The sequence below is a fragment of the Hoplias malabaricus genome, chromosome 8 (genome assembly GCF_029633855.1).
Source record: "Hoplias malabaricus isolate fHopMal1 chromosome 8, fHopMal1.hap1, whole genome shotgun sequence".
Classification (NCBI taxonomy): domain Eukaryota; kingdom Metazoa; phylum Chordata; class Actinopteri; order Characiformes; family Erythrinidae; genus Hoplias; species Hoplias malabaricus.
The window spans coordinates 5,003,197-5,075,285 of record NC_089807.1 but is presented as its reverse complement, the minus strand read 5'-3'; the positions used below and the strand labels follow the sequence as shown (position 1 = coordinate 5,075,285).

The 72,089-nt window shown below is 43.4% G+C and overlaps 4 protein-coding genes across 4 annotated transcripts in view; 2 read left to right on the top strand and 2 right to left on the bottom strand.

Annotated features, from left to right (window-relative positions):
* Positions 1-319, top strand: part of lbh (LBH regulator of WNT signaling pathway) — an 18,069-nt gene extending 17,750 nt beyond the window's left edge. Inside the window, exon 3 of the mRNA XM_066678214.1 lies at positions 1-319. This exon is cut by the window's left edge and continues 1,936 nt beyond it. The gene's annotated coding sequence lies outside the window, so the exon portion shown is untranslated.
* Positions 320-16,646: 16,327 nt separating this feature from the next.
* On the top strand, positions 16,647-42,920 carry lclat1 (lysocardiolipin acyltransferase 1). The gene is made up of 6 exons (XM_066679304.1): positions 16,647-16,947; positions 26,855-27,027; positions 29,230-29,428; positions 30,150-30,296; positions 32,996-33,112; positions 40,287-42,920. Exons 2-6 carry the CDS (start codon positions 26,863-26,865, stop codon positions 40,814-40,816), a joined length of 1,158 nt encoding a protein of 385 aa, XP_066535401.1. The 5' UTR covers positions 16,647-16,947; positions 26,855-26,862; the 3' UTR covers positions 40,817-42,920.
* Positions 42,921-51,565: 8,645 nt separating this feature from the next.
* On the bottom strand, positions 51,566-57,621 carry LOC136705426 (calcium/manganese antiporter SLC30A10-like). Its single transcript, XM_066678989.1, has 4 exons — positions 57,144-57,621; positions 55,509-55,583; positions 53,617-53,856; positions 51,566-53,529 (listed from the first exon to the last, which is right to left on the bottom strand). The coding sequence occupies exons 1-4, from the start codon at positions 57,619-57,621 to the stop codon at positions 53,096-53,098; spliced, it is 1,227 nt and encodes a 408-aa protein (XP_066535086.1). The 3' UTR covers positions 51,566-53,095.
* An 11,261-nt stretch (positions 57,622-68,882) lies between these two features.
* The window catches only part of LOC136705427 (protein yippee-like 5), a 3,416-nt gene continuing 209 nt past the window's right edge, over positions 68,883-72,089 (bottom strand). Inside the window, exons 2-3 of the mRNA XM_066678990.1 lie at positions 70,885-71,034; positions 68,883-70,348 (exon numbers count right to left, since the gene is read on the bottom strand). Of these exons, the coding sequence (XP_066535087.1) occupies positions 70,124-70,348; positions 70,885-71,025 (366 nt within the window). The 5' untranslated portion in view covers positions 71,026-71,034 and the 3' untranslated portion in view covers positions 68,883-70,123. The remainder of the gene's footprint in view (positions 70,349-70,884; positions 71,035-72,089) is intronic.

Sequence of the window (72,089 nt, the reverse complement as noted above, 5' to 3'; positions counted from 1 at the left end):
CTTGTACGTTGACATTATTAAAACAGGACGTCTAGCCTTTACTTGCAGTTATATTTTTTATTTCTGTATTTCCCTATGTCCTGACTGTACAGAAGCTTTTGTGTGTGTTTGTGAGGGTGTATGTGTTTATGTTTAAAGGCGGAGGGTTGTCTCTCCTCCCCGTGACCCACCTGTAGATTTGTTCTCTGTATTTGTGTACAGCTCAGGGAGAATAGATGCCATTGTTTTTGGTTTGATTTTCTTTATTTTATTTTATTTTTGTCTTTTCTCTTGTTACCACTTTTCTCTGTAATGGACAGAGGTTGTAAATAAACATTTTGAGCATAACTGGCAAATGTGTGTGTGATATTTACAGTAGCAGACTCATGGGAAGAGTCCACCACCCTGGATTCACACAATGGGGCAAATCGGTCTCTCACAATGAACGCCACAAGGTCACAATTACATACAGCATGATTTTAGCTAATATATTTTGATATGTCAAATTTTGTTTTGGGGCGACACTGGTGCAACAGGTAGTGCTCCATGTGACTGGAGTTTGGTATGTTCTCCACGTGTCCGTGTGGGTTTCCTCCAGACGGTAGGTGAATTAGCTACTCAGAAGTGTGTGTGTCGCCCTGCAAAGGACTGGCGCCCCCTCCAGTGTGTTCCTGCCTTACGCCCAGTGATTTCAACTAGGCTCTGGACCCACAGTGATAAAGGGTTACAGACAACGAATAAATGAATGCTCAATGCTAATTGTGAGCTAGAGGTTTATAAACTCCACAATATCAGGCGTGGCACAGAGAAACTGCATTCTCTGCAATGATGGAACTCCACTGAATCCCTTTAGTTTGAGTTGGGGGTCATGTTTTTGTTACAGACCACATCTCACTAAAGCTGTTGTGGCAGAACTCCATTATATCATCACAGTTATGTTTCAAAAGCTAGTGTACAGCCTTCTCAAGAGGAAAAGGTTGTACCTGTGAAAAACGGGAACATTCTCCTGATTAGCACCCTTCATTTTTGAAGAAATGCTGAATGCTACATGAATGTGCATAGAATTTGGGGCATGAAGTGTATGTCTCTCTCTCTCTCTAATACACACACAAACACACCCTCCTTCCATCTCTTCATTTGTTGATTTACATCCACTCCTGTAACACATTCCAAGTAAGTTATGAGAGTAAAGCATGTACCACTTTGTGATTATTTCTCACAACACTTCCAGAATGTTTTGGCACTAAGGATACCGAGTGCCGAAGTGTTTCAGATGTTATTTTGTTCCATTTCCGTCACTCTTTTCATTGCTGCCATCACAGGAGTGTAAAAAGCTCTGTATCATGACAGACCCATGCTTTTAGACTTGCTGTTGATAACAGTCCGGACAGTTCTTTACATCATTGATCCAGTATTCATTTCTTACAAAAAAGATCTGAAATACTGATTCTTCTGAACACAATACCCATTTCCACTGTGTGAGGCTGCATCCAGGAGGCCTCAGAGCCCAGAGAAGTTGACACCATTTCTGGACGTGGGTAATATAAGGCTGTAACATTAAGTGGCATCTGTAAATGTAACTCCTTATTTTATTGCTCGACAATATTTTGTCAAATAAATTGTGTAATGTGGTTCGATTCCCGCTCTGGGTGACTGTCTGTGAGGAGTGTGGTGTGTTCTCCCTGTGTCCGTGTGGGTTCCCTCCGGGTGACTGTCTGTGAGGAGTGTGGTGTGTTCTCCCTGTGTCCGCGTGGGTTTCCTCCGGGTGACTGTCTGTGAGGAGTGTGGTGTGTTCTCCCTGTGTCCGTGTGGGTTTCCTCCGGGTGACTGTCTGTGAGGAGTGTGGTGTGTTCTCCCTGTGTCCGCGTGGGTTTCCTCCGGGTGACTGTCTGTGAGGAGTGTGGTGTGTTCTCCCTGTGTCCGCGTGGGTTCCCTCCGGGTGACTGTCTGTGAGGAGTGTGGTGTGTTCTCCCTGTGTCTGCGTGGGTTTCCTCCGGGTGACTGTCTGTGAGGAGTGTGGTGTGTTCTCCCTGTGTCCGCGTGGGTTCCCTCCGGGTGACTGTCTGTGAGGAGTGTGGTGTGTTCTCCCTGTGTCCGCATGGGTTCCCTCCGGGTGACTGTCTGTGAGGAGTGTGGTGTGTTCTCTCTGTGTCTGCGTAGGTTTCCTCCCGGGTGACTGTCTGTGAGGAGTGTGGTGTGTTCTCCCTGTGTCCGCGTGGGTTTCCTCCGGGTGACTGTCTATGAGGAGTGTGGTGTGTTCTCCCTTTGTCTGCATGGGTTTCCTCCGGGTGACTGTCTGTGAGGAGTGTGGTGTGTTCTCCCTGTGTCTGCGTGGGTTTCCTCTGGGTGACTGTCTGTGAGGTGTGTGGTGTGTTCTCTCTGTGTCTGCGTAGGTTTCCTCCGGGTGACTGTCTGTGAGGAGTGTGGTGTGTTCTCCCTGTGTCTGCGTGGGTTTCCTCCGGGTGTGTTCTCCCTGTGTCGGCGTGGGTTTCCTCCGGGTGACTGTCTGTGAGGAGTGTGGTGTGTTCTCCCTGTGTCTGCGTGGGTTTCCTCCGGGTGACTGTCTGTGAGGAGTGTGGTGTGTTCTCCCTGTGTCTGCGTGGGTTTCCTCTGGGTGACTGTCTGTGAGGAGTGTGGTGTGTTCTCTCTGTGTCTGCGTAGGTTTCCTCCGGGTGACTGTCTGTGAGGAGTGTGGTGTGTTCTCCCTGTGTCTGCGTGGGTTTCCTCCGGGTGACTGTCTGTGAGGAATGTGGTGTGTTCTCCCTGTGTCTGCGTGGGTTTCCTCCGGGTGTGTTCTCCCTGTGTCGGCGTGGGTTTCCTCCGGGTGACTGTCTGTGAGGAGTGTGGTGTGTTCTCCCTGTGTCTGCGTGGGTTTCCTCCGGGTGCTCCGGTTTCCTCCCACAATCCAAAAACACACGTTGGTAGGTGGATTGGCGACTCAAAAGTGTCCATAGGTGTGAGTGTGTGTGTGTTGCCCTGTGAAGGACTGGCGCCCCCTCCAGTGTGTATTCCTGCCTTGCACCCAATGATTCCAGGTAGGCTCTGGACCCACCGCGACCCTGAACTGGATAAGGGTTACAGATAATGAATGAAAATGTGTAATGTGGTTATATCAGTGACTGATGAATGACAGTTCCTAATGCAATGCTGTCTGAGGGCTTGAAGATCACAGGTGTTCAGTTTAGCACTTTGGGGATACTGCTTTTAAACCAAATCATGATTACATTCTCCAGTTAATGCCACCTGTGTAGGGTCACATTATTATTTAGTTTTTTACCTCATTTCTAGCCCCATTTATTTATTTATTTATTGGACTGGACTTAGGGTCTGGATGTATATTAACAAATGCAATGTTGATCCGACAAAAAATGAAATATCATGGGTCTGCCATGAAATAAATGTCAAAGTAAATGTAAGAAACACTGCATTTGTAGTTTATTTGCCATTTACAGTTACTATCTTAATCCCTTTCTGATTTGGGTTTGTTTCTTTTCCTTCATCTGAGCGGTCTAACTCCTTGGTTCTCTTCTTCACTACAAAATCTGCTTGTGGTATAGCAGTTAGTAAAATATCTGGGAGATTGATGTGGAAAACACTTAGTAATCACATACAAACTCTGAACTGTCTCTGGTTAAAGACAGCAGTGGGTTATCTTTTCTCTTTAAGCAAGTGTTGCTTAGTAAGTGCACAAAGGCCTATCTTTAAAACCCCTTTCAGTTTCACTTCCCTTCAGCAGCCCCTCTCACACTTGATGCGGAGGTTTTAAAGTAGTGTGGTGCAATTTCCTGCAAAACACTCTGCACACATTTGACTGTGCACTGTATTTAGCTGCAGCAACCACAGCTCGCTTTCCTGTCTTCCTAAATTCACCTCGAGCGGGTAAACTTCCTCTCCACGAGCTTCATGCTAACATCTCTGTTTCTCATAAAACATTTCACAGTAGCACTGGTGTGGTCACTGCTGTGGAAGGTTCAAACCACTGCTTTGACCATTTTCTATAGCTCAGTCTAGAAGCTATGGCCGTAGTGTACTGGGAAATTACATATTGTGGTGTGTGCATCAAAGACACAGTTAGAAACAGTGTGAATGGGTACTGATGCTCTTTACTGAACTGGAAGTGCTGTAAACTGTGTTTGTTGGGGGCGGGGTCTGCGGGTGCGTTTCTATTATTGGAAGAAAGTGCAAGGACAATGTATTACCAAAACAGACCCAAAAGCAACACAGTCTCATTCACAGCAGCAACTATAACAAATAAACTACTCCTAGACTACAACAAATACCAACCATAACCAACAAAAAAAGACCCACTTGCGAGGAGGTATGAGGCATGATAGGAACTACTTTGCATTTCAGAGCCCCTCTCCACAATGAGATTGACTTCATCTGCCTCTGCAGTAAATTAAAGGAGGAATATTTTAGAAATATTGTATGTCTATGGGTTGCAGGTGACATATTTGTGTACAGTATTGGGTATATACTCATTACTCATACACAACTCATTGAAAAAACATTCATTCATTATCTGTAACCCTTATCCCTACATAGTGCACATCACAGATAATACAGACTCTGTGCCCTACAGACATGACACAATTACTGACGCTTGTATATGATCTGTGTATAAATAACTCGGACACAAAAGCAGAGAAATGCATTGGAATCTAACCTGCTCACAGTTTTCAGGTAATTCCAATCACAAAAATGCTAATGTGGCTAACAGAGGATAACTGCCTTTTTCTACTTTTTATGCAAGACAGTGAGATTCTTTAACCCCTGATGCAAAGAGGCTGTGGGCGTCTGTGCGTGTGAGTGTTGTAAGGCTCTCTCTACTGCAGGGAGAGATGTTGTGTATGAGATAAATTTAGGATTTTTCCCATGTTTGCTCTGAAACCAGGCAATCTTTCTCTAATACTGCACCCATGCCAAAAGAATCATGTGTTTACAAACCGTGTAAAGATTAACAAAATGAAGACACTTCAGTAATCCCACACACACACACACACACACACACGTAAAGGGGTGGGCAGCCACTTCAGCCACAGTGAGAGAAGGGCAGGTCTTGTTCAAGGGCACGTCCACCATGAATGCTGATGGAGGAGAAAGTGCTCTTCCTTCACCCCCACCCCCACCCTCAATTTCCCTGCCGGTGGAGGGGATCAAACCAATGACATTTTGAACCCAAGTCTGTTTCTCTAACCTTGAGGCCACAGCTACCCCCCGGGAGAAAACATTCCAGAAAGGTCCATCAATTTCACAAAAGTATGGTTTGAGTTTGCTGGGTGTTTTTTTTATCGGGGTGGGGGTAGGGGCAGTGGTGAGGGGTTTGCATTGGGTGAACACGTTCTGCAGGCTGTAGACGCTTCTAGAATATGACCTGGTAAACCCAATGAACCAATGTGAGTGGAGAGAACTTTGAAGGGCATAAATAGGGGCGAACATTCTTGAATGGTGGAGAACTTTTTATAAATGCTTAGGACTGACACAGGGTTTGTTGGGTTTTTAAGGAGGAGTTTTGGGTCAGTGAGTTCTGTATGTTTTCCACTTCAGAATATTAACTGGCAAACTTAAATGAAGCAGTTTGAAGGGGGAGAACATTGTTGACCAATGCAAATGTCAAGGATATGATCCTTGAAGTAGAGTGGGAAGAACATTTTAGAAAAGCACGAGCCTAACACCCAGCCAAGGTTTGGGTTTAATAGCTTTGTAAGTGAATATTGGATCAGTGTATTCTGCAGGCTTCATATGTGTCCAAAATATGCATCCCGAACTCATTCATTCATTCATTATCTGTAACCCTTATCCAGTTCAGGGTTACGGTGGGTCCAGAGCCTACCTGGAATCACTGGGCGCAAGGCGGGAATACACCCTGGAGGGGGCGCCAGTCCTTCACAGGGCAACACACACACACACACACTCACACCTACGGACACTTTTTTGAGTCACCAATCCACCTACCAAGGTGTGTTATTGGACTGTAGGAGGAAACCGGAGCACCTGTAGGAAACCCACACAGACACAGGGAGAACACACCACACTCCTCACAGACAGTCACCCGGAGGAGACCCACGCAGACACAGGGAGAACACACCAACTCCTCACAGACAGTCACCCGGAGGACACCCACGCAGACACAGGGAGAACACACCAACTCCTCACAGACAGTCACCCGGAGGAAACCCACGCAGACACAGGAAGAACACACCACACTCCTCACAGACAGTCACCCGGAGGAAACCCACGCGGACACAGGAAGAACACACCACACTCCTCACAGACAGTCACCCGGAGGAAACCCACGCGGACACAGGGAGAACACACCTCACTCCTCACAGACAGTCACCCGGAGGAAACCGACGCGGACACAGGGAGAACACACCACACTCCTCACAGACAGTCACCCGGAGGAAACCCACGCGGACACAGGGAGAACACACCTCACTCCTCACAGACAGTCACCCGGAGGAAACCGAGGCGGACACAGGGAGAACACACCACACTCCTCACAGACAGTCACCCGGAGGAAACCCACGCGGACACAGGGAGAGCACACCACACTCCTCACAGACAGTCACCCGGAGGAAACCCACGCGGACACAGGGAGAACACACCACACTCCTCACAGACAGTCACCCGGAGGAAACCCACGCGGACACAGGGAGAACACACCACACTCCTCACAGACAGTCACCCGGAGGAAACCCACGCAGACACAGGGAGAACACCACACTCCTCATTGTACAACAAAATGTGTCTTCTGCATTCAGAGTGGCAGGTAGCCATCCCCACACTGAAGGCATGGTTCCCTGCCAAGGTCTTCAGGTTACTTCTTGAAAAAAGTGAACTGACGAATCACGCTGATAGAGGCTCTTGTTAGACACTTCCTGGAATATTGCCACTCGCTGCAGTTATTTATACAGTGGACAGTGTTACAGTTCACCCCGGCAACCTGTGTAGTCATCGACAAGTGGACAGGTGCGGTCAAATCAGGTGATCACCTCATCACAATGCGAGTCTCCATATTTGCCTAAGCCCGGCAACAATGTAGTGATCTGGGAATGCTGTGGTACTGATGCTAAATGATGGCTATTCTTGATCACAAACATCATTCCAACTCTTTCCAGATGTACTGGATAGTACTCGGTCACACCAGAGAACAGAGTTCCACAGCTCCACATCGCTTTGCTAAGTTTACATCCCTCGGTTATATATTGTTTCAAGAGAACTTCACTGCCAAAAAAATAAATAGCAATGGAATATGAACCCGTGAAACTGTGTTTTCTGAAGTGACTGAGCTCCATCCAGTATTTCTGGGATGAATTGGACTGGTGTTTGTGATCCAGAACTTATAATCAATAGCTGACTTCATGAGCGGTTTTGTGGCCGAACGCCATCAAATTCTCACTGCCGTATTCCAAGCATCTAGCTTAAAGTCATCATAAATTAGTAAAAGCTATTAGCATCATCATTTTAGAAGACATCTTAGATGACCAAGTGTCCAAAAACTTTTGGCCATAATTTGTAAATCAAAGGAAGTTGGAAACTGTGTGTGTGTGTGTGTGTTTCTGTGTGTTTTAAATTATTGTCAGGGTCATAGTGCTCAGTCACTGATAGCTCTTCTCTCTCATTCCTAGAATTCTTTCCACTGGAAACAATTTGCCACTGATCCTTGTCTGTCAGCACACACACACACACACTCCCTTGCTCACACTTTCAGGCCTGTCACTTGAGTTCACACACTCACACCCTCTTATAACCTCACACACACTACATCACCCTCTCTCTAGAAATAATGTCATTACCTATAAGTGTCACACAGACACACACACACACATATATACACACACACACACACAATTTAAACAACACTGCACTTTGTGTCTGAAGGAATGTGGTCCCATTTTTGCTAAATGGATATAGACACAAAAGAAGAAATATGCAAATCAAACAAAGAAGCTGCTTGTGTTTCCCTAACAAACAATAGCCTAGCCATGCCATTGCTCAGAAGTCAACATCACTGATTGTGTTTAAAATGCAAGAAAATGCAGCCAGCTACTTCGACTGAACCTTGGAGGTCTGGAACAGTGTCCCTGCAAACTGAGGCTCTGTAAGGAATTATTAGGGAAAAAATGGAAGCTGGATATAAAGGGATCATCTAAGATTGTGGGCAATCGCAGTGCCCTCTGGTTGTTTACATTCCGAGGCTAAGCGTCTTTTAAGGTGGAACGGCCTGTTTGAGGAAATAACAGACTGTTGTTTGTACGTAGCTGAAGTTTAACTTGTCTGTAAGTCTTTATTCACTGTTTGAATTACCACAGAAGTGAACTTGTAACTCGAGTTGTTTTAGGTTTGTAGCACTGTCGCTAACGCAGTTAGCCGTCTCCTGACTTTGGAGACATTTCCATTTTAAGTGATCTGAAACAGCAAAAGTCAATATTACCCACCTATGGAGCAGTCATGAGGAATATCCTCATTTGATTCATGCTTTTTCAATGTTTGGAATTCTCATCTTTGTCTAAAAAGACTCTGCCATGAGCAGAGATAGAGAGAGATATAAAGGCTAGCATACCTCCTGATAGCAAGAAGATGGCGGACCACTGTTGACACACTGAGGGCAAAGTTGGAGGTCCACTAGTGTTTTACACAGCGTTTTCTGGTCGGACCGCTGCTGATTAAACAGAATTTTAGACAAAATGCTACATTTTAGCACTTTTCCATTCACAGTCCAATTTACATTTTTTTCCTTCTTTAGGTTCTTTTTGTTCTCTTTTATAAATAAGATTAGTAAATAATTTTAATCAGCACAGTGTCGACATTGTTATCATTTAATCATTTTATATCAGGCTTATACTCATTATTATATCTCTCAGAGTTGTTGGTAATATTTGTATTAGTGTATTTTTCAGAATAAAAGTCTCTGTGAATGTAAAATCTGTTTGAGGAGATTATAAATGAGTTATATCTGGTACAGGACAGTAATCTGAGGGGTCCGATGGTGGACCAGCAGTGGTCTACAGTCAGTGGTGTGCCAGCCTTTTTATGACAGTGGACCGATATATGCTCACTGTCTGGGCCAGACTGAGCCAGTTTGTCTTTTAACACATTTACAGACACTGGGGCTGCATATACACATCAGACTGGTTTCCAGTACACATACAGACTCAAGAGCAGGCAAATGGTGAGGAGAGAGAGAGAGAGAGAGAGAGAGAGAGAGAGAGAGAGAGAGTTGTTTGTGTTACAAAGACTGTAGTGTTCTCTTCTGCATAAGGAAAAGGTACTTTTCCCAGGATTGTGCAAGTGTGAGAAGGAAAGAGATCTCTGTGGGTACTAAGGAAAATAGCTGCTTATTTAGGCTCTGTCTGGAAAACTGGGCACTGCTTAGGGAGAGAGTGAGGGTGAAAGAGAGAGGTGGATAGATAAATTGAGAGAGAGAGAGAGAGAGAGAGATGCTATGAAACACTGATTTTGTCCTGTTTTATAGTCCATTTTCCGTAAACTACGTTGTTTAGTAGCTTGTCCTGCTTCTAAATCTGAGCTATTAACTATTAGCTGTTGTTAAAAAGCTGACAGCTCTCTGGTTTAACCTTTGATTGAATAAGATTGGGCAAGTGTCCTTATATAAATATCCTTATTTATTCAGATTTGGACTCAAAACATAATGACTTTGATTGAGTGAGGCCTGATTTAGAACATGAACGCTGGGCTCTACCATGGGCGGTTCGTTCATTAGGGCGATGGGTGCAACACACCGCCAAAAGGGAAAGGAAGGAATTTTTTTTCTCTTTCAGTCTACTACAGTAAAAACACATGGCTCTGCATTAACCAAGCTCTGCCAGACAATTTGTTCCACCTCTAAATATCACAGTCCAAGGTTAAGTTACGTACAGTCCCGCTTCTTTTTTGGACAATTTCAAGATGGTGGAAAATTGTCCCCAACTCCTCTCATAAATTCTCATTTTAAGGCTTTTTTTTTTTTCGAGCTGCAGAGCCTTCAGTACATTCTCAGTGGATTCTGAGAGAGCTCGCCGCAACAAACCTTCATCATATACGAGGTTAGGTGTGTTCCAAATGGCCCCCTACTCTGATCCCTACATTGCTCACTATGTAGTGAAGTATATAGTAAACAGGGCACTGTTTAATTTTGGGCACAAACCTGTACAAATACCGAGAGCAGCCAGAGCCGGGTAGAGAGAGCATCTAGCGATCTGGTCAGTACGACTTCTGTAAACTTACACTACTCTTTATTCTGCTACTCCTGGTGGTATTTCCACATGAGGTGACCGCATAAATAAAACTCTTTAATGTTAGATGACACTGTCATGTTAGATGCTATGAATCTAGTGGTTACTGGTGGTATTTCTACATGAGGTGGTATTTCTACATGAGGTGACCGCAGAAATAAAACTCTTTAATGTTAGATGACACCGTCATGTTAGATGCTATGAATCTAGTGGTTACTGGTGGTATTTCTACATGAGGTGACCGCAGAAATAAAACTCTTTAATGTTAGATGACACCGTCATGTTAGATGCTATGAATCTAGTGGTTACTGGTGGTATTTCTACATGAGGTGGTATTTCTACATGAGGTGACCGCAGAAATAAAACTCTTTAATGTTAGATGACACCGTCATGTTAGATGCTATGAATCTAGTGGTTACTGGTTTGTATTTCTACATGAGGTGGTATTTCTACATGAGGTGACCGCAGAAATAAAACTCTTTAATGTTAGATGACAACGTCATGTTAGATGCTATGAATCTAGTGGTTACTGGTGGTATTTCTACATGAGGTGGTATTTCTACATGAGGTGACCGCAGAAATAAAACTCTTTAATGTTAGATGACAACGTCATGTTAGATGCTATGAATCTAGTGGTTACTGGTGGTATTTCTACATGAGGTGGTATTTCCACATGAGGTGACCGCAGAAATAAAACTCTTTAATGTTAGATGACACTGTCATGTTAGATTCCTGATTAATTTGTACAGTGCAATGTGCCCCCTGAGAGATTAGGCAGGAGCCGCCACTGGGTTCTATGTCTCTCTTTTGATTCAGTCCAAAATTAAGGCCATGCTTCTGTACTGAGCTAATATTTTTTGCTTTTGTTTTATTAGACGTAGCTCTTGTAGTCATGTAGGTGAATCTACTAGCTGACACATCTAGTGTGTTTCTGAGTGAATTGTGATCTTTTCTCACAGTGAGCCAGCTCTTGCTACTATGATCACTGCATCTGTGGTTAAGGCTTGCATATGTGCTTTAATACATTAATGTGCTAATCTGCTCGCCACCCCATTTCCATCCTCCGTCACTGATATAAATAGGTGGTCAGTGTGCTCTGGTAATCCTCCATGCTTGTGGTGATGAATGTGGTGGAAAAAATGTAGAGAGAGGGAGTGGGAGAGGGAAAAGCCTCGATATCTGAATATCTACTGTGTGTACGAGTCTCCTGAGTGGAGGTTAAAGCCAAATAAAAGGGGTATAACATCACAAACATAAACTGGACCAGAAATGGAATGCTGGAGATCGGAACGTAGATTGGGAAAAGGAGAGAACCAAAATAAATCCACTGTGGCATTTCTCCGACATGATTTATCCCTGTTCTCCTCTCCCGAAAAAGGAGAGGTCATAGGTGACAAGAATGTTGAAAAAAGGACCCAACAATCTGAGCCGGATTCTTTCCAATAAAGCCTCATTAAAGTGCTATCAATAGCCTCCTTTTTAAAATAAACCCTAGCCCGAGGCGCAACGTCCAAAGGCCAGAAGAAAATATTCTTTGTACCATTCCTTCCTTGCTCCCCTGAGGCCTCCTTCCTTCTAGTCAGTCACCATACACACACACACACAGGATCCGGCAATGTCACGGGAGCACATTAAGAACCACACATAGTTACACACACATGCACACAATGCTGTACAAGGGCACTTTAACTCACATTAATAGTCAATACAGGAGTCTTTTACAGGCACATGTCCCTACATGGTGAACCCTCAGAGTTTTCTAGACTTTCAGAGGAGGTTTTGTCACTTCTGTGAAGTAACATAATTCATTTTCATGAACTAAAATCATCTTTATCATTCCCTTATTTAAACTGTGTAATACCTTTAGGTTTTTAAAGTGTGGGATGGAAAGAAATGGCTTAAAGTAACACTACGTAATATTTTTTCCTCAATATTACAGCTACACAATCATCGTGATGCTTCACTGAGCTGTAATAGGGAGAATAGGGCCGTACTTGTTGCTACTGCGGGCTCAGCACTGCAGAAACTACACCATATAACTTTGTAGGATGGTAGGAAACTGAAGGCCACCAACCCACAAACTGCAATAGTAGACCAACCCAGTCCATTTGGTTTGGGCTGCCTACGTCAGAAATCACCACTCTCTTCCACAAAATAAGCTCCTCTAGCTACTGTCCCTCAGCTCTGGTTGGTTGGGAGTATTGCATAACAACAATGCAACCTCCTCCAAAGTTACGCAGTGTAGTTTCAGCAGTGCTGAGCCCAGTGTAGCAATAACAGAAGGCCCCTCACTCCCTTTGATGCAGTACAGCCTCTGCTCTTCTGGGAACATGACAGGACCTAGTTCTATCATTTGATGACCTCTTAGTGAAGATGTTGGAGGATTAGTTTTGAATCAAACACATCACTCCAACTCAGTTGGTGCTCCAAATGCTGTAATGTAAAATGCTGAAGGGGCTTTAGACCAATCGAGCCAACACTTGGCATTGAGCATATTTAACTTACACAGAGACAGAAAGACAGATGGATGAGTGGTGGATCATTCTTAGCACGGCTAAGTGCTAAGAAGCTCACATGGTGATGATGTCTTAGTGTTGTTTGCGCTGGTAGCAGTGGATCAGACACAGCAGTGCTGCTTGAGTTTTCATATTGTGTACGTATACAATGCTCATGTGCAGTTGCTTTGTTTAATTGCTTTTCTCTGGAGATTATTACAATTTTATATGCCTTTGTCCACAATGGGTGCACCTTAAAATACTCGAATTCACTCATTATAAGGATGTAGCTGTATGGTTGATGAGGTACTTGGAGCACTTCTTGTTGTGCTTTCTGTCACGTACAAGCTCTGGTCATTGTCTCCAGTCCTTTATTTGTGTGACCAGGTCACTGCACTGCAAACAAATGGCTTTGCTTAGTCCTGAATGTGCGACAAAACACAAGACTGATCAGATATGCCGAGAGGAAATGGCAGAGATGAAAAGACAAAAGAGCGACTGATCAGTGGGATGTTATCTTGCTTTCTGTCAGTGTAGCTTTGGAAGAATCATGGACGCAGACAGTGATCCAAAGCCTGGAGTTATCCCTTATGGAAAAAATAAAATGCAGTACAATGAGAACATATAAGATTTCCATCCATGAGGTCCACATGATGTTAACCCCTGCGTTGCTGCAGACCTGAAGGTTTCGTTTATTACTTTCCCATCAAAACACAATTTTCAAAGATATATTTCCAAATATATTAGACAAAGATAATCCATTTGCATAAAGAAAAAACCCAAAATACAACTCATAATAAATATGAAAGACCTCATAAGCACCAAAACAGTTCGTAATATCAGATTAAAAATGAAGGAATCACAAACAGCCTGAACTCCCAGTGTTTCTTTAGAAATTATGTGCTGGAAGTGGCCATTGGAACATATGGGATCGTCCTATCTACAACTACGCACCATGCTACAAACCAAGGTCAATGAAAGCAGTATGATAGTATTTCATTGCACGTAACACCAACTGCTCCTCAAGCACTGAGATGTCTGTCCAATGTGCCAAGTTTGTGTGTGTTCCCTGCCCTTATTCACTACAGTGTGTGTATGAATGGGTTAAATGGGGAGTCCAAGTTTTGTTGTACTTCTGTGCTTTGACAATAAAGCTTGTTCAAGTTATTTCAAGTTTGAATTTTCAGTAACAGTCCTGGTTAAACTAGGTGGAACACTGCTGTGAGTGTTTGATGGCATTCAATCCCAAAAAGCATTAGTGAGGATGTTGGTTGATTGACCTTCAGCTTAACCCAAATGTACTGTACTTTATGAAACTCCATCAGTACAGAAGCTCAGTGCTGAGGGCTTTAGACCAGGACTTTAGCCCATGCTTGTCATTTGGCCTAGTGATGTAAAGCTCATGTGCTGCTGCTTTTCTATGGAGACTGTATAAAATGTGTATGTGAGATCGGTACATCACTATAATTCAGGATATATGTAGTAATGTTCATCAACATAAGACAAATTCAGTCATGCCCTTTTAGCTGCACCTTGTATGGAAACTTCAGAATGGAAAATGGCCATTTTTAGCACAGCAGACAGTTTGGAATGATGTTAAATGATGTTTTTTTGGTGCTTTTCACCTTGGCCTAAGCTTCAGGAAGAGAAAAGAGACAGCGAGTTGGCGTTGGTGTAGATTTGTGGGCCTCTGGTTTGACCTTTTCAGTGACACTCTGACCCTGGAGCAGTTTACAGATAAACTCCATCCCCACAGATAAAGTGCATGCCACAGCAGTCAGGTCATGGAAAGTCTCGAGATTGGGCCACACACACACACACACACACACACACACACAGGAGTGGACACATCCTTTGGTGTTGAGATAATGTGATGGCAGGATTGGCCCCTATTAAAAGGGTTTATTTGTTGAGCTGTCCATTTTTCCATTGCCCTTAAATGGAGCGCTATAATAACTCACGTTGGTCCCAGTTACACAACTTCCACTTCCAGTCTTCAGCTTGGGATGAGACAGGGAACAGTGCTCTTCAGCGAGAGCGTAAAAATATTTGTTCAGTGTCTGCAGCTGTTATTTAATAGCCTAACATAACCCTTTCTGCATTTTTCATCACATTAAGGAGGCTTTCCGGCCTAAAACTAGCATTCAGGACGTATTTATTCTGTTATGTAATATTCTACAGTTCAGAATAACATCCCTCCGCCTGACAACTGCTACTGGCTGAATGAGCAGATGTAGAGAAATGGGTTGGTTTTTGTGACATCCCAAAAGCAAATATTTCCAAAAAAGACTCTATTTGCACCTTGCCTGGGCATGTTTGACCCCTAAAATCCAGTTTGTTTGACTAGTGTGAGTGCTGTGTACTGTGCCTGGGCATGGTATGCTGAACTTGTGTCGTTCAGTTCAGCATGGAATTTGAACTTGATGGAAGTGCTCTGATACTTGGTGTAAACACACACAGCAGCAATGGGATCAGGCCGCTCTACTCATGGACATACACTACTCTACTGCTGAGGTGCAAGGTTTGCAGAGATGTTTGATACATTTATGACTAGGTAAATGTTTATTTAAACATGCAGTATAAAATGCAGTACTGCTTAGGGTGACCAGATGTCCTCTTTTACCCGGACATGTCCCCTTTTTTAGACTTTTTTAGACGGAATTTCGCAAACGTCGGGGATTTTGTTTTTCTAGAGCTTACATAGAACTAGTCCCGCCCTCCCCTACTCCGATTGGTTCGCTTGAGTGAGAAGGGGGCGTGGTGAAGTAGCCTAAAATCTTCTGATTGGACGTTCTGACTGTAGAGCTACTGTTATTGGTCAATAACCTTCTCTGTAAACATTTAATTGGTCAGTCTGCACGTCTGTAGTCGTTGTTTACGTCAGGCAAAGCTCATGTACCCACCCCCCACCCCCCCAAGACGTGTGTCCCCCACCATCTCAGATCTGGTCACCCTAGTACTGCAGTATACATGCAGTAAACGCCCCACAATCAATAGATCTGTAGAGCATGTGAGAGTGTCACGAGTCACGGATGAAAAAATGACTCCAAATAAGGCAAAAAGTGAGTCAAAAGTGAGACGATCCTGCTCCAGCATGGAGCAATTCAATCGGGCCAAGTGTGAGTTCACCCTTTTGGTGCTTTTCCACTGCATGGCACCTGCTCGACTACACTCAGCTCGGCTCTTTTGTTTTTCTATTAGGCAAATCTCATACTTTTTAGTCCCTGCTCTTGCCTGCTACAGACTAGGTACTAATGAGTGTGTAAACCTTACAGTGCGCTGATTGGCCAGAGAGATTTGTTTACACCGCAAACTGCAAACCTCCAGCACAAACTAGCTACATTTTGTGGAGGAGCTGTGGTAGTGGAAAAGTGACCAGGGATAAGTAAATTGAGCCATGACACGCCAATGCCATGCAGTGGAAAAGCACCATTAGTCACCAATTGTAAACAATATTTAGTCATTTACTAAAATGATAAAGGCTGAATCTGAAACAAAAGGTAGCAAATATGTTGCCTTTCTGTTGGTAGTCTCTCATGCCCCCTGAAGGCAACATTGTTACATTAAGGTACCTCTAAGGCAATTGCATATGACACAGCAATAAATCACAAACATTCCGAAGTACTACTTGAAAATACAGTGTCCCAAAAACAGTTTCACACAGGCAAATTTAAACAAACAGGGTTTCCTACATCATAAACCTAAGGAACCAATCCTGTCAAGTTGAGGGGCGGGCTTTCAAGCTGGAAGCTGTAATGGTGGTGTCTTAAGTGGAGATAGAAGCAGGGAATGCTTATTCATAGATCCATATGCAATGAAAGAAAGTGAAGGTGTATATATTTATTAAGCCAATGTAAGGTTTTATGTGATGTTTTCCTGAAAATAACATAGTTTTACATGTGTGTGTGTGATTTTAGTGAATGAGTTTTTAGCGGAGACTTTAAGAAATGTCTTGGGCCCTTTAACATACAGCCCATTAGTATGAGTACCCTGACTGTAAACACACGGCGGCCTCTACTGACTGACTCGGCTCAGATTCACACACCGTTTGAAGCTGAGACGTGAGGGATTTTTAGAGTAGAATATTGACAGATATCAGCACAATGGCGTCCACCATTAACCAGGCGCCTACATCAATCTATGGACCGGAAAAACAGTAAACACACGCCTGGGAGAGAGGCTCTGATTCGACTGAGTTCGACCTGAATCTCCGCTGGATGTTCGCTGGAGTGACGGTTGGTGACTCATTGATTTGTCGGGTTTCTGTGGTAAACGACGATGTTAGAAGTTTACAGTTACAGGGGCCGGTGACGTATAGAGGGGGATAAGCCTAAACTACCTTATTACTGCTGTTTAAACTAATAAACTAACACCAACGATACATATTGTTGTGTTAAGAAGCCTGGAAGCTAACAAGCTACACAGCGCCAAGCTGTTAGCTCTGTCCCAAATGGCACCGTTCTCTTTGAGGTAGGGCACTATATAGGGCACAAAATAACGGCGTCTGCACACAAATGAACACGTTATACGTGTAATGAAATAAATGTTCAGTTAACACGCGTTGTCTAACATTTTAGAACACTATTTGAATGCAAAAACAACGGTTCTATGTTTGTTTATTTTGCACTGTGTAGGGGGCATGAAGCCATTTGAGATTGAGCCCGTGTCCAGCTGGTGTTTGAATACTGTAACTGAAGCTAACATTTAATAACGTATCTTTTGCGACAGAAGCAAGATAAATGTGTTTGTAAAGTTAAAAAGTATAAATGTACTGGTTTCTCATGTTTAAAGTTAATTAAAAAACATGTAAATAGCACTTGGGTTTGATTTCCAAGTCAAAGTGTACGTTCCACCTTAAATGATGCAGCAGTTAATGTATACACTGGCGCTTCGTTTAAGGTGGAATGGCATAATTCGGATAGTAACTACAACCTTAGCTAGATATGTGGCTAACTTCTACCTCAAATAATAGCCTTAATCCCTGTGAGAATGTTTCCTTTTTAATACTTCTGAACACTCTCGATACTTATTAATTATTCTTAATAGCACATCAGCTCACAATAGGGATCACAGCTTATCTCTCATTGATAATAGCAGAAGTTGTAGTGCTACCCGAGTTTTTAAATCTGTCCACTCACTGGCCACTCTGTTAGACACACCTACCTTGTTGGTCCACTTTGTAGGTGCAAATTCAGTGGCAGTAGCTCATCTGTCTTTGTGTTAGTCATCCTCTTGTCCTTCATCAGTGGACACAGGATGCTGCTGGCTGGTGGACTATTATCAGTCCAGTAGTGACATTGAGGGCTCAAGCAGTACTGCTGTGTCTGATCCATTCGTACCAGCACAACACACACTAACAGATCATTCATTCGTTGTCTGTAACCGCTTATTCAGAACCCTAACCCGGAATCACTGGGCACAAGGAAGGAACACACACAGGAGGGTTTACCCGTCCTTCACAGGGCAACACACACACACCTATGGGTACTTTTGAGGAGCACAATCCACCTTCCAACATGAGTTTTTGAGGAAACCCATGCAGACACGACTTGAACCCACAACCTCCAGGTCCCTGAAGCTGTGTGACTGCGACACTACCTGCTGCACCACCCCACTAACAGATCACCACCATGCAAATGTCACTGCAGCACTGAGAATGATCCACCACCCAAATGTTACAGGCACTGTGGTCTTGTGAAGGTCCTAAACACTGAAGAGCAGGGTGAAATGGAGATAAAGTATGCAGAAAAAACTACTGTTGAACTACTGTCTGTGATAGTAGAACCAAAGTGCTTCTGTATGCGCTTTAATAGACTATAGGTGAAAACTTGGAGCTTGTGCTCCCAGCGGCTCCCAGCACTTGTATCAGTAGGTGAAGGAGGTGCAGGGCAGTTAAACAGCGTTGTACGACTCTAATGATGCGAAGATTGGCCACATTGTTTTCTTTCAGTCAAGTGTTCTCTCTATTTATGCCTCTAGATTTTCTCCTTTTGGGCTTAGGAGTATTTTGCTGGGTTGGTCACGGTTTGTTTTTCTCGTTTCCACTTTGCCCTTTTTGGAATAAAGTCCAAATTACTCACGTCTGTCTCTAACCTTTGCTTACGTTCAGTTAGAAGCTGAAACTGGGCTTTCTTTACATGGATTTTGCAAAATACTGTGAGATCTCATTCCCTTCCTGAATAAAAAGAAGCCAGGGACTGCTGTTCAGGCTTTTCCTTACCGAGGTAGCTACTGAGCCACCTATTATTCTTCATGTACCACCAGAGGTTCGCGTACCACAGTTTGAGAACCACTGCACTAGACTTGTTAGAAGCCCCAAAATCAGCCTCAAAACGTACAAGCAAATTAGCTCACGTTTGTATAATACATACCAGTCAAAATGTGGATACATCTCATTAGTCATTGGTGGGATAGGGCTATTTAGGGTATCAAACTGTGTACCAGCCCCTACCACTGCACAACCCAAGTTCTAGTCTCAAACACAATAAGAAGGTGAGCAGTTCTACAAGCAGTTCTATAGGTGACGAACTCATGAAGCTGATGAAGAGAACGCCAAGTGTGTGAAACGCTGTCATCAAAGCTAAAGGGCGCTATTTTGAAAAATCTTAAGAATAAAACATTCTGGAACCTGAAAAATGGCCCGAAACAAAGGAATCGTTCCCTGAGGGTGTCCAAACATTTGACTGGTACTAATACATTGGGATTTCCATTTAAAATATGAGCTAATTTTGCCTTTTGAGCCTGTTTTTGGGGCTTCTAATGAGCCTAGGCCAAAATTAAGCTGTTTCCTATGACCTGTTCAGCTCCTGAAAGATTTGAGGTATTGGGCTTCACCACTTCAAGGCAAAAATTGAAAATCAGAATAGTTTCAGTTCTACTGGAGATAAAGCCTGAACCTGTTTTTTTCACCCTGTTCTTCAGTACTCAGGAATCCAACAGGACTACCAGAGAGCAGGTATTACTTGACTGGTGGATCATCCTCAGCCCTGCGGCGACACTGACGTGCTGGTACAAGTAGATCAGACACACCAGTGCTTCTGGAGTTGTTAAAGCCCCACTGTGTCCTGTGGGCTGTATTCCCTGACCTGTGTCCACTGACAGAAGACTAGAGGACAACCACCACTCACTGCACATTTTATCAAAGCATTCCAACTTAAAATTAATGACATGTCATTCATAATTTCTCACACTGGGATGTTGTTAACCGTGGATGCACCATGTAGATGTAGAGGTTGTTTGACAGCTATTTCAATCTGAAATTCCATGACTTACAGTGTCATATTCCAAACAAGCCCAAACCTTAGCTGATGCAGTCAAACAGTCCCATCGTTTTATAGAGGAGCTGCAGTGTGTGCTTTTGTAGATAGATTTAAATGCTTTCTTTGTGGTGTTTGAGGCCAGGATCTTCACCAGTTTTCATGTGTGTGTTCTTCAGGCTAAAGTATATGCAGATAGGAGCTATCTCCTCTGTAAACTGATTAACTAAATGCAAAAACGACCTTGCTACTTGATACTAGGAATGACATAATCTGAATGCAGTACAGTTACAGCTGCCTTAAATTTTGCGATGGCGTCTACGTTCTGTATCATTTCCCTGCGGGACTGGGGAGAGTTGATCTAATGGGTTGCCTGTTTGAGCAAAGGAAGTGAAGGCTGTAGATATGACTTTTGTGTCCTCTATGGTTTTTAGAGTTGCTGGAAGAAAACAAGTGGATTGCAATTGTGTCCAAAGACACTCTGGAGCAGCTGTGTAAGTTAAAAGGCACCATGCTTAATGCCAAGTATTGTTTAAAGCCTCAGGCTTTTGGCTGTGAAGCAGCTAAACTGTTTTCTCCATCAGTATTGGGATGGGATAATAATGGGATAATCATCCAACATCGGTACCTGACCTCACTGATACTCTGGTGGCTGAATGCAATTGAATTCTCAAAAATGGTCGAATGTCTAAAGCCTTAATAGAAGAGTCTAGTAGAGTCTGTTTTTTGTTGCAAATGGAGGACAAAACCCCTTTTTTAAATAACCCTAAATTTCAGGAGCATCATCGGATGAGTAGGTGTCTTCAAGCTTTTGGCCATATGTGACAACGATTTGCGATATAACCCTGTTCAAGAATGAGATTGGTCACCATGTTTGGTAACTACAGAGTTCACAAGCCCTCTCCAGTACGCCTAATGCGTTTTCCCTTCGCTCCTTCCTCCCAGAGCAAATCCACAGGCTGCGGCTTACAGCTCCATTAGCCAAATGAAGCACTCTCAAGTTGATTCCACACGCTAATCTGGATTCGCATCTAAATCAACTGTGTTTTGTGTTTTCTTTATTGCTGGAGACTACATTGTTCGTTTCCGTATTGTTGTTCGTATTGTGTGCAGGAATTAGAAATTAAGCATGAATATAAAGTATATTTATTTATTTATTTATTTTTAATGTGGTTTAAACCTTATAACTGAAAAACCTGGTTTGTAAATTAAAGTGTGACTGTTTATATGGAAATTGACCTTTCTACATTTAACCATTCTCATAAACTGAACTGTGTAATCTACCAGAAGCCACTGGAAAATTCACGCTCTGACAGAGGCTCTAGAGTGTGCTAAGATTAGAAAAACAGAAACCTAGGGTTTGGTGGTGTAATGGTAATAACATATACACGGTATCTCAAAATGATGGTGGTGTTTCAAAATTGAGGTGTGTGTGGTCTGTCGAGTGTCTGCTCTGTGTCTGACTAATTAAGTACAAGGACAAAGAGACTCTGAAAACAGGTGGGGGAATAAAAACACAAGCCCAGTAGGCCACCGTAGTTGTGAGTTTAGTGCTGAATTTGGGTTAAAAGAGAGAGGAAGGAAGCTGAAAACAGACAAAATAATCAGAAGACACATTGACAACTTTGCGCTCACAGGTATGAGGTTGTTCCCTTCAAAATGTGTGTGATTTGAGGCTCAGTTCACTGGAAAACCATCTGCGCTGTGGTGTGCTTCCTCCAGCACCAGTCGCTGAAATTTGCTCTTTCAGAAAAGGCATTTTATTATCAACGTTATTTTTCGTAGCATAATTAATAGATTTATGCTACAAAATATATTTATATATTTATATATATCAGCCCCTAGGACTTATGATTGCAAATAACAACTAATAGTGATAGGCAGATGCATTGATTAATTGAAGATATTGATTATGAATATGTTTTTAAATGTATAATGTTGTGGTTATAGTGATATACCGATATGTTTACATAATGACGGCATACATTCATTACATGAGTCATTTAGACTCAGTGAAGTACAGAGACTTTTAATTAATATAATTAATAATAATAGTGTGTTGAATGAATAAAATAATTTTCAATGTTTTTTCATATTGCCAAAACACCTGAAATATCGTAATATAATTTGAGGGTCATATCGCCCACCCCTAGTGCTAACTCACTCACTCACTAACTAATTCTGGCTGCAGCAGGAATAAAAAAGTTAACAAAAGTATTACAAAAGTACAGAAGTTTTCTTTTAATCAGAGAACACATAAAAATTGTCTTAAGTTTTAAGTTTAAAAGAAATAAATGAGGGGTAAGGAAAAGGCATTCTGTAGTCTACACTTATGCAGCATGAATCTGTAGTTATGGGGGACAATAGAGAAGATATCATGGAGCGTGAATGGTTTTAAAAATGTAATATTTTTTATATATACAGGAGGTCCTTGGGTTACGTCAGTCCTGAGTTACGATGTTTCATGGTTACGACACATCTCCCATTTACTGTATAAAGCCCTGTTTCGACTTAAGGGGTTCTGCGTCATAAACGTCGTAACGTGAACTTCGTGTTTGGTGTGTGCAGCGCGGCGGAAGAATACACGGTTACGCGGCTCGGGACCGAGGAGGATAGGTGTGAGGATAGGATAAGTGCTTACAGTATTACGTTATTTACGTACAGTATGTACGTATGTTCTGACTTACACCGAAAATTGGTTTACGACGTGACGTAGGAACAGATCAACGTCGTAAGTCGAGGACCCCCTGTATATATAAATATTCATGAATGTAAACACATGAACTTCTCTGTGATGCCATTTTAATTAAATATATGAAGACTGCCTGGAAGGGGAAAAAAAAAGATGAAATGTTCCCACTCATCTATTATGTATGTCAGGTAAAGCATCAGGGGAGAGGTCAATCATTATCTGCATGGGTCTAATCCCATGGGTAAAATTAGGTTTGGTGATGATGATCATTGTTCAGGGTGGTATATGGAGTGGCAATTTGGCAGCTCCAACCTCATATTCAGGCATAACTAGCATACGGTCCAAATCTCAGTCCCTTTCATAATGCATGGTGAAACATTTGACCATGAAAAGGCTCTTTCCTGCAAAGCTATTATTTATTTTCTTGAAGATTCCAGAATTTTGTTCTCATTTCCTCAGCTATTTTTGCAAAAGAAACTGGCATTAATTATAGTACTGTAATATGTGTGAATTATGTGCTACTAAGTAAAATACCTGAGTGGACATCCTCTTAAATGTAGCGAGTAATTCCATCATTTTGGCCAGGGTTATGAATCATTAAAAGTCTACAATGCAGGCGTGATGTGTGAAAGTCCTGGCCCAGTGCTCATTCACTCTCTTAGTTATTGTTCTCATGCACCGCTGTGGAAAAAAGTAATCAAAGCCAAAGAGTTTCCACCGCACCCATGGCCTGCCCTCATCAGCGCAGACAGTAATTAACTTTGTGTGTGGATGTGGATGTGGATGGATGGTAACAGGGGTCAAAGTCTGCTGGTTTTTCCACTGTTGCTCAGCAGATTGTAGAATGGACCGAGAGCAGGTTTCTTTGAGGGATGGGTCAGCTCTCGTTTCTTCCGACACGTCCCATCTCCACAAAAACAACAGAGAATCTCAGTTCCTATAAGTGGCAGAGCTGTAACTTTCAGGCTAAGTTTGGGAGATTGGGCTGTTTTAAATGTCTGGGCTGTTTTCTGGAGCACGGGGCACCAGCGTATATTATTTCTCCAGTGTCTCACTTCCAGTTTCTCTGTGTAATTTGAATGTGGTTTCGACAGACTTCAGTCTGATTGGGCGTACACTGGAAACATTTGCTTCTCATTTACATAAAGTTGACAAATCTCAAATGAAATGATGGTAGAACTAAGAGCATCAAACGTTCTACAAATGAAACCTCGTTCTAGAGATTCATCCATTCTTTATCCTTTCTGTTATATGCGGCTTTGTATTATTGGATAAATAGCAGGCCTGAGAAAGCTAGGAATGACACCGCATTGGAGTGGGCTTTAAGCAATGATTGCACCGTGAATCAACTCCTATTTTCCACTTCGCATGCAGTTAGAATAATGGAAAATATCTTCTTTTCCCCTGACCTCACTGAAACCTAGCAAAAACATTACAATTCCACTGACACACCACCTCTCGCTGTCCCCAGGCCTTAAAGGTCAGAGTGTGAACATCTTCGGACGCTCTGTCCCATGCGTGGGAGCGCATCCAGACAGGGTGTTATCACATGTGTTTCATTTGCAGAGTCATCACAGCCCTCTGTCTTTAATCCCATATTTTCCATTGCTGAGAGGGAAAAAATGAATGATTTCATAACAGCCTCAGTTTACCTTTGTTCTGAGCGCTGAGTCATGGAGAAAGAGAAAGGCCGGGCACGGCTGCAGTGAGTGTGGCCCAGTGGTAGTAAGGAAATGAATCAAACGTGAATCAAACATGAATCAAACCAAAATATGGGCTGACGACATACTGATTAGAAGCAAAGTCTATTGGAAAATGAAAGTATTTTTAACCCCTATCTCAGATGTAATTATTGATAAATTTATTTATTTATTAATAAAAACCTTTATTATATGAATGTTTATTTTGTTAGTGTTTTACTCTTTTGCCAAAAAAAATGCCGCATTTGTATCTGTTGATTGCATGATGACGTATGTTAAACCATTAAAATTGACCACGAATATTCATAACTTTGCATATGACTGTAGTTGGAATCGTTGCAGTGAGTCTAAGGGAGTGCGGCTGGATGGTAGAGAAGCATACGTTGCATTAAATGACTCAGACCTCACTGACATTACCAAGAAGAGAAGATTAACTCTAAGCTCTACTCGTAGAGTGAAAGGGAGCTGGAGGGTCTCTTGACAACTATTTAAAATACGATTTGGTTTAATTCCTCCTTGGGTCGTGTACACTGTAAATATGGCATGAAGTGTTCAGTAGGGCTACAGCTTTCAATAATACGTTTGCTTTACGCTACTCTGACTTTTCAAACAATCAGCTTATACCCAGCACCCATGGGCTCCAGATACGCAACAGTCTAAAGGTGAAAAATAATCGATGCCCTCGATATGGGACAATTATACATGAAATGGGCAAAAAACGTGTGTTTAATTGTTGCTGTGCTAATTGCAACAAAAGGTGTTTTCTGCGTAAAACCCATCCATGACAGTGAACACGCACTTGGACCGGTAGGCAGCCAACCCTGGTGCCCGTGGAGCATTGGATCAGCCATGGATTGAGCCCCCACACTCAGCTTTCCTGCAAGTCATGGGATTGAACCGGTGACCTGCCCTAAAGCCCACTTCTCTAACCATTAGGCTTCCCGTTATATAAAAAAAAAGAATAGCCAAGCATTTTCAGTTTGTGGTTTCTACTGTGTGGAATGTAATTAAGAAATATCTGTTCAGGGGGATAGTGGTAGTGAAGATGACATCTGGAAAATCAAGAAATCTCACAGAGCAAAGTGCTTATGTGCGGTTATGCAAGGCAAACCAGTGCTCCCGTATGACTGGCAGGAAGGTTTCGCTGCGTCAGTGTAGTTAACTATGCACATTTTTCTGCACATCATCAGAAGGACAGCTATATTTGACTTTGCCCTTGAAATGTTTTGATTCATGTTAACTTTATTTATTTATTTATTTATTATTTTTTATCTGAATGTTTTCAGGTCATTCCTAAAACAGAAGAACAGCCAGTCTGTTGTGCCATATTTTAACCAACTATATGTAATTGGGAAATAAAGCGCAGGATGTGGTGTTTTATGTTTGGAGTGTGTTGGAGTGTTTGGATTTTATTTTATTTCAATTTCATTCAGAAATGCCATTAATAAAACCTTGATATAAATTTGATATAACATCATATTTTAATATTTACTTTCCAACTTTTGCTTTTTACAGCTTATGTATACAGGAGGTCCTCGGGTTACGTCAGTCCCGAGTTACGATGTTTCGTGGTTGCGACACGTCTCCCGTTTACTGTATAAAGCCTTGTTTCGACTGGAGTGGTTTTGCGTCGTAAACGTCGTAACGCGAACTTCGTGTTTGGTGTGTGTGGCGCGGCGGAAGAATACACGGTTACGTGGCTCGGGACCGAGGAGGATAGGTGTGAGGATAGGATAAGTGCTTACAGTATGTTATTTACGTACACTATGTACGTGTGTTCCGACTTCCACCGAAAATCGGTTTACGACGCGACATAGGAACGGATCAACGTCGTAAGTCGAGGACACCCTCTATTTTAAGAAAACTTGCTTTGAGTTTTTAATTAAAGAGGTTAGCTTACAAATCATAAACATTGGCTTGGACTGTGTTTTATAAAGTTTTGTCCTTACATTCAGCTATTAGCTTTTTCCCCCCATGTTGTATCTAAACTAATGTTATACAAGTCTCGACCCTTCAGACCACAGGAGCAGTGCTGCTGGTCAAGAATGAAAACTCATGCGTCACAGTTCACCAAACCTGTGCACAGTGCAAAAGCTCTCATTGCTGTGAATTCCATTAAAATGCAGGACTTTTTACTGTGTACTGTGTAAACGTTTATGAAACTAAAAAACAACAAAAATCAATGGGTCATTTCCTAAGAAAGTGGAGTTCATTCAAATCAGTTTGTGATCAGTAATTTTTACATTCGTTATTCGTTATTGAATCTTATGCAGGTTGCATTTCCACCCACAGAAGAAGAAACGCACATGTTGTTACTTGTTTCTGTTTGTTCTCTTCTGTTCCATGTATTGATTCACCCTAAGGTTTTTCCGAATCAGTGCTTGTGCTCAACCTATCGGCCCACTGGTCCAGGTCACTCTCTGATCAAGGTCGAACAAGTGTCTCTCATTTCTGTTGAGTAAAACTGATCACAATATCTCTGTCTCCTTCCCAGGCATAGCGATGGTATCTATCCGTGGCCTCTATTTTGTGGTCACTTTGTTCCTTGGCAGCTTCTTTGGCAGCATTTTCATGCTGGGCCCAGTGCTACCATTGATGCTGCTGTCCCCTGCCTGGTACCGCTGGCTGACTGACCGCATCGTTGCCACCTGGCTCACCCTCCCTGTGGTAAAACCTCATTTCTATCATTCATTAGTATCTTTCAGTCACCATGTGTATATTCTACATTCCAAATGTTGGAAAGCCTAGACGCCAAGTTTCAGGAATTGGGAAAACGCACACTTCTTATCTCAGATGCTTTAATTGTCTCCTTAATGGACGCTCGTTATGCTGTGTTGTGCTATATCACCCACCCAGAAATAAGTTCTTATGGTGAAACTGAAGGAAAAATGTATAGTCAAGTCTCCCATGTTTCACTGGAGATCAGAACTAGTCTAGAACCCTGCTCTTATTACAGTGACACGTTCACAGAATAGCTCGGCGAAAGCGTTTTGCTTTCCTGAAGTTTAATTGCATGATTACTCTAGCACAGCCTATGGGAAGCTCTTTGTCGATAACAGTCTGTTACGTTTATTACACACTCGCTTTTTACACACTTGTAATGTAGCACACACAATTGATTTGATGTGGCTGGAGGGGAATAAAGCTGCAGTAAAAGTCCACAGGAAAACCTGCAGGATCTTGGCACATTACAAATCACTTACTGCACGCACCGTCTCTGCAGAGGATGGGTTCTGTTTTGTGCTTTCAGCCTATAACTGTCTGTCATCACTTAAAGAATACAGTTTTATTGTCACCAAGCCAGTGTTACTTCCAACTGTTTGGCCCATATTGTTTATATGATTTTTTTTTTGTTTCCATATGACCTGGAAGTCTTCTACATCTGACACTATCCACTCACGCTGAATATATATAACAAGTTTAACATGTAAAAACAGCAGCTCCTGTTTACTCAACATGCTGTTACTGGATCAGCCCGTATATCTCCTTCTGAACTGGACAATGTCCTGAATGACTTTCACTGTTTCCTGTTTAAAAATAAAAGGGCTGTATTTAAAAAAATCAGCAAAATACAAAACCCATTTAAAATCTAATTTAATCCGTTTCCAGGTCATGAAAATACAATAACTTGATTGCAAGAGAACTCTCCTGTAAAACCAGGGTAGTCCTTGAGCCTTTCCCACATACCTTGTTAAGGGTGGCACAGTGGCACAGCAGGGAGTGTCGCAGTTACACAGCTCCAGGGACCTGGAGGTTGTGGGTTCAAGTCCTGCTCCGGGTGACTGTCTGTGAGGAGTGTGGTGTGTTCTCCCTGTGTCTGCGTGGGTTTCCTCTGGGTGACTGTCTGTGAGGAGTGTGGTGTGTTCTCCCTGTGTCTGTATGGGTTTCCTCCGGGTGACTGTGAGGAGTTTGGTGTGTTCTCCCTGTGTCTGCGTGGGTTTCCTCCGGGTGACTGTCTGTGAGGAGTGTGGTGTGTTCTCCCTGTGTCTGTGTGGGTTTCCTCCGGGTGACTGTCTGTGAGGAGTGTGGTGTGTTCTCCCTGTGTCTGCGTGGGTTTCCTCCGGGTGACTGTCTGTGAGGAGTGTGGTGTGTTCTCCCTGTGTCTGCGTGAGTTTCCTCCGGGTGACTGTCTGTGAGGAGTTGGTAGGTGGATTGGCGACTCAAAAGTGTCCGTAGGTGTGAGTGAATGTGTGAGTGTGTGTTGCCCTGTGAAGGACTGGCGCCCCCTCCAGGGTGTATTCCAGCCTTGCGCCCAATGATTCCAGGTAGGCTCTGGACCCACCGCGACCCTGAACTGGATAAGGGTTACAGATAATGAATGAATGAATGAATGAATTTTCCTTGTTATATTTTATTTCACTTGTTATTTATAAGGAAGTAAAAAAAGCTATTTATCCATAATTTAAAACCAGAAAATTATTATGTCCTTAGGGGTATACTGAGCTTCAGCATTCTTCATCATGTTCATCAAAGTACCTTCACTTGTGTGAAGAACAGGTTTTACGTGAGGAACAGGTTCTGTGTGAAGAACAGGTTTTATGTAAAGATTTGTCAGTTGTCTTTTTCAAAATGTTGTTAAAATGATATATTTATACTTTTAAGAGAGCTATGAGAAAACTGTGGTTGTATTCATTAGACATTTATTATTTTTTCATTGTTCCATGTAGTGTTTCATTGTGTTTTTATAGAAGAATCACATTTTAAACAGCAGTATCATTTTAATGTGATAACAAAACATTTCCACATTAATTTAGAAAAACAAAACATCTAATGCACACCATTATTATAATCCAATTCTTCTTATTTATTTATTTATTTTTGTTGTTGTTGTTATGAGTGTTTTTAAACTGTGTATGTGTTTTCCTCCAGGCTTTATTGGAGATGGTGTTTGGGGTGAAAGTGGTTATAACAGGCGATGGCTTTGTGCCAGGGGAGCGAAGTGTGATTATAATGAACCACCGCACTCGCCTGGACTGGATGTTTCTGTGGTGTTGTCTGTTGAGGTACAGCTATCTGCGTCTGGAGAAGGTCTGCCTGAAAGCAGCCCTCAAGGCTGTGCCTGGTTTCGGTAGGTGAGCTCTTTCCCCCAACACACAGCTCAATATTTGTACCTCTGTGTTTAAAGTTTAGATATTTTTTCCTTATTTTTTAAAGATACTTTTTTCTGAGATACTACTATTTTGTGTGTGTGTGTGTGTGTCACCCTGTGAAGGACTGGCGCCCCCTTCAGGGTGTGTTCCTGCCTTGCACCCAGTGATTCTGGGTAGGCTCCGGACCCACCGCGACCCTGAACTGGATAAGCGCTTACAGACAATCAATGAATGAATGTTTCCAACGATTTTAAAGTGCTGAAATTGTCACAGTTCTACCGTATTCAGGCTGTGTTTAAAGGCAAGTTTAAAAATAGAGAAAAAAAGTGGGGGATTCAACTCTTTAGATATATGATGCTATTTTTTTCCCATTTTCATAGACGACAATTAAGATAGTCCAACAAGTGCCGAAACCTAATCAGCAAATCTACACGATTTGGTCAAAGTCTGTGGACTCCTGCTTTTCCACAAAACTGAAATTATAGATATGTCTCTCTTTGCTGCAGTAACAGCTTTAGCTTTGCGCTAGGTCCTGAAACATTGCTTTGAAGATTTGAAGGTATTTCAAGGGCATTAATATGGTCATGTGCAGCTGTTAGTTGATTAGTTTTGGATTAAAAAGCCACTCCAACTCATCCCAAAGTTACTGAATAGTTTTTTTGATGAACTCTTCATGTTTCCTTATCTTTTTCTAAATAGGTTGGGCGATGCAGGTGGCCTCCTTTATCTTTATCCATCGTAAATGGGAGGAAGATCGTATTCACATGGCCAATATGCTGGGGTACTTCTGTGATATCAGGGAACCTTTGCAGCTGCTTCTCTTTCCTGAGGGCACTGACCTCACGGGTGAGTCACGCAACACACACGTTTTCATAGTTGGAATAAAATCTTTTGGCATTCTGAATATTTTGGTTGTTGAAACAAAAAGTTGTACCTCCAAAAACAACTATAGAGGAAAAGCATGAAACAAGGTACTACATTGTCAATGTTAGTTACATTTAGAGTGGCACCAAAAACCAAGAGAAATGATCAGAAAATGGATGTAATATTGTGTTGTGATTTTGTAACCAGTATCTTCAGTCATTTGTGATATATACAGATTTGAAAAGTGGATTTGGCGATAATATTTACGCTAAAATAAGTAGCAGATTTCATAAATCATCCGTAAATCTATTCATCCAAAATTTCTTCTGAACTCGAGGTTGTCAATAAGTAGTTTGCTTTGAGGGTTTTGATGGCACACAGGCAGGAGAAACGTGAGATCAGGGACTGATGTTGGATGATTTGCTCTGCTTCACAAACACCATTTTAATTAAGCTCAAAGAGCTCCATCATTCCAGAGAACTCATTTCCACAGCTCCACAGCACTGTGTTTGGGGGGCTGTACAAATCCCTAGCCTAGTCCAACCCTAACGCTAGCCTAGTCCAACCCTAACGCTAGCCTAGTCCAACCCTAACGCTAGCCTAGTCCAACCCTAACGCTAGCCTAGTCCAACCCTAACGCTAGCCTAGTCCAACCCTAACGCTAGCCTAGTCCAACCCTAACGCTAGCCTAGGCCAACCCTATCGCTAGCCTAGTCCAACCCTAACGCTAGCCTAGTCCAACCCTATCGCTAGTCTAACCTTAACCCTAGCCTAATCTAGGCATTTATATTAATGAAGATGATTTCTAAAAATTTTTTTGTTGTGTTTTTAAACAGTACTGTTATTTTTTTGCTGTTCCATTTTCACACCCAACCATCCTCTATGGGAAAGTTTTGGCCCTTCAATCACACTTTGGCCAGTTCTGCCTTGCTCTAACATGGTATATCTGTCTCTCTAGAGTACTCCCTGGTGGTCTGTCCAATCCCCTTATTAGACCTGGCTTTGGAGGAGATTTTGATACCTGTTTAGCAGTGACGTCTTCATTTCAGTGGTATTAGCTTCTCTCTTGCCCTCAGTCATTTCGGGAGAAGGGGGCTTTGGCTTTTAATCTTGTCTGAAGGAGCCAGGGGGATCAGAAAAGCCTGATCTAATTACTGATCAAGGGTGAACGTGTGTATGTGCGTTAGAGCATGAACATCATGACCTCTATCAGACCACGAAGGGGAGCTTGGCTCCGTGTAATGTGTGTGTTTTTTGATGGCATACATACATAGGTTAAGTCAGAAGTTACACCATGTCTAAAGTTGAGTGGAGTGTTTATAGATTTGTGATTTCATAACAGTGGTTGTAGTAGAAGTTGCATTGATCAGAATCTGTTGCCTCTGAGATGTAAACACAAAGTCCTTGTCTTTATAGTTTCTTATGGAATTAATATTCTACTCATTCACAGTGTTCCCATTTTATTTTTCATGGCGTGAAGCCTGTACTAGCCTGAATGAATCATGCTAACACATTAAAGGCAACGTTGACGATTCTTGGGAACTGCTGTTCCTGGTTTGTTTACGTTAAGAAGCTCTGCATCTTTTAATAGGGAATTGCATGTTGTTTTCGTAAACAGATTAGACGGGTTTCCAGAATCATCCATAATTTTGATGACTCTCAAACAGTGAGGAAACATCCTCAGAATTTTATAAAAAAATGTTTTTTGATTAAAATAGTGAACCTTGCCTTTAATGATAAGTTAACATGTCTCCTGATTTATGACACAGATGCATTTAACACCTCGTCTGACCCTTGGAACCATTTGTAGTTCCCCTCTGAAGCTTTATAACATAGCTCTCTTGCAGCCATTCATTCTTGCATCTATTCCTTTAGCTATTTCTAAAATAAAATAGATATATAAACTATATTTATAATCTATAATATAGGGCAATTGGTATTAACCATGATTAGCTTCCCAGAAGAGTGATTCATTGTGATTATTTTAAAGGAGACATAACACTTTACCACAAGTTAAAAAAATGCAGTGCCTGTGACATGATTTGACCAAAATACCACAAGGATCAATGAATACGTGTTTTCTCATAAACGCGGGTCCAGTGCTGTGATTGGAGAGACTCCAATCTGTAAGAAACAGCACGCAAACAGCTAGTTATCCCAGTTACTGACGTAGGTAAGCCACAAAAACCTGATCGGGTGAAATAATTTCCATAAGACACAAGGCTTACGCTCAGGGGAAGAAAAAAAACGTAAGCGGAGAGCTGGAAACAGGAAACATTTTGGGCGCTATGGCACCAGCAGGGATGAATAATTAATCTTGCATACTTTTTGATTTAGATGACTAAGAATACTGTGATGTTTTTGTATTTGTGAATATATTTGGTTTTTGGTGAGTCGTTTATGGGGTTGGTAATCACTGAGTGTCATGTGACGTCATGATTCTTTCAGGCTACACCTGCATGTACTGATTTTGAATGCTGTTGAAAATGGCACAAGCTGAAAAATAAAGGTAGATTTACGCAGCTGTACTCTCTACAGGTCGTATGAGTGTTCTTTCTTCATTTGGTAGCATTTCCACAACAGGTCCCCTTTAAACCGGTACTGGAAAAGACTAAATGATCTAAACCTTTCTTTTTAAACCAAACGTTACTTCAAATACAAATCTTGTTGTATTTCTGTAGATAACACACGAGCCAGAAGTGACGTGTTTGCAGAGAAGAACGACCTCCCAAAGTACGAGTATGTGCTGCACCCACGCACCACTGGCTTCACCTTTATTGTGGACACACTTCGGAAAGGTGAAAGGCTTCATAAGGGCCTTGATGAGCAGTTTTTATTACATTGTCCTTTACTGAATTCTTATTTTGATGACTGTTAACAGAAGTGTAAAAAATATGGTCACACAGCTCCAGGGACCTGGAGGTTGTGGGTTCGATTCCCGCTCCGGGTGACTGTCTGTGAGGAGTGTGGTGTGTTCTCCCTGTGTCCGTGTGGGTTTCCTCCGGGTGACTGTCTGTGAGGAGTGTGGTGTGTTCTTCCTGTGTCTGCGTGGGTTTCCTCCGGGTGACTGTCTGTGAGGAGTGTGGTGTGTTCTCCCTGTGTTTTTGTGGGTTTCCTCCGGGTGACTGTCTGTGAGGAGTGTGGTGTGTTCTCCCTGTGTCTGTGTGGGTTTCCTCCGGGTGACTGTCTGTGAGGAGTGTGGTGTGTTCTCCCTGTGTCTGCGTGGGTTTCCTCCGGGTGACTGTCTGTGAGGAGTGTGTTGTGTTCTCCCTGTGTCTGTGTGGGTTTCCTCCGGGTGCTCTGGTTTTCTCCCACCGTCCAAAAACACACGTTGGTAGGTGGATTGGTGACTCCAAAGTGTCCGTAGTGTGAGTGAATGTGTGTGTGTTGCCTTGTGAAGGACTGGCGCCCCCTCCAGGGTGTATTCCCGCCTTGCGCCCAATGATTCCAGGTAGGCTCTGGACCCACCACGACCCTGAATTGGATAAGGGTTACAGAGAATGAATGAATGGAGTGAACTATAAAATCGTACATCAGAGAATGAGCATTAATGCTGATGTACTATAACACACTACTGCACTGCAACAACTTTAGCAGATTAGCGGATTCAACAAATACAATGAGTTTAAAATATTAATGTCTCTTTTGACCTTATGCAAAGGACAAAATTATACTGGCTCATGTTTCAGTAAAGATGGGGACCTCAAAGAACATTTTAGATCATTAAAAGAAATACAATGAAAGGACAGCTAAAGCATACAGTGGCTTTGCTCCGTTAGCCACGGCTACTCTGTTACTGCTGTGTTGCTGTGTCTCTGAGGGCTTCTCTAATTAGGGAAATGTCCTGCACCTGATCCCATCTGCTCTGGGAATAGATCTGTCCACACGGGGATGTTTCTGCTTCCATACATCCATCACACAGAATGGAACTTGGTCAATGCAAAACAGTGCTCTTTTTATCACCCTGTCACTTACCTTCAAATAATGTACATTAACTATTTGGTTAAGGATGCACTGATGGGAAAGTTCTGACTGTTTACGAATGTTAACCAATGATTAACAATTTATGGGTGATGTCAGGTGTTAGTTTAATTTGTTTTGCATTAGAAAAATATAATAGTTTATAACTTAAGCTTATATTATGTACTGTATCTGAAGAGAAGTGTCTAAAATGCCGTTCAGTAGAATTAGTGGGATAGAGTATGCTAGGGTAATTCAATTATGACAGCTGTTTTTCAGTGGTTTCAGTCATGCATGCCTATGAAAATTTCTATTTTATTATATATTCCATCATATCTGTGGGATATGTGGGAAAAGGGTCTAAGAAGACACACAATGTGGTACTTGCGTGTATCCTCTGTGGCCCAAGTCAGGCTGCTATGTATTGTCCTGTCTCAGGTCAACAATTTCATTCATTACTAAACATAACAAAAATAAAATTGATTTATTCATTGATTTTTGTTTGTTGGAATGAAATTCACATCCATATAAAATGCTGACATGTTTAAAGCAACTAGATAGATACTTATGGTGTAAATGTTTGATTGAATTAAATTCATTCATTGTCTGTAACTGCTTATCCAGTTCATGGTGGGTCCGAAACCTACCCAGAATCACTGGGCACAAGTCAGGAACACACCCTGGAGGGGGCGCCAGTCCTTCACAGGGTGATACACACACACATTCACACTACCAGCTGTGCCACCCATTAAATTATCTCATTCATTATCTGTAACCGCTTATCTAGTTCAGGGTCACGGTGGGTCCAGAGCCTACCTGGAATCATTGGACGCAAGGCAGGAATACACCCTGGAGGGGGCACCAGTTCTTCACAGGGCAACACACACATTCACTCACTCACACACACCTACGGACACGTTTGAGTCGCCAATCCACCTACCAACATGTGTTTTTGGACAGTGGGAGCACCAGAGCACCCCAACTCCTCACAGACAGTCACCCGGAGGAAACCCACGCAGACACAGGGAGAACACACCACACACCTCACAGACAGTCACCCGGAGGAAACCCACGCAGACACAGGGAGAACACACCACACTCCTCACAGACAGTCACCCGGAGGAAACCCACACAGACACAGGGAGAACACACCACACTCCTCACAGACAGTCACCCGGAGGAAACCCACGCAGACACAGGGAGAACACACCACACTCCTCACAGACAGTCACCCGGAGGAAACCCACACAGACACAGGGAGAACACACCACACTCCTCACAAACAGTCACCCGGAGCAGGAATCGAACGCACAACCTCCAGGTCCCTGGAGCTGTGTGACTGCGACACTACCTGCTGCACCACTGCGCTGCCCCAATTAAATTTAGTTAAATAAAATAAAAAAATAAATAAACACACACACACCAAGAATTATCATAAGTCTAAATAAACATATTACGATTGAACTAGTTTTTCTGAGGCATTTCTTATTAATCATTTTTGCACACCATCTCAGTTATAAAAAGTATGCATTCAAATTGAATGAGTTTTCCAAAATGTAAACCCTTACCCTCATGGTTTCGTAATTTAATCTGAATAGAGCTGATGAAGAAATATTACAGACATCTTAAAGTAAAACGATGTTAAACACCTTCAAATTAATTACCATCATTTTTCAGTGGTGGTCAATTAAAACGTGCACTTCTTATGTACTAAGCGATATTATGTATTGAATAATTAAGAAATTATATCCATTTTATATGTTGCTCACATCTAGATATAAGGCAGTGGTAACAGACAGAACTCTATTAGTAGACTATTGCGAAACAGGATTGTGCTTGGAGACAAATCCCCAAACTCTTGTGTAATACTAATACATTAATGCTAACCAATGCAAAATGCTATTTAGTGTCAATGTATTAATAGCATAACCACCCTCACCAAATCATGTGTGTATTCACCATTGATTTCCATTGTTCTGGCTGTTACTCATTTATATTTGCATGCTACTTTAATGTCACTACTGATCAGATTTACCCAGACTTCAGGAACTGTTTGGTCCTTTTCTTTATATTAAACTTTTTAATTAATTTATTCATTTTTCATGTGTGTTTTTGCTTTGGGGCCTTTTTTTTGAGTGATCTGCTCAGTTACTCAATAGGCTTGAGGTCAAGGCTTCAGTCTGGCCAACATTCTGTTTGAGATCTAGACCACAGACTGTTGTCCTGACTTGGTACAACTTGGAACTGGTTCAGTAATTCCAAGCTGTCCAGACATTTAGGCGGTAGAACAGCTCCACACCATGGTACTCCATCCCCCATGCTCCGCAGTGGCAGGTTTCGGGGTTAGTGTTAAGTTTTCTAAATATAACACTGCATACGTTTACCAAAAGCTTTTCATGAGTCTAATTTAACGTTGTGGTATGTGCAACGCTAACGGAGAGACGGGTAGTGGTCTGTATTCGCCGATCTGTAGGTTTCAGTGACAGTTGTTTGAGAACTCTACACCGTCCTTTTGGAGAATAAACACACGTATGAATTAAATGGTGTGAGAATGTCTGTAGCATCTGGAAGGATGTCCCTTAACCCTGATAATTACTGTTAACATTCCTCTGTCTGGAGGAAGGCTGTTGAGCTTCTTGGCCAAGTCTTTCAGACTCTCAGACAGTCAGTCGGACTGCTTTGTTTATGGGCATTGCACAGCAGCACAATGAAATTTAAACACAAAAAAATCTCTGGTAGTGTGTTCACACGCTTGTGATTAGGGGCAATAAAGGAACACACACACACACTGCTGGGTGCCATGCTTAAGTACACATCAGGTTATGGACTTCTGTACAGTATACTGAACACAGTCACTTGTAAATATCACACTCCTATGCAAATAAATGAAATGTGAAACGTGCAATGATTTGCCATTGTACAACTAAACATGTCTTCTGCATTTAACCCATCTGTGGTAGTCCAGGGTATTCCTTAAAGATTACCTGCTTTAATTTTTTTGTACCATTTAGTGAAACCTGACATCAGGTAAATTACACAACTCAAGGTACTAAAGTGGGTGGCGCAGCAGGGAGGTGTCGCAGATTCGATTCCTGCTCCGGGTGACTGTCTGTGAGGAGTGTGGTGTGTTCTCCCTGTGTCTACGTGGGTTTCCTCCGGGTGACTGTCTGTGAGGAGTGTGGTGTGTTCTCCCTGTGTCTACGTGGGTTTCCTCCGGGTGACTGTCTGTGAGGAGTGTGGTGTGTTCTCCCTGTGTCTGCGTGGGTTTCCTCCGGGTGACTGTCTGTGAGGAGTGTGGTGTGTTCTCCCTGTGTCTGCGTGGGTTTCCTCCGGGTGCTCCAGTTTCCTCCCACAGTCCAAAAACACACATTGGTAGGTGGATTGGAGACTCAAGTGTCTATAGGTGTGAGTGTGTGTGTTGCCCTGTGAAGGACTGGCGCCCCCTCCAGGCTCTGGACCCACCGTGACCCTGAACTGGATAAGGGTTACAGATAATGAATGAATGAAAAAGGTACTGAAGTTATGAGGGGACTAACCAGGTGATGTAAGCAGGGTTCCCCTATGTATATAGGACCTATAGATGTAACAAAGAGTGTGATGAAAACAGAGACTGGTGTCATGACCAGGACATTTAACACACTCAAAACCTATGACTAACGTATATAAAAATATGTTGCTTTCGTGGGTGCCTGTAGGAAAGAGGGCCACATGTGAGAGCTTTTTCATCTTGGGGCCAGAGGGTTCTTTTTCAGTTTTTGGTGGGATGGTTATGTATTGGGGACCTATGAATAGAGCAGACAGGTTCTCAGGTTCTGCACTGTTTAGAAGCGTAGCTAAGCTTAACCCTAGATAAGCGAGCGATCAGGGTAGAGACCCCAGAGCACAGACCGTGTTCCAGGTAACTGAGGCTCAAATCACACACACTGAGGATCCTATATCTGTCAGCACAAAGTCGGGTAAAGGGTCCCCCGTGTTTTGTCTCTTTTCAGCCTCCTTCCTTTCTGTTTTAAGCCAAAATCTGAGCTAAATTCAACGGCAGTGGGCTACCGGCCTTGTTTTTATCTGTTGATCAGCTCCCCCTCCCTATGGCCCTCTTAAACACACCTTTGGCAATGTACTGACTACACAGACACAGAACAGAAATTGGACACACCGGGCACATCATAATTTGAAATACCATTCTTATTTTGGTATACTGTCCTCATTTTTACATACTGCGGTATGTGGTATTACCATCACACACACTGTAATGAGGTGAAGCTGGCGTGAAACCAAGTGTCTGAAGCAGAAGGAAGTGTATTACATTAATGCACCAATAAACAGGTGTGTCAGCTTCTCTGATGTCACACATATTAGAGCCTTGTCCAAGAGATGATGCCATGCTGCAGTTTTGCCATGCGCATGCTCCCCCTCTAACCAGTATTTCTATTTTAGTCTGCTATGTACCAGGGTAAATGTGTGTATGTTTGTGTGAGTGTGTGTGGGGTGGGGGGCCTGGGCATGTGTCATCCATTAAACTCATTTGTCATGCTCTGACTATTGTACGCTGGCAGCCCTCTCTTATGTAAGCAGCGCGATGATGGTGTCAGTGTGCTAGCAGAGATTATGTGCTATATTTAAAGACTTACACTGAGCAGCTCTGCCAGAAATACACAGAAATATGCTCTGTTCTTTTCTTGGTAGACTTGCATCTAAAATCATTTGAATACGCACCCATTTTTTACCCGTTACTCACGGGAATCTTTATTTAGGTGCCTAAGGTTTCTAAGTAAGGTAAAACAGTGACTTGACTCATCCACTGACCTTTGTATTGACGTAATGTAACATTTACACTGGCATCAAAAGTTTGGAGACGCCTCGTTCACAAGATGAACACGTATTCTGTGGTTTTCCCCAGAAAATTATAAAATTTCTAAACGTTGTCCAGTCCAGTAAAGCTTTAAAGTCTTCAAAACATAAGCCCTGTTTCTGGGAGATGACTTTGAACTGCGATGCCATAGCCATCCACAGGGAGGAGCCCAAGATCTCCATCGCTGCAGGATTCTGTAAACTGGTCGTTAATATTCTCCTCCAAGTGTGTTGAACTGTCATTTATTGTTGTAGTAGTAGTAGCTGTTTATGATTATGACGTGGAATTCAAATCTTTGTGCAGGTTTGATGTAGCATTCACCCTACTTCGAGGTTAGATTTACATAGCGAGTAGGAACTGGGATTTAGTTTAAATGTTTGTGACATGCTTCGATCAAAATATCACAAGGATCAAACAATACAGCAGGGTTCTCCCCCTGTCAAAACGGGCCTGTTCTCCCCGTGTCTGCGTGGGTTTTCTCTGGGTGACTGTCTGTGAGGAGTGTGGTGTGTTCTCCCTGTGTCTGCGTGGGTTTCCTCCGGGTGACTGTCTGTGAGGAGTGTGGTGTGTTCTCCCTGTGTCTGCGTGGGTTTCCTCCGGGTGACTGTCTGTGAGGAGTGTGGTGTGTTCTCCCTGTGTCTGCGTGGGTTTCCTCCGGGTGACTGTCTGTGAGGAGTGTGGTGTGTTCTCCCTGTGTCTGCGTGGGTTTCCTCCGCGTGCTCCGGTTTCCTCCCACAATCCACAAACACACGTTGGTAGGTGGATTGGCGACTCAAAAGTGTCCGTAGGTGTGTGTGTTGCCCTTGGACTCTGAACTGGATAAGCCCTTACAGATAACGAATGAATGAATGAATGTTTAACATCAGCTTTCACATAAACAGGGGTCCAGCACTGTGATTGACAGAGTCAGATAGAGGAGGGCGTGGTGTTTGATGTGTGAAATGGAGACACATCAGAACAGCTAATTTCATTCCATATATTCTGATATAGACAAACCACAAAAACCTGAATGGGTGGTCTTATTTCACAGTGTGTGCTTCAGGCACACATTTATTTACTTCGTTTTTGTTAATTCATGGCATAATAGTTCCATGAAAATAATGAGTACAAGTTCACACTTGTGTAGACCACTGATATAATCTTCTCCTCTATCCGCTCCACAGAGAACAACTTGAATGCCGTCCATGACATCACAGTGGCATATCCGAAGAACATCCCTCAGACGGAGCGCCATCTGGTGCTGGGCCTGTTTCCACGCGAAATCCACTTCCATGTGCGGCGCTACCCTGTGTCCACTCTTCCTGAGAACGCTGACCTCCTGCAGGCCTGGTGTCAGGAGCGCTGGGCCGAGAAGGAACGCAGACTCAAGGAGTTCTACAGCGCAACGCCACGACTCTTTGACAACCCTGAGGCCCGGGTACCTCCGTGCAAGAGTGAGCTGAGAGTCACGTTGGTCAAAACGGCATCCCTGTGCTACTGGACCCTGTTCATAGCTCTGAGTTTCTTCGGCCTCTGGATGTGGGCACCCCTGAGAATGTTCTTCCTGCTCGTGGTGGCGTTTTTCCTGGTGCAGCAGAAGATTATGGGCGGGGTCGAGATGTTGGAGCTGGCGTGCCATCGCCACTGGAGCACAAAAAGCCAGAAGGACGAGAGGAGTAGAGTAAAAGATGGACCTCAGGCAAAGAAAGAGTGAAATGCAGGACTCCAGAGCCAGATTGGCTACAGGTGCAGCCCCCTGCTGGACCGGAGCACATCCCGCACAATGGACACACAGCATTGCTGCCCTTTAAAGCTGGATCCCTTGCTCTACTGCTTTCTGAGAAGGGAGAATGGAAGAAAGGAGCATGCTTCTTCACAGATGCCTCAATGAAACACTGATGAATGGAGAAAGTATAAAGGAAAGGTTTCTTATTATATGCTGGAAGCTGAAACATGCATTTTTACATAAGCCACTGTGCGTGTCCTTGAGGGAGGAAGTGCACATTTTGACTTATCTTTACGCTGTTGTTCCCTCTGAATGTCTCTCTTGCTGTTGTTCCGTCCACTCTTGCTTTGCCCTTCTGTCTTTACAGGTGTGTCTCAGTCTGATTTTCCTACATTTATTTGTCTTTGAGTTTTATTTTGTTAGAATTCAATGAGTCACTCGTTGCTTGAGCCATATTTTAAAATTAATTTAATTTTTTTATTTTTGTACATATTTGTTTTAAACGTTTAAAGGAAAAAACAGCCATAGCTTTACATCACCTTCGTTTACAGTCCAAGTTTCGCCAGCCCTGACTGAAAAAGAGCACTAACGCCAAGAATATAAGGCAGTCATGTCCTGTTTTTTGATTCTTTAGGAGCTAAAGAATGCAAATGAATTACATTCATGACCTTTTCCAGAAGAATCTGGTGCAGTCCGAGTTAAAGTTTAAAAAAAAAAAAAGCGAAAGCTGTGTTAAGTGCATGACTGAGGATGCTTCTTGCATGAGAAAAACCAAAGGCTGAGCTCAGGAAAAGCAGCAGCAACGTTAAAAGAAATACGAATGAAGCACTTGAAATTCATTGGAAGATACCACAGCTCAAAGAGAGAGAGAAACGTCAATATATTGGAAACGGGGTGTTTCCAATGGCTGTTTGCAGCAGCCAATTCTTGGCCACAAAGAGCTGGTACAATCTCATCAAAAGGCTTATAAAACACATTCAACAAAAAGGAATTGATTGATATTGATTTTGATTATGGTATGACAGTGGAAATGGCTCCTAGCCTTCGATCAGGGACGTGTCCGGAGCTCTGCTTGAGGCTTTTGTAGTTCTGTAGAATATGTAAAAATCAAGCTTTGCTGAGATGCTTTGAGACCATCCAGATGCGTTACTCCAGCTGTGTATTGGTGTATTCGCTTGTTGCTGCGGCAGACCTCATCTAGTGAACTCTTTTCCATCCTTTTTTGGGCATCAAAGAAAATGGGATACGAGGATTGGGTGCAGTTACCCTCCTCCTTCCTTCAACTGACCGTCCATGCTCTGCCCGACTCCTTCCTAGCTGCTGTTGCCATGTTCATCAAGATTTACAGAATGCAGGGAAAAACATCTGTCGATATGATGATTGGATTGTGTCGACTTCAGTGGATTGTTCCAGATTTACTGGTCTAGTTTGAATGATATGGGCTCAATACACTAATAAACTGAACACACACAGGAGAGGAACAACTCCAAAAACATAGAATATCGTAAATGTCCAATGGAAACCATGTATCTACCAAAATAGTACTTTAACAGGAGAAGGATAAAAGGTTCTTAACTTTCAGTGGAAGTCAGCGTAAAAAAGATTGTATTCCAAGTAATTTTGGAGCATTACTACAGCTCCGTTCTTCATGAAATGTTCACAAAGTGTTTAAGGACAGCTGCTGTGTTCAAACGATGTAGTAAACTAAAAAGTAATGTTTGTAATTGGACAGAGACGACATATTTCAGCCCTCCGTCCACATACTTGTGTAGCAGCTGTCAGCAGGTTGGACAAACTGGTTTTAGACGTCTGAGTCTCGACGCAATATTTAGATTCAGGTTTAAAGGCTAAGCACCACTTAATGGACCTCCGTGAATATTCCACATTATTTTAGTTACTGACAAATATAAGTATGAATTAAAATGAAAATAGCAGCTTCATTTTAAACTGACAATTTTATTAAATTGACGGAAAAACCCGAGCTCTCTACTGAAATTCTTGAACGCGACCGTGACGTCACTGGTGGACAACAGCTGAACAACGCCGCGGTAAAACACCGTTATGACTGACTGTTATGACAGTATCTAGCTAAATAACCAACATTATTCATGACAATAGCCTAGCAATAAGCTAAACTCAAATGTAGAGGTACCGTTATTCTTGTAAATGTGATCGAAGTCGAACTCGAATTCATCCGACACTATAAACCTCCGTAATGCAGCTACGTAGCCGAGTATAATCTGAGACACCGAGTTTAGCGAGTCAAGCTAACGTTAACTAACACCAACTAAAACAGGCGAAGTGAGTGTCCTTACCCTGTTTACCTCCATGTTACAGAGGCTCTTGAACACCTTTCGTTGGTGTCCTTACATGCCCATATTGTTGGAAAAGCGCCAGTGAAATGAGCTACAGATAACGGAGTGAGCGGATGGTCCTTTCCAAAGTGCCCGTTTAAAGTGGACAAATTTAGTCCATTTTCTGGATATTTTGGGATCTTTGGGCCATTTGTGCACAGATGTCCCACTGTACATTGAATGATTGCAGCCAAAAACAACACACCTTTTCCTCATTTTGCATTAAATTAAGTGCAGCTTCTAGAGTGTTGTCCACCATCTACGTCACAGGCAAGACGCCTATTAGAGTTTCCCAACACCGTTGGGGGCGGGACCAACGGTCTTTTAAACCTTATTCCTAGAATTAGTAAGAAATAACATGTTTTCTGACTATCAATAAACACAAGTTAGGAACTCAAACTCCACTGTATTTACTTGTTTGACACTTTCATATCATTGGTGCTTTACCTTTAAACCCTCCTGAGCTCGGACAAACAAACAGCCGAAATACACCAAGTTATAACGGCTTATAAAAATAAATATCATTTAAAACGAATAACACATCCTTTGTTGATATTCTCATTCATTTGAACAGCTGGTCCCACTTTGCTAGACACAACATGGCTTCTGTGTTGGAAATAATTGCAGTCAGCTTTAAAAAAAAAAAAAAAAAAAGCTTGATGAGCTTGGAAAAGCTCTGATCTGGATGTTGTGTAATGAGGGTGACAGGCCTTTATTTGTCTCCCTTTGTCGCATGCCTTTGTTAATACAGCTCTAGGCAAAATCATGCCATTTTGACAACATAGAACAACAGTAGCTTTGTGAGAACACTGGTCAAATATCAGAGGACAAGCAGAAATGGAAAGCATTATCACAAGCTTGTAATAGAGATTTATAGTAGGATAATTCGCTCACATGCATAGACACATCCACCAATGAACTGACACATCGTCCCCTTTATTATTATTATTTTTTGTTTGTTTGTACTGTGTATGTGACAATCCATTTGTTTGTGTGTTTATATTGTTTTTTATGTCACAGTAGGAAAAGGCTAGACATTGTAATCTTGTTATAAAAGGACATGTAGTCTTATGTTATTATCTGAGTGCTTTGTTTTTGTTCTAGATGCTGAATGATTGGGAGTAATACGGTTTACATGTGTCCGAGTAGAGGGAGGTCCAGCCACTGTGATGGAGAATGTAATTGTAAAGTTCACCAAATATTCTCTGTAAAATCTGAATCACAGAAATGCGATACAACACTTATTTTATTTTTTAAAACCTCTGTCGCACTTTTTCTCTCTGTTTATATCTCTGTTTGTTGGTGTATCACAGTTTCTAGTCACTATCCTCAGGTATACTCACTGTTCATCTACAGTACACTGTTAAGTAAAGTGTTAGCTGTCAGTGCTCCAATAAAAAACACTTCTGTTTTCAGCCTCATGTCTCTGTGTGTCTTGATTTTGGGCAGGGGCCGTGAACTCAGACTGAGAGCAGATTAACAACAACACATTTATAGTAAAAGTTACTGGATATTTGTTTATTCCCAGTTCTTTCTTTGTTCTCCGTCTGTTGTTTTTAATTGATGTTTATTACTTGTGAACGTCAGAGGTCCCGCTTCGTTTATTTCATTTCCAGTTATTTCAGCTCTAATGTATGGAATTTGTATATGAGGTCGTTCATTGGAAAAATGAAGGCTGAGGTCAAAGCTAGGAGTTGCAGATGATGTGGGACTCATAACAACCACACGACACCTGCTGTTACAGACAGTCGCAGTCAGATAAACAGCAGTTTAATCAAAAAAGGCCATGCTCAGTTTTTGTTACAGTGTGGTGTGTTCTCTCTGTGTCTGCGTGGGTTTCCTCTGGGTGACTGTCTGTGAGGAGTGTGGTGTGTTCTCCCTGTGTCTGCGTGGGTTTCCTCCGGGTCACTGTCTGTGAGGAGTGTGGTGTGTTCTCCCTGTGTCTGCGTGGGTTTCCTCCGGGTGACTGTCTGTGAGGAGTGTGGTGTGTTCTCCCTGTGTCTGCGTGGGTTTCCTCCGGGTGACTGTCTGTGAGGAGTGTGGTGTGTTCTCTCTGTGTCTGTGTGGGTTTCCTCCGGGTCACTGTCTGTGAGGAGTGTGGTGTGTTCTCCCTGTGTCTGCGTGGGTTTCCTCCGGGTGACTGTCTGTGAGGAGTGTGGTGTGTTCTCTCTGTGTCTGCGTGGGTTTCCTCCGGGTGACTGTCTGTGAGGAGTGTGGTGTGTTCTCCCTGTGTCTGCGTGGGTTTCCTCCGGGTCACTGTCTGTGAGGAGTGTGGTGTGTTCTCCCTGTGTCTGCGTGGGTTTCCTCCGGGTGACCGTCTGTGAGGAGTGTGGTGTGTTCTCTCTGTGTCTGTGTGGGTTTCCTCCGGGTCACTGTCTGTGAGGAGTGTGGTGTGTTCTCCCTGTGTCTGCGTGGGTTTCCTCCGGGTGACTGTCTGTGAGGAGTGTGGTGTGTTCTCTCTGTGTCTGCGTGGGTTTCCTCCGGGTCACTGTCTGTGAGGAGTGTGGTGTGTTCTCCCTGTGTCTGCGTGGGTTTCCTCCGGGTCACTGTCTGTGAGGAGTGTGGTGTGTTCTCCCTGTGTCTGCGTGGGTTTCCTCCGGGTGACTGTCTGTGAGGAGTGTGGTGTGTTCTCCCTGTGTCTGCGTGGGTTTCCTCCGGGTGACTGTCTGTGAGGAGTGTGGTGTGTTCTCTCTGTGTCTGTGTGGGTTTCCTCCGGGTCACTGTCTGTGAGGAGTGTGGTGTGTTCTCCCTGTGTCTGCGTGGGTTTCCTCCGGGTGACTGTCTGTGAGGAGTGTGGTGTGTTCTCTCTGTGTCTGCGTGGGTTTCCTCCGGGTCACTGTCTGTGAGGAGTGTGGTGTGTTCTCCCTGTGTCTGCGTGGGTTTCCTCCGGGTCACTGTCTGTGAGGAGTGTGGTGTGTTCTCCCTGTGTCTGCGTGGGTTTCCTCCGGGTGACTGTCTGTGAGGAGTGTGGTGTGTTCTCCCTGTGTCTGCGTGGGTTTCCTCCGGGTGCTCCGGTTTCCTCCCACAGTCCAAAAACACACGTTGGTAGGTGGATTAGCGACTCAAAAGTGTCTGTAGGTGTGAGTGTGTGTGTTGCCCTGTGAAGGACTGGCGCCCCCTCCAGGGTGTATTCCCGCCTTGCGCCCAATGATTCCAGGTAGGCTCTGGACTCACCGCGACCCTGAACTGGATAAGTGTTACAGATAATGAAATGAAAATGAAACGTTAAGAAGCTGATGGTGTTCTCAGAACAATGGACTCACCTCAGCAATCAAAAATGTAATGAAATAAATAATGGAGGTAAGTGTAAATGGTCTCTGGAATTGTGAAGATCACATTAAAACAGTGCAAAGGCAGATGCATTTTAATCACCGGCGTTAATATCCTTGCACTGATATTGAAACTGTGAGCGTTAAAGGATAGTCACATGCCTGCGGTGTCTTCCCATGGACACATTATACAACCCTCACACACACAGACAGAGGGGAGTCTATGGGATAGGACATTTGAAGGTGAAATGGAGTTGCCGTGACAACTGAGGTTGACTCCCCCGTTGCTTGGTTATGTGATGCGGTGTGATGTCAATGCAAAGCAGCTCTGCTTTTTTTTTTTTATTTATTTATTCTTACTTTTTTTTCCCCTCCTGCTCCCCACCCTTTTCCACTTGCAGTGATACTGGAGTGTGTGTGTGTCCTTGCTGTATGTTGTGACATCACAGATTCCTCAGGGAAGAAGAGGCTGCTGGTGTGACCTGTTCTGTGTGATTAAAGATGAGATAATCCCTGCAGGATTCACATCCTGAAATTAACCTTTAAACTTATACACACACACACACACACACACACACACACACACACACACACTGAGAGTAAGAGAAATGCCTATAGCTATCTAACCTATACTAAGACACACACACACACACACACATCCACATGGCCTGTGTTTCTGCTGTCTGATTCCACCTCGGCCAAACAAATCAACACACATGGATTCATAGTGCAGATGGAAACGCTGCCACTCAAAAGATGACATCACTACTCTATACGTCCAGTAGACACGCCCTAAATGCTGTGGAGCAACTGCATGTGTGCCACCCTCAGGCTGCCCACGCTCAGCGCTACACCTGGGCTACAGGGGTATAAAGTCCTCCAGGGAATGAAGCTCTTGGGATGGTCCAGTACTAATCACCTAATACCAGTACCTCACACTCTAGAGGTGCTTGTGTGAACGCCATCATGTCCTCACAGAAATGTTCCCAGCCTCCTTCCCAGACGTTTAAAGAGCACAACAGGGACAAAGGGTTGACGAGCCACCGAAAATATTTTCCATTTGAAACCCCCTCACCGTCATCCACATGAAAAACCCAAGGGTAACTATTAGCTGGGAGTTTTCGGAAAACAAAACACGCCGAACTGGTCACAAACATGACTTTTAAACCCAGAGCCTGTCCACAACGGAAAGTGTTGACAAAAGAGGTTAAACCGAGTCAACCTTAGGTCAAATGTGTGTCCAAGAGAAGGAAAGGCTTCAATGAAGCAGACACACGTTCGTTTCTCCTGAAGTACTTAAAAATACATTAAGTGACAGTCTGGTTTGTTTTAACCCTTGAGTGTCTGTTTTTTTGATTCTCCCCGCTCCTTTTAGAATGACTTTCTGTGCTGTTGCCAAGTTATTGTGTCAAAAATAGCCCCTTTGACCTAATTTCCGGGGCTCAAGGAGGATAAATACTCTATAGAGCTGTGTAATACGTTGTGTAATCTGGGATATGGCCCACAATGTAACTGACCTAAAACTGTGGGGACTTTGTGGCTTTGCGTACAACCCTTTCATATCTCAGCAGAAGGGAAAACCTTCTTAAACTTTGAATAGAAATCAATATAAAAAACATTTTAGAGCCTTTCTATTGGTCCATTCGTCATATTTTCACTCAATGTGAAAGACGGCTCTCGTGTTCAAATGATAAACTAAAGAGACTAAAGTCAGATACAGGTTTTTCTTTGGACATTAATGTTTTGATTATTAAAGATTCTTGTAAAAAGCCGGACCTTGTACAAACTCACACAAGAGGCCTGTAACACATCCACTAGGTGTCCCTTCCTTCCTTCACTGCTGTGTCTGATCCACTTGTCACTGCAGGACCCATGACCCACATCATACCTGCACTGTGGAGCTGCTGCGGAGGTCCTGACCTTTGGAAGAGCAGAGTGAAAGGGGGAAACAAGGCCTATAGAGAAACAAGTGGACTACAGTCTGTAACTGTAGAAGTACCCAGTGCTCCTCTGTGGCCAGTGGAGCCAATGAAATGGAGAATGAATGTAAAAACAAGGAAGTCGTTTTAACTGAAGGTGTCCTAAAGAGTGGAAGTCAGCTCTTCATTCAGTGTCTTTTATCGCCACCTGGTGACAATAGAGAGGAACTACAGTTCTCAGCAGTCTGTTGTCACTGAATTAAACACCACAGCGTTTGCCTTATTTCAGGTCAGTTTTATCACTGAACTCAGATCTGCTGAAGAGGCCTGACTCTGAATCTCTGGCTGAATCTCTGGCTCTGGCTGTGTTTTTGTTCTGGTTGGAGGTAAAGAAATGCTAATTTTCAAAGCTAGGCCAAGTACAAAAGTCCTGTGCTACACTGAGATAACACTGCCTTAGTAAAACATTACTCCAGGAAATGTTTATTCATACATTCATTATCTGTAACCACTTATACAGTTCAGGGTTGTGGTGGGTGCAGGAATCGCTGGGACCAGGGCAGGAACACACCCTGGAGTCCTTCACAGGGCGACACACACACACTCACGCAGTCACACCTATGGACACTTTTGACTCACCAATCAACCTACCAACGTGTGTTTTTGGACTGTGGGAGGAAACCGGAGCACCCGGAGGAAACCCACGCAGACACAGGGAGAACACATCAACTCCTCACAGACAGTCACCCGGGGGAAACCCACGCAGACACAGGGAGAACACACCACACTCCTCACAGACAGTCACCCAGAGGAAACCCACGCAGACACAGGGAGAACACACCACACTCCTCACAGACAGTCACCCAGAGGAAACCCACGCAGACACAGGGAGAACACACCACACTCCTCACAGACAGTCACCCGGAGGAAACCCACGCAGACACAGGGAGAACACACCACACTCCTCACAGACAGTCACCCGGAGGAAACCCACGCAGACACAGGGAGAACACACCACACTCCTCACAGACAGTCACCCAGAGGAAACCCACGCAGACACAGGGAGAACACACCACACTCCTCACATACAGTCACCCGGAGGAAACCCACGCGGACACAGGGAGAACACACCACACTCCTCACAGACAGTCACCCGGAGGAAACCCACGCAGACACAGTGAGAACACACCACACTCCTCACAGACAGTCACCCGGAGGAAACCCACGCAGACACAGGGAGAACACACCACACTCCTCACAGACAGTCACCCGGAGCGGGAATCGAACCCACAACCTTAATATTATATGTTAGTTTTTCATGGTACAAATGACTGATTGGTATTTTTAGATCATTTCATTTTAACCCTAATATGGAATTCCTAATATGGACATGATGCAACTGCAGAAAGACACCACGTCAGTGGCCTGTGGGCACGTGAGTGGTGTGTGTATTGGCTGTAGGAGTGTGTGGAAAGATGTATGAAAGCATGGAACTCCTGGGGGAAGGTGTGTCTAAGGGAGGGACTTTTCCATTCTCGGTCTGCTGGGAGACACTGATGCAGAGGAGGTTGTTTATATCTGTAATATCATTACAGTTTGCACTAACACATGGGTCCAGAAATATCAGGGACGGCGTAGTGTAGCGGACTTCGCTTCCTGACAACAAGGACTTTTTCTATCCAGCTCTATCCACCTCATCCATCTTTGGTTACCGTTGTATGGAGCTTGGTCCAATGATATTTTGCTTTGCTTTTCTGGGTTAAAATAAGAGAACAAGAGAAGCCCGGGCTGTAATGCACTGTGCTCTGACAAACGTCTGTCAGCAGCAACTTTTTCAGGAGTGTGTACAACAGTAGCTCTGTTGTGGGGTCAGACTATACAGGCTGCCGTTCACGTATCACTGGGCACCAATGATCATATCACTGTTTCACTGACTGCCTTTTCTTGGACCACTTACAATGGGTACGAACCTCTGAATCCTGGGAGCACCCCACAAGACCTGCCATTTTGGAGATGCACTGACCAAAACTGTATGACTATCACAATTGTGCCCTTGTCAAAGTGGCTCAGATGCTTATGCCTGGTGCCCTTTTTCCTGCTTCCAACATTAACTAGTTATTATACGACTGAACTCTTTCATGGGATATTTCTCTCTACACTACCACACTACACACTACCTCAGCAGGAAACCTCAAAATATTACACCTATAGTTATGTATATACTTCAGACATGGATGTAGACTAGTACAGGAATAAATTCCAATTACATTTTTATACTTTTAAAGGTTCAGGTTGTAAATCTAAAGCAAAGGTTGCAGTGTGAAGTGTGACTGCTATGTCTAAATCCTCAAATTATATCTAGTATGCTAGTGCTAGTCTTTCATTTTGTAAGTACTGATAAAAGTCAATATACCAGCATGTAGTTGCCGGGATATGTAAGTGAATCCTTACTAAAAGAGTTTGAAACATGGCCACTCTATGAATCATTTGCTGGTTCATACAGGACCTAGAATAAGAAATTAGATTTTTCTTTTCATGTTGAACTGAAGGGTGGCACGGTGGTGCAGCAGGTAGTGTTGTAGTCACTCAGCTCCAGGGACTTAGAGGTTGTGGGTTCGATTCCCGCTTCGGGTGACTGTCTGTGAGGAGTGTGGTGTGTTCTCCCTGTGTCCGCGTGGGTTTCCTCCAGGTGACTGTCTGTGAGGAGTGTGGTGTGTTCTCTCTGTGTCTGCTTGTGCTTCCTCCGGGTGACTGTCTGTGAGGAGTGCGGTGTGTTCTCCCTGTGTCTGCGTGGGTTTCCTCCGGGTGACTGTCTGTGAGGAGTGTGGTGTGTTCTCCCTGTGTCTGCGTGGGCTTCCTCCAGGTGACTGTCTGTGAGGAGTGTGGTGTGTTCTCCCTGTGTCCGCGTGGGTTTCCTCTGGGTGCTCCGGTTTCCTCCCACAGTCCAAAAACACACGTTGGTAGGTGGATTGGTGACACAAAAGTGTGTTGCCCTGTGAAGGACTGGCGCCCCCTCCAGGGTGTATTCCTGCCTTGCGCCCAATGATTCCAGGTAGGCTCTGGACCCACCGTGACCCTGAACTGGATAAGGATTACAGATAATGACTCAATGTATGTTGAACTGAATAATAAAAAAAAAATTGTTAGTTTTTGAGGATACAAATAAGTGGTCTTTTAAAAATGAACTGTGGTAATTTCATTTTAATTGTATCTGTATTTGGTATTTGCTACATTTCTATATTTGTTTACACTTTACACAGCAACACAAACAACACACATTTGCAATTTACATTATATTCAAGTGTCACAACCAGTTTCAAGTAGTGATTGTTCTCATTCTTGGTCCGAACAGTGATCGTCGAGATATAAAAACAAAGTCATGTTGGTTTAAGCTTAAATAAAAATTTAAAAGAATTTTCAGTAAAAGCTACATTTTAATAAATATGAATATGACTTAACAGTAGTAGGCACTCTCTGGGAAATTTAGCCTGTCTCTTTTTTAACAGTAGCTGGAAAAGTCTGGAAGTTACGTTAGTGCACTTTTCCGCAAGTGATGTAACTACCAGTGTGACCAGCAGTGAGACAAGAACATTGAAAATACAATATACAAAATACAATACAAGAAAGTGTTTTCCTGATATACGCCCTCCATTAGGAACTGCTGGGATTGGACATGTTTTGACTGAGCGATATTGTGTGGAACAGCAATGCTAACAATGCTAAAGCACAATCTAATGCTACCTGCGGCTGGGGAAGGATTTCCTTATAGTGGGGGGTAAACTGCTTCAATAAAATCCTTCAAAAGAACTCATCCGAAGGGTTCTGTTACAGAAACATCTGGATACAGCAGTTTATCAATAACTTTCACACGCTTTAAGTGTAAATTCTATTGATTTTTCCAGTAGGTAAAAAGCAGCTTGTGTTTTCAAATGTTGTCAAAACCTCAAAACAAAATCACCACCTAGTTTCTACACTCACTGTCCACCAGACAGCAGTCATGATTTGGATGGTGGAACATTCTCTCCCATTCGCATTTGTGGTAGTTGCACTGTATGTAATTGTGTGTTGTGCTGGTATGAGTGGATCAGACACAGCAGTGCTGCTAGAGTTTTTAAACACTACACTCTTATCTAATTGGTCCACTTTGTAGATGTAAAGTCAGAGACAGAAGCTCATCTGTTGCTGCAGTTTGTGTTGATCTTCCTCTTGTTCTTCATCAATCCAGCAGTGACACTGAGAGTTTAAAAGCTCCAGCAGCACTGCTGTGTCTGATCCACTCCTACCAGAACAACACACACTGAAACTCATATAAAAGTAAAATGCAACACGATTTTTGAGCTTCTGACATGATTTGAACATTCTATATAAGTATAAAACAGATGGACATGGGTCCAGCACGGTCAGTGTTACCATCCCCAGAGTCCAAGCACTGACTGATTATCTGAAATTGTTCAAACGTATACTACTCAAAGTCCAGGGTGCATCCGAACAAAAGCACAGCAGGTTAATAAATACAGTCTTATGTGAGTGTTGCACTCATAAGTAGAAGGCCCTTTTACAAGGCTCCCTGAGGTGCCTGGTCTCATTTGGTTTGATCTTTTTTATTTTTAATTCTTATCTGAAATCGTTTGAAAGGCTGTGGGCTAGCTTTTCAAAGCCTGGACTCGGGACACACCAGGTCAGGGAACATACCGCGTCTCACTCCGAGAAGCCGGCCCTCGTGCTTTAAAACGTAGTGCTCTGTGTGCGATTGCTGTCTAACTGTTTAGTGTCCTGTTCCCTCAGCAGGGTTGTCTGACCGTTCTCCATGTTCACTGCCACATCTCCAGAAAAAGAGTGTTGTTTCTGTTTGCCGCCGGTGTCTGGTTTGGGCTCCAGAGGGCAGCACGAGAGTTTGAGACAGTCGGAGGACGTACACTGGTTAGTGCAGTGCCCACTGTCCAGCTCCCCCTCGCTGACCTCCAGCTGCACCGTCACGCTGTGAACCCCAGCTTTATGAAAGATGTCTCTGATCTGGGAGTGAAGCATCTTGAACTGGGAGTCGGGAAACTCTGAGGTCACTTTGACGTGAAGAGTGGCCACGTTGCGGTCCTTCACCAGCTCCCACACGTGTACCTCGTGGACGCTGATGACCCCGGGGAGACGACACACTTCCTCCACTATGTGGATGGAGGAGAGAAGCAGGAGGTTGATAAATATGCTGCAATGATTGGAATGAATGACTAAGACTCATCCTTTTTACTCACAGACTGTGGAGAGAGACAGGTCATCAGGGGTCATCTGCAGCAGAATGTTGGTGGTCTCTTTCATCAGAGAAATGGCAGAGGACATGATTATGGCAACCATGATCAGGGTCAAGCCGGGGTCTACATAGCACTGCCAGTTACAAGGAGCCTCGGGCTCCAGGGGCCTAAGGTAGAACAGAAGCGAGGCCACGACTACCACCACGGAGCCCAGCGCATCATTCAGGACGTGCAGTAAAACTCCTGAGAGTGAGGGAGAGAGAGCCAATGAGACGTGTAACACAGCACACAGAGGTTACAACAGTGTTATGTGGTCCGCAGCTTACCTCCACTGACCCTGTCACTGCCACTATTTTGCTTTGGTTGCAAAATAGGTTTTGCAGTAATATCAAATTGTAATATTATTATAATATTGTAATTATAGTATGTTACTGTAATATTTTAATGCATTGTTTACCTCCTATACTCCACAGTTTTAGGTCATTCTGATTGGACCCATCATTAAAAAAATGCTGGACACTTGCTGGTCTTACGTTTCTCCTGAAATGCAGGGTATTAATAGGTAGGTCATTCCCTATTACTGCAGTAACAGCTTCTACTTTTCCGGGAACACTAGCTGTTGGAACATTTCTCTGAGGATTTGATGGCAGCCACAAGATTCAGGTGCTGAGGTCTGGTTCAGATGTTTGATGACTAGTTATGAATAACCATTCATTCATTATCTGTAACCCTTATCCAGTTCAGGGTCGTGGTGGGTCCAGAGCCTACCTGGAATCATTGGGCGCAAGGTGGGAATACACCCTGGAGGGGGCGCCAGTCCAACACACACACACACACAATCACTCACACACTCACACCTACGGACACTTTTGAGTCACCAATCCACCTACCAACGTGTGTTTTTGGACTGTGGGAGGAAACCGGAGCACCCGGAGGAAACCCACACAGACACAGAGAGAACACACCACACTCCTCACAGACAGTCACCCGGAGGAAACCCACACAGACACAGAGAGAACACACCACACTCCTCACAGACAGTCACCCGGAGCAAACCCACGCAGACACAGGGAGAACACACCAACTCCTCACAGACAGTCACCCGGAGGAAGCCCACACAGACACAGGGAGAACACACCAACTCCTCACAGACAGTCACCCGGAGGAAACCCACGCGAAGATAGGGAGAACACACCAACTCCTCACAGACAGTCACCCAGAGGAAACCCACACAGACACAGGGAGAACACACCACACTCCTCACAGACAGTCACCAGGAGGAAACCCACACAGACACAGGGAGAACACACCACACTCCTCACAGACAGTCACCCAGAGGAAACCCACACAGACACAGGGAGAACACACCACACTCCTCACAGACAGTCACCTGGAGGAAACCCACACAGACACAGGGAGAACACACCAACTCCTCACAGACAGTCACCCAGAGGAAACCCACGCAGACACAGGGAGAACACATCACACTCCTCACAGACAGTCACCCAGAGGAAACCCACGCAGACACAGGGAGAACACACCACACTCATCACAGACAGTCACCTGGAGGAAACCCACGCAGACACAGGGAGAACACACCACACTCATCACAGACAGTCACCCGGAGTGGGAATCGAACCCACAACCTCCAGGTCCCTGGAGCTGTGTGACTGCAACACTGTGCCACTAAAAATAACCAAAAGAAATAAATAAATCAAATAAAAAACTCTTACTCATCAGATTTTCAAACAACTGCACCCACAATGTCACGGAGCAGCTCAGCACACTTGAAGGAGAACACTAATTCCGTTATATCAGAAGACTGAATGCAGTATTGTCACACTGTATAAATCCTAGAGGAATGTGAGGCTGCGTGATAAGTGTAGAGTACGTACCTCTTATGTTTAGGGGTTGACTGTCGCTCTGAGTCTTTTCTGTTTTCACCGAGTCGGCCGGTTGTGTGAGTGAGCCTGCGGACGGACAGAACACGAGTGCTGAGCGCACTTTTCTGGAAGCATTCAGGGACTTAAGAACCATTTACACAAATCTGGGGAGGACAATGTGGACATGTAAATAAGGTCAAAAACATCACATTCTGTACTTTTTACATTACTGAATTACAGGGCTGTACACAAATGGGCATGCAAAGACTGGCAAAGAATGGACAGGGTTTGGAGCAGTTTTCAGTAGCTCTAAATACTCCACACTAAACACAGCGGGTATAGCTGTAAAATGCAGCTTTTACATGTGACCACCGTAAACATGAAACTGTGTGTAAATCAGTTATTACTGTTTTTACCGTTGTATAAATTACTCCTAAGATGAACAAAATATTGGCTTACTATGTTAATAAAATGACGTAATATCTCAAAATATTGATTTACTACGATTAAATATTAATTTGATTTTTCAGACTTATTTCTTCAAATATAAAAATGAATATATTAAAATAAATAGTAATATTCCTGCCATTTAAGAACGTGTTTTTTTCTGTATATTATGTCAACATTTCCTCAGCAATATTTCATAAAAAGCATTATTCTGGGCAGTATCTGTAAGCCATAATCATATTTCCCAGTAAACAAGTAACATCCCTGGACGTTCAAAATAGGTCTAAAAGTAGTCTGTCCGTCAATGACATATTTTAAACGTCAGTGGACGTCCAAAATCCATCTTAATAAGTTAGTTAAGTGGTGACCGATTGATAACGTCAGTGGACGTCCACAATGCGTTTTATACAAGTAATTTATTTCGGGACCAATTAATAACGTCAAAAGACGTCCAAAATACGTCTAATATTCGTCTTTTCAATGTCTGTGTTTGGACGTCTTTTCAACTTTCATTTTCAAGAGAACGTTGAATAGACGGCAGTCATTACGTTATTTCAACGTTGAATCAACGGCTAACTGTTTACTGGGTTTGAATAATAGTAAATTTGAAAATATTAGTATTGTAATATTTTGAAAATAAAATATCATGACTTTGTTTCTGGGCTTGAATACAGGAACAAATATAGACGTATTAACTCTTCTACGCAGCGGTTTAAGGGTTGAATGATTTTAATGGAAAACAATGAATAACCGAGTGAAAATTGCTGATTCACGCAAAACGTAAACCGTTTTCAGCGGTCTGCCCGTTTTCCGACAAGTTCCGCCTCTCCTGGGCTGGGATTGGCTAGTGGCGCTCGTGAATGGGAGTTATTAGCCAATCAAGGAGCGCTCTCGAACGGTTTGCCGGAAAAGTTGTGGGGAAAAAAAGTAGGCTAACCTAACGTACATTTCGAAAGACTGAAATAAAACACTGTTTTCAGTGTTTAACTTTTAATTCACACGCAGTCGAAGCCACTTTATGCGTATCGTTCAGGAGAGAAAATGGCGCACACTTATTTTTGTCCCTGAACTGATTTATAAACCGCTATCACTAGCTGTTTGTCTGAAACCGTTAGGCTGTTTGTTGGCGTGCGGCCGAGTACACATCACGTGCAAGCGTTAGAAGCGAAAGGGAGGCAACCGTTGGGATAACACGAGCACCTGCTTCTCCGTTCATGACCACCTTCTCCTCGGTGGCGGGATCCCTCCGCGCTGAGGCGCTGAGGCAGCGGCAGTCCTGGAAGATGAGGAGCCCGATGACGTTGACGGCGAGCCCGAGCGCGCCCACCACCAGCACCACCAGCGGCTCGTCGATGCGCTCGGGGCGGCTCAGCCTCTTCACGGCCTCCGCGGAGATGGAGAACAGCAGCGCACTGAGAAACGCGGCGTTCGCGAGCGCTCCCACCACCTCCGCGCGCGCCAGGCCGAAGGAGTATCGCTGCGAGCCGCGGCGGCGGGACAGACGAGCCGCCAGCAGCCCCACGCACAGCGACACCGTGTCCGAGAGCATGTTGAAGGAGTCGGACACGAGCGCGATGGAGTTCCCCGCGTAACCGGTCACGATCTCCACCACGAAGAACGTCACCGTGATCACGAGCATGAAGATCAGGCGGCACGTCTTCCCCGTGTAGCGCCCCATTCTCTCTCTCTTTCTCTCTCTCTCTCTCAGTAGTGAGTGAAGTTCTTAAAGCACGCGCTCACACTCCGAAGCAAGAAAGCAACGCGCGATGCCTCAGTCCCTTTAAAGCCCTCGGTTCACTCCCTCCTCCATCGCCCCTCCCCTTTAAATGTATTCAAATTTCATCCCTCACCTGTGACAGAGTTACACATCAAAGCCAGACCATGTGTTTTTGTGATTGTGGAGGAAACCCACACAGACACAGAGAGAACACAGTCAAGTGTCAAACCCAACCTCAGGACCCTGGAGCTCTGTTACAGTGCCCCTAACTTCTGTGCCACTCCTAACTCCACTCACTCATAAACCAATGTCACAGGAGTCAGGGGTACAGTTACTGGTAGATAACACACACACACACTTCTGAAACTCGATTGCAGCATGTAATTTTTCTGGTCCAAGAAATGTAAACAAACATCTCCATTACTTTATTACAATATTATTTTATAATTGACCTTTCTATGCTTTCTTTGCAGCGAGACAGTTATGGTCTAAAGGTGTATGCACACAAAAATATACTGTCCATTACTGTCCAAATAAAAACATTCATTCATTCATTATCTGTAACCCTTATCCAGTTCAGGGTCACGGTGGGTCCAAAGCCTACGTGGAATCATTGGTCGTAAGGCGGGAATACACACTGGAGGGGGCGCCAATCCTTCACAGGGCAACACATTCACTCACACACTCACACCTACGGACACTTTTGAGTCGACAATCCACCTACCAACAGTGTGTGTTTGGACTGTGGGAGGAAACTGGAGCACCTGGAGGAAACCCACACAGACACAGGGAGAACACACCACACTCCTCACAGACAGTCACCCGGAGGAAACCCACACAGACACAGGGAGAACACACCACACTCCTCACAGACAGTCACCCGGAGGAAACCCACACAGACACAGGGAGAACACACCAACTCCTCACAGACAGTCACCTGGAGGAAACCCACGCAGACACAGGGAGAACACACCACACTCCTCACAGACAGTCACCCGGAGGAAACCCACGCAGACACAGGGAGAACACACCACACTCCTCACAGACAGTCACCTGGAGGAAACCCACGCAGACACAGGGAGAACACACCACACTCCTCACAGACAGTCACCCGGAGGAAACCCACGCAGACACAAAGAGAACCCACCACACTCCTCACAGACAGTCACCCGGAGGAAACCCACGCAGACACAAAGAGAACACACCACACTCCTCACAGACAGTCACCCGGAGGAAACCCACGCAGACACAAAGAGAACACACCACACTCCTCACAGACAGTCACCCGGAGGAAACCCACACAGACACAGGGAGAACACACCAACTCCTCACAGACAGTCACCTGGAGGAAACCCACGCAGACACAGGGAGAACACACCACACTCCTCACAGACAGTCACCCGGAGGAAACCCACGCAGACACAGGGAGAACACACCACACTCCTCACAGACAGTCACCTGGAGGAAACCCACGCAGACACAGGGAGAACACACCACACTCCTCACAGACAGTCACCCGGAGGAAACCCACGCAGACACAGGGAGAACACACCACACTCCTCACAGACAGTCACCTGGAGGAAACCCACGCAGACACAGGGAGAACACACCACACTCCTCACAGACAGTCACCCGGAGGAAACCCACGCAGACACAAAGAGAACACACCACACTCCTCACAGACAGTCACCCGGAGCATTTCATAAAACAGCTGATCTTTATAGAAAACAAAGATTTCTACTAATTGTCAGTGATTACTACTAAACACTACTGAATACTAGTGATTAAATGAGCACATGTTTGTAGAAGAAACACACATTTAAAATTTCCCTTCAGACTGTATATTCTCACCTCATTAACCTGCTGAATCTGAAAGACAAGAGAGAAGCGTGAAAAGAAGAAACAGAAACTGATGTAAAGAAAAGGCAGCTGTACAAACAGGACTCGTCCTGCAGGTCATTTAAGGGCCACCTTCAATCTGAAGTTCAGGGAAAATCAAAGATAAATATCACCTGAGTCAAACGGATCTGTTTGTAATGGTCAGGAACCTGCAGGTCTATGCATTACCGCATTCATTAAAAAAAATGTTGGGACAGCACTTCTACACAGCATTAAAAACAGTTACAAAGGTCATGTCTTTGTGCTTGACATGTGAGATTATTTTCCCCTTCATTTATGTTAAGTGGCTATAAACATGAGCAATTATTGCCAGCTCTAAGGACACTATCACTGTATAGAACCTGCTGAGCGCCTTCCTCAGAAACCCCAGCTGTAAGGAGGAATGTACTCTACCATTGCGTCATATTAACACACCACAATGAGAAGTTGTTTTAATGTTGAAATGTATATTTATATACACACTTTTGTCTAGTTATTTACACTTCTTTTAGTTTTCATTCCTAAAATGTTCATAGTGATTATTCGCTTAAAAAAAGGATGTCTCTCTTTTGTTTGTGGATCAGTTCAAATTAGAGAACCCACCTCCCTCTGAAGTGACTTCACCAGGACTTATCTCCTGTAGGTTCCACAGCACGGTGCTTGTGTTTCAGGTCATCATCGGGTTCCAAAACCCAGCTTCCCTGTTGTCTTTGTAACATTGTGATGTGTTCTGTCTTAGAGGACGTCTAAAACAACTAATACTCTACATTGGATAGGACATAATCAGACATACATTTCATGTATTCTTAGACAAATTTGTAATGACAATCTTATAGTAATGCAACAGACCACCAGCTGTTAGCGATATCAGTAGAACAGCGATGATGTGCCTCTGGCAGGAGTGATGTCAAAACATCTGGTGAACAATCTACCACTGGTGCACAGCTAGGGATACGTGTATTTAACTTCCTGTAATCTAGGCACAACTACCACAAACCGTGTGGTGTGTTCTCCCTGTGTCTGCGTGGGTTTCCTCCGGGTGACTGTCTGTGAGGAGTGTGGTGTGTTCTCCCTGTGTCTGCGTGGGTTTTCTCCAGGTGACTGTCTGTGAATGAAATTTAACCTTAAATCTGACGTGTAAGAGCCACACTTCATTCAAGTCACATATTTATTTATTTATTTATTTATTTGTTCGTTTGTTCATTTATTCATTCGTTCGTGTATTCATTCATTCATTTATTCATTCATTTATTCATTTGTTTGTTGGTTAATTCATTCATTCATTCATTTATGTATTTATTTATTTATTCATTCATTCGTTCATTCATTCATTCATGTATTCATCCATTCAATTATAAATTCATTCATTCGTTTATTCATTCAGTTATTCATTTGTTTGTTGGTTCATTCGTTCATTCATTCATTCATTCATTCAGTTATTCGTTTATTCATTTATTTATTCATTTGTTTGTTTGTTCATTCATTCATTCATTCATTCATTCATTCATTCATTCATGTATTCATTCATTTATTCGTTTGTTTGTTTGTTCATTCATTCATTTATATATTCATTCATTCATTTATTCGTTTGTTTGTTTGTTCATTCGTTCATTCATTCATTTTTATATACATTCATTCATTTATTCATTCATTCATTCATTCATTCATTTATTCCTTTGTTTGTTTCTTCATTCATTCATTCATTCATTTATATATTCATTCATTTATTAATTTGTTTGTTTGTTCATTCGTTCATTCATTTTTGCTAATACATTTAAATGGGTAAAGAACATCAGACTGAGTGATGAATTTCTACACATTATAAATGTTTGTCACACTCACACATCTGGTTGGTATTCAAGTTGGATAGTCATTCATTCATTTATTCATTCATTCATCTTCTGTAAATGTTCATCCTGGAAAAAATAAAATAAAATGGACATAGACTCAAGCTGAAATATCAGCATAAAATGATAACTTTGTCTTATATAAGCACACACACACACACACACACACGCACTGTACCATTACGTCTAATAAAAGTGTGTGTCCAGCTACAAAGTACAACCCCAGCCAGACTTTACGTGCCTTCAGCTCTTTTCAACACTGTTAAGAAATTAATGATAAACCTGAGGTTAAACCTCCTAGACCTCATAGTGTACACTCTTTATAAAAGTCTTACATTGATTCACATTCGTAACTTATTTGGACAAATGGAAAAAGCTGTCAGAAGTGCGGATACTCGCCAAAACATGAAAAACACCTTCTTGTTCTTACACTCAACGTCCATAAAGTCAGCCCCTCCAGACTTCTCCAGGACCACTGCCTGGTGGGGGATCACTCTCAGTTAATGTGTGTGGATTAAACACACTGTCTTTCACTGTATTTCATTGCGCAAGTGGATGTCAAGAAGGAATACTGAGTTTACGTTGAATGGAAATGTAGTCGCCTCATGTTTCTAATAGAGCAAAAACACACGGATAAACAGTTTACAGGAAAATTGACGACACCTTCATTTTCCATCTCTCTGTGGAATCCCTGATCACACGGCAGGTCACATGACACCGCAGCAGGCCGTGACTTCCCACAGGAAGAGGCCTGACCACTGCATAGTGAGTTCCACATACACAACACTGTTCAGTGTCTAGGGCAAGACATAATCATATTTCATCATGATATTCAGCCTGCAGTGGAGCATTGGAGTGATATGGAAGTGTTGCAATTTGAAAACGTACAGAAACAAAACATGACCAAGTAATGGAAACTCTTGGTGTTTCTGAGGCATGTGGTCAGCCTGTGATTCACAGCAACCCAGAGGTTTGGTTTAAACCTAGGGCACTGAGATCCTGGAGCTGTGGGGCAGTGACACATCTGTAGCACCACTGTGTCTCCCTCACAGTAAAGACGTTATCAATAACTTATTGCATATTTTACATTGTATATATATTTTCACAACCGCACATCTGTGTCCTCAAATGATGCCCCCCAAACTGGCCGAACTCATTCATTATAAGTGGTGTGTACAAACATTGGGTAACGATCTCGTTGGATGAAAATTCAGAACAGTTTCAAACACAGGTTTTGTCTTCCAAAGTGTGAATAATATATGGACACCCAAGAAGTGCGTGAGGCAGGACGGATGTGTCCCTGCTGGACACGGGGGTGGGGCAGGAACCAATCAACCAAACCCATCACAAGACACACGTACACATACACACACAGGCATGCTCAGGCCTACTGTGTTGATCAGAGTGACTCAGCTGTTCACTGAGAAGCAGAGGTAACCATAACACGGCGAATACAGGTCTCTAAAGACTGAGAAACCCAATAACACAGCCCTGTTCACCAGCCCTGAGTCACGTTCACAGTCAGAGCTCAGAGAACCCACTTATTTATTCATTACCCACCCCTTTCAAACCCACAGCAATAATCACACACACACACACACACACACACACTTCAGTTCTGCTTTATCAGAATGACTGTGGCCGTTCTGTTAAATAATCTGTTGAAAAGTCTCTGTTAGGGCACCTGCAGTGAGTCGTATGACAACTGCACAATTATAATAATGATTAATACAAATTCAGATTATTGGTAAATAATTGCTGAATTGAATATATTGAGGGAAAAACATTAATATGCAATGTGCCCTGTACATATTGCATATTCAATTTATATATAAGGGTGGTGCAGCACGTGGTGTCGCAGTCACATAGCTCCAGGGAACTGGAGGTGGTGGGTTCTAGTCCTGCTCCGGGTGACTGTCTGTGAGGAGTGTGGTGTGTTCTCTCTGTGTCTGTGTGGGTTTCCTCCGGGTGACTGTCTGTGAGGAGTTTGGTTTGTTCTCTCTGTGTCTGCGTGGGTTTCCTCCGGGTGACTGTCTGTGAGGAGTGTGGTGTGTTCTCCCTGTGTCTGTGTGGGTTTCCTCCGGGTGACTGTCTGTGAGGAGTTTGGTTTGTTCTCTCTGTGTCTGCGTGGGTTTCCTCCGGGTGACTGTCTGTGAGGAGTTTGGTTTGTTCTCTCTGTGTCTGTGTGGGTTTCCTCCGGGTGACTGTCTGTGAGGAGTTTGGTTTGTTCTCTCTGTGTCTGCGTGGGTTTCCTCCGGGTGACTGTCTGTGAGGAGTGTGGTGTGTTCTCCCTGTGTCTGTGTGGGTTTCCTCCGGGTGACTGTCTGTGAGGAGTTTGGTTTGTTCTCTCTGTGTCTGCGTGGGTTTCCTCCGGGTGACTGTCTGTGAGGAGTTTGGTTTGTTCTCTCTGTGTCTGCGTGGGTTTCCTCCGGGTGACTGTCTGTGAGGAGTGTGGTGTGTTTTCTCTGTGTCTGTGTGGGTTTCCTCCGGGTGCTCCGGTTTCCACCCATGGTCCAAAAACATACATTGGTAGGTGGATTGGTGACTCAAAAGTGTCTGTAGGTGTGAGTGTGTGCAACAGACAGACATCATAACAAAGGAAAGATGTATGGTACTTGGAGATTGAATGCAAAAGAGAAAAAGCGAGTTTTAAGTTGGTACATAAAAGAAGTCAGAGAGTTTGGCCGCCAGATTTGTGAGGGAAGAGAGTTCCAGAGACAGTGAGCGCCCCTGGAGAAAGCTCCTAGGCTGCCAAGATTAGAAGGGGGAGTGGGTAGTCGGCCAGCAGCAGGCGATAGTTGTTTAAGACCAGGTTCTTTGGAGGATTGGTGTTACTGCTGCAGTTTTGTAGATTGAGGGTGCAATGACTGATTAATAATAGCTATGAGGTGGGGGGCCAGAGAAGGTATACAGGCTTTGGTTAATGGTGTAGGGAAGCAGTCAAGGCAGCAGGCTGTAGTTTTACATTTAGAAATAATTGTTGAGAATGAGCGAATCAGAAACCTGCTCGAAAGCAGAGAAGGAAACGAGGTCAGGAGGGAGAAGGGCTGAGTAGATGGAGAGGTACTACAGGCTGTGGAAGTATTGAGTGAGTCAGTAATTTTAGTCATTATATGTTCAAAGAAATGAAGGGAAAGGTCAGAGTTCAGAGGAAGGAGCTACAATGCTGGGTGTTTAAAAAGTTTAGAGACAGTTGAAAACAACTAACAAGAGTTAGCATTACATCCAGTTACAGTACAGGACGGGTAACTAGATTTGGCAGAATGCAAGGCACCTTTGCAAGCACTAATATGTTGAGCATATGCATCAGCATTGACCAAGGGCTTCTCTCAAGTCGGCGACCAGCCTGCTTCAAGGCACAGAGGTGTACAGCAGATCAGCAATGTACCACGGAGAAACTGTTTTTGTTAGCGGCTAGCAAGAGGCTAGCAAGGGGCTAGCACTGCAGCATGACCCTCAGGAAAGGAAGGAACTGTATGTAAGGTAAAGGTTTTAGAGATAGCATGAGGGTTCAAACTTCAAACTCCTACACCCCTTTACGTTTTTGCAGATAGCAAATAAAACAGACACTCCAGGGCGTCTGGTTTCTCTCACCACTGCTGTGCAGAACGTTCTCTAGAAATCTTGTGGGGAAAGAAAGTGAAATGAAAGCTCTGACAGATCAGTGAATAACTACGATGAGTGTCAGAGAGCCCACACTAAGAAAGCAGCTGTGTTTCTTGTGAGTGTAAACACTGCTGACACATCAGTGTGAGAGAGTTCAGCTGAGTTTTATTATTAACCATTTCCTTTACACCATCTCACTTAGCGGAGTACATATACAACAGTTAAACCCAGGTGAACTTCATGAACTTAGTGATGTAATGATGTGCATGAGAGAGAGAGAGAGAGAGAGAGAGAGAGAGAGAGAGAGAGATAGAGAGATATCCTTTATCTTATATTGCTCATTGCTATCAGTGATCACTGATTTGAATCATCAGGCAGTGCCCAGACAGTGAGCATATATCGGTCCACTGTCATAAAAAGGCTGGCACACCACTGACTGTAGACCACTGCTGGTCCACCATCGGACCACTCAGATTACTGTCCTGTACCAGATATAACTCATTTATAATCTCCTCAAACAGATTTTACACTCACAGAGACTTTTATTTTGAAAAACACACTAATACAAATATTACCAACAACTCTGAGAGATATAATAATACAAATAATTATGCTGAAAACGTTGACACTGTGCTGTTTTAAAATTATGTACTATTCTAATTTTTAAGACTTTCTAAGGTAGGTGTCGCAATCACACAGCTCCAGGGACCTGGAGGTTGTGGGTTCGAGTCCCGCTCCGGGTGACTGTCTGTGAGGAGTGTGGTGTGTTCTCCCTGTGTCTGCGTGGGTTTCCTCCGGGTGACTGTCTGTGAGGAGTGTGGTGTGTTCTCCCTGTGTCTGTTTGGGTTTCCTCCGGTTGACTGTCTGTGAGGAGTGTGGTTTGTTCTCCCTGTGTCTGCGTGGGTTTCCTCCGGGTGACTGTCTGTGAGGAGTGTGGTGTGTTCTCCCTGTGTCTGTGTGGGTTTCCTCCGGGTGACTGTCTGTGAGGAGTGTGGTGTGTTCTCCCTGTGTCTGTGTGGGTTTCCTCCGGGTGACTGTCTGTGAGGAGTGTGGTGTGTTCTCCCTGTGTCTGCGTGGGTTTCCTCCGGGTGCTCCGGTTTCCTCCCATGTCCAAAAACACACGTTGGTAGGTGGATTGGCGACTCAAAAGTGTCCGTAGGTGTGTGTGAGTGTGTGTCTGTGTTGCCCTGTGAAGGACTGGCGCCCCCTCCAGGGTGTATTCCCGCCTTGCGCCCAATGATTCCAGGTAGGCTCTGGACCCACCGCGACCCTGAACTGGATAAGGGTTACAGATAATGGATGAATGTAATGAAGGAAAAACAGTAAATTGAACTGTGTATGGAAAAGTGCTAAAATTCAGTTTAATCACCAGTGCTCTGCCCAGAAAACACTGGTCCGCCGTCTCCTTGTCATCAGGGTGATGACAAATTAAATTTGAAATGAAGTGTTGTTAATAGAAAAATTGTGATAAAAAATGACACTATTTTATCTCACAAATAACCCTCAGTTTTAAAAATCTTATTTACACTAAACCCTTTCATAAAAGTCACTATTTTAAATAACTTTCAGAAAGGTTAAACCATTCAGATGAGAGTTCTTATTACAACCAATAATTTTCGCTTCCTAGCGACAGACCAGTCAAGGTGCCAGTGCTGACCTCTGACCACTGTTGAGTGCACCTACACCAGAACTAGACATGGAACACTGGCCATGTCAGAAGCATCGTGTTTTCCTCTACATCGCATGCGCTTCAGTGACCTGGAGAAGAGGTGGCATGACACTTTATCAGAAAAATGGCAGTGTGTTCCTCTGGGCTGTGTATGCGTGGAGACCTTGGGTCAGCGTCATTCGCGTGTATTTCATTTGACCACATATTTAAAGATGGCTAGATGATGTGGAGGTACAAGGGAAGGATACACAATATCAGGCAGGTGGTTTTAATGTTATGGCTGAACAGTATATAAATTACATGTTTCCCTACACACTTTTTCTACCAAAGGATTTCAATGTATAAATCTCCTCTGAGCCCAAGACAAGGCTGGAACTGTTCCCCACAGCAAAGCCTTAGCCACGAGGTCAAGGTCCTAGCAGAGACCTGCTGAAACGTTGGGGGTTGAGGCTGTTAGCGGAGACCAACACAAACTGTTTAAACTGTGGCGTGTGTGTCCTGTTGAGTGGGGAGTTTACAGTTTATAGAAGCTCACTTCATCATGACATATAACGTATGGTGTAAATGGTACTGATAAATACACAGCTGATGATTTCTATTCAAGACAAACGTCTTCACCAAGAACTATATTTCTTGTTATAATTTATGATTATATATATTTTAAGTGTCACTGACACACAGCTCCAGGGTCTAGGGTTCCTGAGTTTGAGACTCAGTTTTGGTCACTATTTGTGAGGGGTTTGGTGTGTTCTCCATTTATATATGCATGGGTTTCCTCCGGGTTCTCCTGCTTCCTTCCACAATCCAGAAGCACACGTAGGTATGTGGCTTTAGATCCAATGTGACTCTACTACAGAATGTGAATGTATTCATTCATTCATTATCTGTAACCCTTATCCAGTTCAGGGTCGCGGTGGGTCCAGAACCCACCTGGAATCATTGGGCGACACAGGGAGAACACACCACACTTCTCACAGACAGTCACCCGGAGGAAACCCGCGCAGACACAGGGAGAACACACCACACTCCTCACAGACAGTCACCTGGAGGAAACCCACACAGACACAGAGAGAACACACCACACTCCTGACAGACAGTCACCCAGAGGAAACCCACGCAGACACAGGGAGAACACACCACACTCCTCACAGACAGTCACCCGGAGGAAACCCACGCAGACACAGGGATGACACACCACACTCCTCACAGACAGTCACCCGGAGGAAACCCACACAGACACAGGGAGAACACACCACACTCCTCACAGACAGTCACCCGGAGGAAACCCACGCAGACACAGGGAGAACACACCACACTCCTCACAGACAGTCACCCGGAGGAAACCCACACAGACACAGGGAGAACACACCACACTTCTCACAGACAATTACCCGGAGGAAACCCACGCAGACACAGGGAGAATACACCACACTCTTCACAGACAGTCACCTGGAGGAAACCCACGCAGACACAGAGAGAACACACCACACTCCTCACCGACAGTCACACAGAGGAAACCCACGCAGACACAGGGAGAACACGCTACACTCCTCACAGACAGTCACCCGGAGGAAACCCACACAGACACAGAGAGAACACACCAACTCCTCACAGTGAATGTATTTATTCAAATTTTAAATATAGTATTAATACAGTTTTGATGGTCACACATATTGCTGTAATAAAGAATGTCAAAGCATTAACGGAAATGCTGCACTAACAGTGTATTATAATACTATTTCCACTATTTGTAATGACTCATCCTATGGCTGGTCCACCTGCTAAGCCACTCATTGCCACCAGAGGGAGGCACAGATCTCCTCTTCAGTAATTAAGAACAATCAGTAGCAGCTGTGCCTGCCCCTACATAAGAGGTGCTCTATCGCAGCTCTCTGCTTAGTCTTGTGTTCTCTTTCCAGAGCGCTGTTATAAGACTAGCTGGTAATTCGGTAAGCCCCTAGAGTTTACTCCTGGGGCTCTCTGTCCACTCGTTTCCCTTTGGCTTACCCCAGTCTGTCTCCTTGGAACTCTTCCGGAGCTTCTAAGTCTGTTCTGAGACAGAGCTAAGTTTTGTTCTTAAAGACCACTTTAATTTCTGATCACTGTTTCACCTCCTAAAAAAATCCTCTGTTCATCACAATGACGTTTTATAGAAGCGTAACATCCCTAAAGCTCGTAACTTTTCACCTTGGCTTTCATTTCGAACAAATAGACCTCTGACTATGCCATGAATCTTTGCCTCTGTCTATCCTCCACTGCTCGTCTACAGCTTGAGAGGATTGGCTTCTTAGGCTTATGATGTAAGAAATCCTAGCTGTCTGAATCTGTGGTTTCAAAACAGAACTGCTCAGCTATGGAGTTGAGATGCGATTCTAGCAGGGAAAGATGACTCAAGGGCCTCATATGAACAACTCGTAGCCAAAAGCTTGCGAAGTAAACAGCCAGGGTCCTACAAAATGGTTCCTAAAGACACTTCAGTTTATTAAAAAATAACTACAACCAACAAGAAACAAAACCAATGTAAATAAACTCTTTCAAATACTTTTATGCAGCAAATAAGTGTAAAAAATTCACACCAAACATTTAGACATCTTGGTATTTGTGTCATTCATTGTGCTACTTCTCAGTTTTAAAACCTTGCTTTTTGAGTGTCTCGCTAAATCTCAATGGGTGGGGCTTAATTCCAGCAGCCAATGACTGATTATATCCCACCTTCCCATTTTTAAACGAGGCCAGGGCCCAGAAGCGAGGTGGTTTTGGAACTGAAAGTGAGACAGAAGTATAACTGGGGGGAACAAGAGCAATGAAAAGCACAAATACCAAACACTTGCATAAGAAAATACACTCTTTATAAACCTGTCTTCAAGAGTCTCATTATTAAAGGTCCCTTCTTAAATGTAATCTCTTTGGTTCTAAAAATGTGGGCCCTACTTTGACGCCATTAGCACAACGCAACTGCTTCGTTTAAAGGAACCTTTCATGGTGTGATCAGTGGCAGTTTATCTTCATATCACTAATGGAAGATGGTACAATTGTTCCTTTAAATAAATAAAAAGCTGAAGTTATGCTCGATGGCACCATCCCAGTGTTGGAGTATGGTGTTGTATTTTACTGTGGTCTGGGAGGTTTTCTACTATTGACCTGTGAGAATACATTCAACTTTGGACATGACAGAGCCACTGAAGAACATTCCTGAACTTGCCCTAAGAAAGATCACACGTGTTTGAGTCTGAATAATGTCCTGACTCCCAGTCTCACTGTGGCCATTATATTTGTTTACTGACTAGTCCTTCAGCACTCGTGGCTTAGGCTCAGTTGTTGGAGTGAAGGGTACCTTCTGGGTAAGAACACACACATTGAGAGGTTCCTGGTCAGAGCTATGAAACATTAAACCTTGGTACACCAGAGCGAAGGGCGGGTATTTTTAAGGAAAGATCACCAGTAGAAACAAGGGCCTGTTTTTTCATGATGCGTCTGAGGGGATGTGCTCTTCAAAGCCCTCGCTCTCTCTCACCAGTGCCCTCTCCAGAATGACACGACCCTCTTTGTAACGTTGACTGTCCTCTGTGGCAAACTCGTAGATCCAGCCCAGTTTACTGTTGCAGTTCTTACAGCTAACGTCCCGCACCATGTGTCTTCCTGTCAACATCACACGATCCTGCACCTCACTGTACTGGAGGTTCACCACCTTCACAAACAAAAGAGAGATGTACTATAACATCTATTAGTACACAATTTGGACATAGGATGCTATAGAATCATTACAGTGCATTGGAGAATAACCTATGACACCTTTTTAGATCATACACAATTAAGGTCGCCACTTACTTTATATCAACAAGGATATTTATCCCTCTACAGACACAGCTCAGTGCCTGAGTTAGTGTTCATTCTGAGTTCTGATGGTTACTTTTGCACCCAAGATCCTAGTTCAAATTCCCTCATTGCTGCCCTCTTCATATCCTTTTGTGATCGGGAAACACTTGCCCTTGATACAATATGGCGGCTTCCAAGATGGCGGCCATGTTCCGGACGTAGCATAAAACAATACTTGTGGTGTTCAGATAAGACTCTCCTAGAACGTTCTATTCTGTACTAACCCCACATTAATAATGTTATACAGTATTGATTTGTCACTTTCCCTGTAAAACAGTACTGAATGTGCTGATACTCCAGTTTGCACAGAGCAGAGGTGTTTTTGTTTCTACATGTGCAGATTCATGCCTTGTTAAAGAGAAAGGCTCTTCCTGTGGCTCCAGTGAAGCGCGTAGAGATGAGCTCTGAGCGGTTGGTGAGGATGGTGTCACAGTTGGCGCAGGAGAAGAGCCGAGTGCCCCCAATGTGGTCCAAAAAAATGCGTCCCATGGCACACTCCTGTGGAAAATAAATGCGCACACTGAATAAACAACTCATGCCAATGATATAATGCCTTGCAATTTGATGTGAAATGCATTCACCAGTCCTTGTGCCCTGGACTAACTGCTCTAATGTGTTTACAAACCCTGACGTCATAAACGGGTAAATAGTGGCTCGGTAGGACATGCTAGGCTAACTCTCACTACTCATGGCAGGAAAAACAGAAAAGGGTGCTTTTTAAACATTGAAAATCGTGAAAAGAGATGAGGATATTGCTTTATTCCTTCTCCATAAGTGAGTGATAGTGACTTCTGTTTCAGGTTTGGGTAGGAACACAATTTAAAAAGTGTCTAAAAACAAATCCCTTGAGGTATAAACAAGTTTCTGTGGTAATTCAAACATAAATTAGTTAGACTTCAACCACAGTCATTTCTCCTCAAACATACTGATTTCTGATGCTGAGATTCTGAACGTCAACGCACCAAATGTAACTATAGTTCCCCACAATTGTAAACACTTTTTTATTAAAAAAAAAAAATGCTTAAGCTGGAAAATACTCAATGTGGTTTTAATTATAAACGGATCCATTTTAACTGTTCAGTGGGGTGACAAATGAATGTGGACACCAGCTCATAGATATTTTAAATGAATTAATGGTATTTATAAATGGTATTTATTTATTTTTTTAATCTATCTGCACTGACTGCTTCTAGACTGTGAAAAGCTTTTACACTTTATATAAATATATATATATATATATTTAGGAATCTAATGGCATTCTGCCACAAGATGGAGCTCCACAATGGAGCTTTTATCCTCAAAAGACCTTGGATAATTCAAGAGGTGGTTTCGTAAACTTGTTTTATGAAATGGCTCCCAATGTTCTCTCTCATTTACAAACCACTAGATTCTCTTTATAAAAAGCGAGTTAAACTTACGGTATTTTACAAAATATTAAACACCGTTAGCCACGTATAAAACAAGAACGTCCCTCACCTCCAACATAACACTGAAAAATTAATCGAAATCCTTGATAGTCTTTTGTTGGCGGTTATTCTCCGCGACAGTTAGTG

Coding starts and splice junctions, on each gene's coding strand:
- LOC136705426 (XM_066678989.1), bottom strand. CDS start 57,621: ATGGGGCGCTACACGGGGAAGACGTGCCGCCTGATCTTCATGCTCGTG. Junction 55,584..57,143: donor GGTCATGAACGGAGAAGCAG/GTGCTCGTGTTA, acceptor GTCCGTCCGCAG/GCTCACTCACACAACCGGCC. Junction 53,530..53,616: donor CCTGTCTCTCTCCACAGTCT/GTGAGTAAAAAG, acceptor CCATCCACATAG/TGGAGGAAGTGTGTCGTCTC.
- lclat1 (XM_066679304.1), top strand. CDS start 26,863: ATGGTATCTATCCGTGGCCTCTATTTTGTGGTCACTTTGTTCCTTGGC. Junction 29,429..30,149: donor CAAGGCTGTGCCTGGTTTCG/GTAGGTGAGCTC, acceptor TTTTCTAAATAG/GTTGGGCGATGCAGGTGGCC. Junction 33,113..40,286: donor TGTGGACACACTTCGGAAAG/GTGAAAGGCTTC, acceptor TCCGCTCCACAG/AGAACAACTTGAATGCCGTC.